Source organism: Euphorbia lathyris, chromosome 10, assembly GCF_963576675.1.
Source record: "Euphorbia lathyris chromosome 10, ddEupLath1.1, whole genome shotgun sequence".
NCBI lineage: Eukaryota > Viridiplantae > Streptophyta > Magnoliopsida > Malpighiales > Euphorbiaceae > Euphorbia > Euphorbia lathyris.
In genome coordinates this window covers 1,974,227-2,046,315 of record NC_088919.1, presented here as the reverse complement: position 1 = coordinate 2,046,315, position 72,089 = coordinate 1,974,227, and the positions used below count along the sequence as shown (strand labels likewise).

Genomic DNA, 72,089 nt, shown 5'->3' with positions numbered 1-72,089 from the left:
TGTCCCCCAATCACCCGCTATACCCAATCCCATGCCCAATACAAACACACATACCATGACTACTTGAGCCCAACACGACATTCACAAGCCCCGTAGAATGCTAAATTTATCTGTTTCTACATCTCCTGCTATATCCCTAATTCCCAAAACACCAATTCTTGCCTTAAGTGATCCAAATTGGACACAATCCATGACTGATGAATTTGAGGCTCTTATTCAAAATAAGACGTGGCTACTCGTACCCCGTCCAAAAAATGCTAATGTTATTCGTAGTTGGTGGATTTTCAGGCACAAAACAAAATCAGATGGATCTTTTGAGAGATACAAAGCAAGGCTAGTTGGCAATGGGTCAGGACAATTAGCTGGAGTTGATTGTGGTGAAACGTTCAGCCCTGTGGTTAAACCGGCAACTATTCGAGCTGTTCTCAGTATTGCTTTGTCCAAGAATTGGAACCTTCGTCAGCTGGATGTAAAAAATGCATTCCTCCATGGTAATCTAAATGAAACAGTTTATATGCACCAACCATTGGGATTCCGTGATCCCAAGCACCCTGACCATGTCTGCCTGCTCCAAAAGTCTTTGTATGGGTTGAAACAAGCACCTAGGGCATGGTACCAACGTTTCACCGCATTTGTTACCAAGGTGGGATTCACCAACAGCATATCTGATCACTCACTGTTTATTTATCGACATGGTTCAGACACAGCCTACATCTTACTGTATGTTGATGATATTGTACTCGTCACCTCATCTGACAACCTTCAGTCATCTATCCTCTCCAAGTTGAATTCTGAATTTGCAATGAAGGATCTGGGACCTCTTCACTACTTCTTGGGAATATTAGTTACACATTCACATGGTTCCTTATTTCTCTCTCAAAGAAAATAGGGATAAGTACAAAAAAAATGCCTGTGGTATACACTTTTTGCAAACTCGAACCTGTGGTATTTTTTTTTTTTACAAACAGAGGTCTGTGCTAAACGCCATTAGCAAAGAACGGATTTTTTCACTCACTCCGTTATTTTTGATGATGTGGCACTTTGACCCAAATTTTGACCAGGGGCAAAACATGAATTAAATTAAAATATTTGATATTTAAAACCACAAAACACAAGCCCCAAAATCGCAAATCTTCCTATTCCAACCTTTGAACTTCAACATTACTAGGCACCATAAACCACTGAAAAACCTCATAATCAAGTCGGAATTTGGAGGGGAAAAGTCGAAATTCATCATCTCCTGCATTATACGGTTCGTATCCAACCTATTTTCCAAGAAAACGGAAAACCCTAAGGAAGTATGAAGGAGCAGAAGTAAGGGTGAAGACCACTTTTTGAGGGTGTAAAAGCTTGGAAAGCAAGGTACATACACGGTTCGCACATCTCTCTAATCTCGATTTCGTTACGTTCTGTTTCTTTTAGTTAGGGTTTTTGCGATAGGAATTAGTATATACGATTTTCTTGTTGTTTTGTTACGAATTTGTGGTCGTTGTTGTTAAGGTTGCATGTTAGTGTTAATGAAGTTTGTTGATTTGGGTTGTCTTTAATTTGATGTCCTGTGAGTTCAGAGTTGTGCTTTTAACGATCGTCATATGCTATTTCTTGTATGATGTACAGTAATAATGGCACAAATGAATGTTTATACGTTGTTGTTGTTGTTAAGGTTGCATGTTAGTGTGAATGAAGTTTGTCGATTTGGATTGTCTTTAGTTCGATGTCATGTGAGTTCAGAGTTGTGCTTTTAAAGATGTTCATATGCTATTTCTTGTTTGATGTAAACAATCATGGCTACAATGCATATGATGATTATTCATTATGGTGGTGAATGGGTAGACATGGAGAAACAACTCTATGTTGGAGGTAAAACGAGGATGGTGAAAATGGATATTGACTACATGAGCTACTTTGAACTAGCAGATATTGGTAAGGATGTAGGGTATAAACACTCAGTACAAATGTGGTACAAGATTGATGGGTTATCTGGATCAGAAGGAATTGAGGAGATTGTTAACGATAAGGGTGTTAGAGACTTCATTGACTTTAATGCAGGGTATCCACATACAGACATTTACTACATGGAGATAAATCTATTACAAGTTATTGATGACAATAAGTGTGACATGAACGAGATCCCAAACACAAATGCAGCTGGCTCTAATAATGTTGGTGAGAATGTTTACCCTTCTTCTAATGGTGAGAATGATGAGAGTGTTGAGGTTGGTGCCAATGATGATAATTTGGAGGAGATTGGTGCCAATGATGATAATTTGGAGGAGATTGGTGTGAATGCTGAGAATTTGGAGATTGGTGCCAATGATGAGAATTTGGGGGAGATTGGTGTGAATGCTGAGTATGTTGAGATTGGTGCCAATGATGAGAGTGTTGAGGAGGCTTACAATGATGAGGGCGTGGATATGGGTGCTAATGATGAGAATGTGGATAATGCACACAATTATGATACTGGTGCCAATGTGACACTAATGAGGGAGGGTCTGATTCTGATGACAGTGATGACACTAATGAAGGAGGATCTGATTCTGATGACAGTGATGACAGTGATGCGGAGGATGAGAATGTTCACACTACTAACAATGATGACATGGGGTCTAATTCTGAAGATAATGCTTATGTTCAAAGTATTGATAGCAATGAGGAGGAGAGTGAGTCAGAATCTCTAGAGGAAGAAGTAGAACCAGTTGGAGATATCCCAAGGACATATGCAGATGCCAATGATTTGGAGGATGACGATATGGCAGAATTTAATGAGAGAGGATATGATAGTGAAGAGTTGCATAGTTTGAAGGGCTCTGATGATGAAGGTCCACACTATACGGACTTCAATGAGAATACTGGTTCTGCCAATCCCCAGCTATGTGTAGGTATGAGGTTTACTAATGTGCGTGTGTTTAGGAAGGCTCTGAAGGAGTGGTCAATCAAGAATGGCTATGACTATATCTTCATGAATAAGCAAAAGGTAACAATACCTTTGTTTCATTTAAGTTTGATCTAATTGAAGGAAAATAGGCTAACGTTTGGCAGCGGAAATATAAAAATTTTAACCTATTTCCATTAACCCAAGATCCGTTAATCGTTATTTCATATAAAGAGGGATATAAGGAAATACCTTTTGGAGTTCTATCTACCGTTGCAATCGTAGTGCCCACAACTCTTACTCCGAGTTCCCGAGCACAAAAACAAAACACAATTCAAAATCAAGTTAGAACTCAACCGTGTAAAACAACCAAAGTAGATTGTCTCTAATTAATCAACACAAGATCAAGGAAAAAGAGAAAAAGATGAAATCAATTGAATCGGTAGGAAGCGGTGGATTATTTCGTCCTCAACAAAGGGTGTCGAAATTCTCTCTCCCGGGATTGTCTGTGTTGGTCGAAATTTACCAATAGGGGGGTTATAAATACTCTCTTGTATCTAAACTCTAGTTAGATAGAATTAGGTTACTGAATAAGAATTTAATTCGAAATATAATTCTTATTTATTATTTACAATTATATCTTAAATATAAAGATAATAATAATAACCTTATAGGATAATAATAGGAGCAATTTAATCTCATTAAACTTCCTAACTTATTTATCCTTTAATTAATTTAATTCACAATTATAATCTAATTAGAATTGTTTAAAAATTAAATTAATTATTTATGTATTTTACTACATAAAAATCGCCCCCCTTATTTACTGGGCCTTAGTGGACTCAGTTGGGCTTCCATCAATTAATCAACATCTGTTTCTCTTTTGGGCTCCAAGTCTTATGTGTGACCCATTAGGTTCTTATTGCTTCTAGCCGTATGCAACTATTAAATTAATTTTCTCAGAATTATATTTAATCTTTGCATAACGGAATGAGTGCGCGAAATGTGATTAGCAAATCCGAAACATTCCCCCAGAGCTATAAGAAGACAGGTTGATTCTGTCGTTGACCTTTCCGTATTAGTTACAATATAATTCGATCCTTTATCAACTACATCCTTGAACTGAATCTTATGACTATGGATAATGTCAAGTCACATATAGCGAGACGTTCGTTTTACTTGTACAGGCCGAGTCAACTCCAATTAGATAGGTTAAGTGAAATCTGTATTTCAAGTCTTAAGCTATCACCTTGCAAGGATTTAGAGTCAAGTCTTCCACAAGCGATCCTTGGACGTATCTCCCATTTATCGGGAGTGAAAAATGCTCAATCCAATGTATAACTATCCTGCAATTACTTCCTGTGACACCCAACGTCTGCCGTTCACACCCCAGAGTCATCTCTGTTATGGATCGTGTTACAACAGGATCAAAGCATCACATTCCGTAATCCAGAATCACTAATTAACATTCCTTTGAGTCTTAGGATTACTTATACCTATTAATACCAATGAGATGAATAGGTGACAATGATGAATCTACCCATCCCGTTATCTCAAGTCGGGTCCCCAATCCTAATGAACTCCCTTTCATTGGATCCATGCAACTGTCCAGATTATCTGTATATCTGAAGCTTGTAAGATCAGCTCTCTGTCTTGACAGAAGACATTGTTACATGCAAGTCTCAATAGTGATATGTCAATCCTAAACATATTACTTGACTTGGTGTGGTTTTAAGTTTATTAGTTTATTATAAAGTTTCGTCTCACTTCATGCTTGTATGAACACTTTATAATCACTTTAAACAAACTTAGGGATTTACTTTTATTAGACTTATTTAGTTCTTTAAAAGAGGTTGCCTTTATATAGTTATGAAACCATATCTTATTAAAACAAATGACATAAAGAACACTTCATTTATATTTAGTTCATATCCTAGAACAATTGTCTATAGGACACTAAACCCCAACATACTCCCACTTGGACTAAAGCCAATTGTTTCTACAACTTATCCCAGTAGAAGTTAGATGACGATCATGTACTTTCTGGGCTAAGGGCTTTGTCAACGGATCTGCAACGTTGTCCTCAGTAGGTACTCTTTCTATTCTCACATCTCCTCTTGCCACAATCTCTCTTACAATGTGGTATCGCTTTAGGTAATGCTTGGATGCATTATAAGACCGTGGTTCCTTTGCTTGTGCAATGGCTCCATTGTTATCACAGTATAGTGTAATGGGATTTACAATGTCAGGCACCATACCAAGTTCAGTAATGAACTTCTTAATCTAAACCGCTTCCTTTGCTGCTTCCGCAGTAGCGATGTACTCTGACTCGGTCGTAGAGAAAGCTACGCTTCCCTGCTTGGAACTCTTCCAACTGACCGCGCCCCCATTCAAGATAAACAAGTATCCTGATTGGGATCTAAAATCGTTCTCATCTGTGAGATGACTGACGTCTGAAAATCCTTCTATTTTCAGATCCCCTTCTCCGTACACTAGGAACATGTCTTTAGTCCTTCTCAAGTACTTAAGAATGTTCTTGACGGCATTCCAATGCTCGTCTCCCAGATTACCTTGATAACGACTCGTTATACTTAACGCGAACGCTACGTCAGGTCTAGTGCATAGCATAGCATACATAATCGAACCGATTGCGCTGGCGTACGGGATTACAGCCATACGTTTCTTATCATCTTCGGTTTTAGGACATTGATGATTGCTTAACTTTACTCCATGTACCATGGGTAAGTTACCTCGTTTCGATTCAAGCATGCTAAACCGCTTTAGCACCTTTTCAATGTATGTAGCCTGTGAAAGACCAAACAGTCTTCTTGATCTATCTCTGTAGATCTTTATACCAAGTATATAAGCTGCTTCACCAAGGTCTTTCATGGAGAAGTTACCTGATAACGATACTTTCACCGACTGTAGCAGAGCTATATCATTTCCCATTAATAATATATCGTCCACATATAATATTAGAAATGCAACTGAGCTCCCACTTGCTTTCTTGTAAATGCAAGCTTCTTCGCAATTTTGTTCGAAACCAAATTGTTTTATGGTTTCATCAAAACGCTTGTTCCAGCTTCTAGATGCTTGCTTGAGTCCATAAATGGATCTCTGTAGTTTGCAAACCTTGTTTGCATCCTTTGATATGAAACCTTCAGGCTGCATCATATATACATCCTCAAGCAGGTTTCTATTTAGGAAAGTTGTTTTCACATCCATTTGCCAAATCTCGTAATCGTAGTGAGCGGCAATAGCGAGCATTATTCTGATTGATTTGGACATAGCCACAGTAGAGAAAGTTTCGTCATAATCAATTCCTTGTTTCTGACGATATCCTTTCGCTACTAACCTAGCTTTGTAGGTGCTAACCTTTCCATCCATGTCAGTGTTCTTTTTGAAGATCCACCTGCACCCAATGGGTTTTATCCCTTCGGGTGGATCAACCAAAGTCCACACTTGGTTGGTGTACATGGAATCCATGGCCTCGAGCCATGCTTTAGAATCTAGACTGGTAAGAGCCTCTTCGTAGTTTTCAGGTTCGTCGTTTAACACGGGAACCTCATCATCATCTCCCACTAGAAAAACCATATCTAATTAGGAGTTCACGAACTCTTTGTGATCTACAAATGGGTGGCACTTGAGTCTCATCTAATAGGACTGCTTCGGTTTCCTCAACCGCCTCTGTTGTTTCAGTCGGTGTTTCTTTTTCTTGAACTTCTTCAAGTTCAATCATGCTTCCCTTTTCTGTTTCTTCGAGAAACTCTTTCTCCAAGAAGGTTGCGTGCTTGGATACTATTACTTTCTGATCATCTGGATGATAGAAGTAATATCCCACAGTTTCCTTAGGGTATCCAATGAAGAAACACTTATCAGATTTAGAATCTAGTTTGTCTGACGCTATGCGTTTGACAAATGCTGAACAACCCCATACTCTCATGAATGAGAATGTGGGTTTCCTACCAACGAACAATTCATATGGTGTGGAACTAGCGGATTTAGTTGGTACTCGATTTAGGGTGAAGAGGGCAATTTCTAAGGCATAGCCCCAGAATGTCTTTGGAAGTAATGTTATGCTCATCATAGATTGTACCATATCTAGTAAGGTACGGTTCCTCCTTTCGGATACACCATTGTGTTGTGGTGTATAGGGAGGTGTCCATTGTGAGCATATCCCACATTCAGTTAGATAATTCAGAAAATCATCTGAAAGATATTCGCCACCTCGATCGGATCGAAGTATCTTTATTTTCTTTCCTAATTGATTTTCTACTTCATTCTTGAAGCATTTGAATTTCTCAAAAGCTTCGGACTTGTGCTTTATTAAGTAAACATAACCATATCTGGTATAGTCGTCTATGAAGCTTATGAAGTATCTGAATCCTCCTCTTGCTTGGACTGACATAGGACCGCATACATCTGAATGTATTAATCCTAGAGTGTCTGATACACGCTCACCTTTATTACTAAAGGGTGTCTTTGTCATTTTACTTTTTAAACATGCTTCGCATGTCTCCAATGATTCAGGATCAATTGAATCTATAAGCCCATCTTGATGTAGCTTAAGCATACGTCTTTTGTTTATATGGCCTAAACGACAATGCCACAAGTAAGTCGAATTATCTAGCTTATGTCTTTTGGTATCAATTGCGAATACAGAAATTTTGTCATCTAGCACATAAATCCCATTTTGTGATATTCCTGAAAAATAGAAAATCCCATCTCTATAAAACTCGCAATGTTTGTCTTTTATTGAAATATGAAAACCGTCGTCAACAAGACGGCTAATAGAAATAATGTTTCTGGACATTTCTGGAACATAGAAACAGTTCCCTAATTCTATTACAAGCCCAGAGGGCAAACTTAAAGCATAATCTCCAACAGCGAGGGCGGCAACTCTTGCTCCATTTCCTACTCGCAAGTTTATGCTTCCTTTCTTCAATTCCTTAGTCCAATTTAGTTCCTGCATATTTGTACAAATCTGAGATCCGCATCCGGTATCAAGTACCCAAGATTCAGACTGTGAAATTGTATTTATTTCAATATAAAACATACCAGATGTTGAAGCACCGTCTTTTCCCTTATTGAGGGAGGCTAGGTACTCCTTGCAGTTCCTTCTCTAATGCCCGTCTTTACCACAGAAGTGGCATTCTCCTTTGGGCTTCTTCACTTCCTTTCCCTTAGCTCTAGTGGGCATGGCCCTCTTGCCTTTCTTGGGATGTTTAGGATTGGGAAAATTCCCCTTCATCTTCTTTGATCCCTCTATGACAAGAGCCGGTATTGCCTTGTCTTTCTTCATATTGGGCTCAACTGACTTGAGCATATTTGCAAGCTCTTCAAGAGAGGTTTGCAAGTCATTCATCTGGTAGTTCATGATGAACTGTGAATAACTCTCTAGGAGGGATTGAAGAATTAAGTCTATGCTTAGTTCGTTATCCATCGCGAATCCAATACTAGAAAGCTTGGTAATATAGCCAATCATCTTGACACAATGTGTCATCACAGATGTGCCCTCTTGCATCCTGCAACGATATAGCAATTTTGATATCTCGTAGCGTTCGCACCTGGTCTGTTTCCCAAACAATTCCTTTAGGTGCATGATGATGGAATAGGCATCCATTTCCTCATGTTGCCTTTGTAATTCCGGTGTCATCGATGCAAGTATGATGCATCCCGCATGATCGTCATCAGCCTTGTGCTTCTGGTAAGCATCAATTTCTTCGATGGGAGCATCATCAGCTGGGATAGGGGGTATCGATGTATCAAGTACATACCCTATCTTATCGAACTTCAAAATGATTTTGAGGTTACGAAACCAGTCGGTGAAGTTTGAACCGTTCAACTTGTTATCGGTAAGTATATTTTGCAGATTGGTTTTAGTCATGATTTTAGGAGTGTTTTAATTTAAACCTGGGAGTGAGGAAGAGTAAACATACGTTATTCATTTGCTTTAAAATACATCAATCTAAAATTATAGGTCTTTTAGTTCATTTTAGATTGCTCCCACTATTTTGCCAAATTAATAGCCCTCCATATTAATTCGAAGAATTTCACAAATCCTTTAGTGAGCTAGGATCCTAACTCCTGAGATTTCACCTTGAGTTTGCTCAACAAGCTAGTCTCATTTGTTAGGTAGATTCATGTAATCAATCACATCTTTGATGTGATTCCTAGGTTATTGGGTTACTAACCACATTAACTAATATGCTATTCATATTAATCCCAACCATATTGCCCATTAGTTTATGATAACATGAGTTTGCTCATCCAATTATCATAATCTAATTTAAGTATTACCCCATATTCATGAAAGGACGATTTTCAATAATTCAGGTGTTACCATAAGACCCCGAGCTTGAGTTTGCTCAACAACCCAAAGGCCCCCAGTACTGCCGGCTGAATTATAATATTAGGGAGGGGCAACCGATTTTAATAACTTGCTTATTTACTTAACTTTTAATTAGTGAGGGATTTTTATTTTAAGTCTCATAATCTAACTTAGTCTTGATTTGCTTTAGCATACATCAGACACATACATTGGTGTTATGGACATATTATCTAAATTATTCCGTCGAGCCAGAGACGGAATAAAAGGCCAAACCTAGGGAAATACTAACTATTACATATTTCTCTTTAGGTCCTCCGTCTTCTCCATGGCGCCTTGAAATTACATATTAATTTCTATACTACTAAAGAAAACTTCAATTAATTTTGAAGGGAATTAGATGAGAGGAGAAATTACAATAGATAGTAGATAGGCAGGACTCGCAGGCCCTATTTCAAAAATACCAAAAGACTAAAAGAGGGTCCAAATATGTCCATAACTCCAAACATGCATAGACTCAATTAAATAAATTTAATTGGTTGATTACATAAGTATTTTATGTAATATTTAGGTTAATCACATTAACTCATCAAATTAACTCTCATCCAATTTTACTTCTAACAGTTTCGTATCCTTTTATATTAAACTTTTAGATTAATACAACTATACAAAACTATATTCATGCATATCCCAATTATTTTGATTTTAATTCATTTAATACTTTTGATTTACAAATAGGTAAAACAAACTTTTAAATAAATTTTTCATTCGATAATCAAAACAGAAAACTATTAATTTCTGAAACATATATATATAAATATATTTAAAACTTAATTTTATTTTAAATTTTTTTTTTTAAAACAAATACCCATCGGGCCGGGTCCGAAGCCATGGCTGCTGTCGTTTGGCAGCAGCCAGCGTCTGGCCCATCGCTGCCTTGTGGCAGCGGCGGCCAGACGCAACCCGGTTGCTGCCGTGAGGCAGCAACCGCGGAACGGCTGTTCGGGTCGCGCGGTGCGACCCATTTTTTTTATTTTAAATATAAATACACACACACACACATATATATATATATATATGTGTGTGTGTGTGTGTGTGTGTTTTAAAACGGTTTTAAAACGATTTTCAGAAAATAAGGAAAAAACTTATTAAAGATTTTTTCCGTTTTATCTTTAGAATAATAAAACTAATTTTTTTATCAATCTAACTATAAAACTAATAGATTTTGTTATAATGATTATCAACCAAAATAATCAGGAACATATGCAGAATCTATTTTAATTAACAATTAATTAAAATTTATTTATCTTTAGAATTAATTAATCAAAATCAGTTTCGTTAATTAACCTAACTATAAATATTCATTCAATCTGATTGAAAAACTTCTAAATTTTCATATATGAAAACGGATTTAACGCAGGCTCTGATACCACTGAAGGAAAATAGGCTAACGTTTGGCAGCGGAAATATAAAATTTTTAACCTATTTCCATTAACCCAAGATCCGTTAATCGTTATTTCATATAAAGAGGGATATAAGGAAATACCTTTTGGAGTTCTATCTACCGTTGCAATCGTAGTGCCCACAACTCTTACTCCGAGTTCCCGAGCACAAAAACAAAACACAATTCAAAATCAAGTTAGAACTCAACCGTGTAAAACAACCAAAGTAGATTGTCTCTAATTAATCAACACAAGATCAAGGAAAAAGAGAAAAAGATGAAATCAATTGAATCGGTAGGAAGCGGTGGATTATTTCGTCCTCAACAAGGGGTGTCGAAATTCTCTCTCCCGGGATTGTCTGTGTTGGTCGAAATTTACCAATAGGGGGGTTATAAATACTCTCTTGTATCTAAACCCTAGTTAGATAGAATTAGGTTACTGAATAAGAATTTAATTCGAAATATAATTCTTATTTATTATTTACAATTATATCTTAAATATAAAGATAATAATAATAACCTTATAGGATAATAATAGGAGCAATTTAATCTCATTAAACTTCCTAACTTATTTATCCTTTAATTAATTTAATTCACAATTATAATCTAATTAGAATTGTTTAAAAATCAAATTAATTATTTATGTATTTTACTACATAAAAATCGCCCCCCTCATTTACTGGGCCTTAGTGGACTCAGTTGGGCTTCCATCAATTAATCAACATCTGTTTCTCTTTTGGGCTCCAAGTCTTATGTGTGACCCATTAGGTTATTATTGCTTCTAGCCGTATGCAACTATTAAATTAATTTTCTCAGAATTATATTTAATCTTTGCATAACGGAATGAGTGCGCGAAATGTGATTAGCAAATCCGAAACATTTCCCTAGAGCTATAAGAAGACAGGTTGATTCTGTCCTTGACCTTTCCGTATTAGTTACGGTATAATTCGATCCTTTATCAACTACATCCTTGAACTGAATCTTATGACTATGGATAATGTCAAGTCACATATAGCGAGACGTTCGTTTTACTTGTACAGGCCGAGTCAACTCCAATTAGATAGGTTAAGTGAAATCTGTATTTCAAGTCTTAAGCTATCACCTTGCAAGGATTTAGAGTCAAGTCTTCCACAAGCGATCCTTGGACGTATCTCCCATTTATCGGGAGTGAAAAATGCTCAATCCAATGTATAACTATCCTGCAATTACTTCCTGTGACACCCAACGTCTGCCGTTCACACCCCAGAGTCATCTCTGTTATGGATCGTGTTACAACAGGATCAAAGCATCATATTTCGTAATCCAGAATCACTAATTAACATTCCTTTGAGTCTTAGGATTACTTATACCTATTAATACCAATGAGATGAACAAGTGACAAGGATGAATCTACCCATCCTGTTATCTCAAGTCGGGTCCCCAATCCTAATGAACTCCCTTTCATTGGATCCATGCAACTGTCCAGATTATCTGTATATCTGAAGCTTGTAAGATCAGCTCTCTGTCTTGACAGAAGGCATTGTTACATGCAAGTCTCAACAGTGATATGTCAATCCTAAACATATTACTTGACTTGGGGTGGTTTTAAGTTTATTAGTTTTATAAAGTTTCGTCTCACTTCATGCTTGTATGAACACTTTATAATCACTTTAAACAAACTTAGGGATTTACTTTTATTAGACTTATTTAGTTCTTTAAAAGAGGTTGCCTTTATATAGTTATGAAACCATATCTTATTAAAACAAATGACATAAAGAACACTTCATTTATATTTAGTTCATATCCTAGAACAATTGTCTATAGGACACTAAACCCCAACACTAATTATTATAGAATATGGTAGATTTTGATAATTATTTATGTATGTGTACATGGTTTAGTTGAAGCTATGGAGAAGTTGATTCCTGGAGTAGAGCATAGGTTCTGTGTGAAGCACATGTATGACAACATGAAGCTCATATTCAAAGGACTAGAGTACAAGAAGCTGTTGTGGGATGCTGTTAAAGCTGGGACTGTTAGGCTGTGGGAACACTATATGGACAAGCTTAAGGTATTTGATGAAGCAGCATGGACATGGGTGATGGAGAAAGATCCCAAGACATGGGCCAGGTGGTTTTTCTCAGTTGAAACTAAATCTGATGCTGGGCAAAACAATATGAGTGAGTGCTTCAATGCTTATATTAAGAAGAGTAGGGATAAACCTGTGGTTAGTTGCTTTGAGTGGATTAGGAAGAAAATGATGAAGAGAATTCATATGAATGCTGAAGGTATGAAGAAATATAGGGGTGATATTTGTCCTTACTATCAAGAGAAGCTGGAGAAGCTCAAATTGAGTGCTAGAGGTTGTATCGTGACTCCTGCTGGGCAGAAGCTTTATTCTGTTGATTGTGGGGATTACACAAGTGTTGTTAATTTGCAAGATAAGACATGTAGCTGTAGGACTTGGGATATTAGTGGTATCCCTTGCAAACATGCAATATCCGCTATTTTCAGGAATAGGGAGATGCCTGAGATATATATGCATGAGTACTTCTCCAAAGCTGTTTACTTAAGTGTATACAGTCATATAATGTCACCAATACCAAGCAAAGAGGAATGGGAGAAAACAAATCTTCCAGGCATCCACCCATGGGTTGTGCAAAAACCTGCAGGAAGGCCTAAGAAGAAAAGAACTAGGTGGTCTGATGAACCGAGAAATCCATACAAGGTAACAAGAGCAGGAGGAATTGTCATATGTGGGAATTGCAAGAAAGAAGGGCATAATGTTAGAGGTTGTACCGCGTCTGTTACAGGCGAAACTGGCTGGCAAAGGAGGATGAGAAGAGCCAAAAACAAAGAATTGAATGTCCAAGTAAGGTTATATCGGGTAGACATGGTCATTTGTTTACATTATCTAACTGTTTGATCTAATGATGTCATTTTCATGTTTTTTTTGATAGTCCTCACCCCCTAGACGGGCTAGAAGACTAAAGAAGAACGCTCGTACATCTGCACCATCATCTGCACCATCATCTCGGCCTTTATCATCTGCATTGCCAAGGAGGCGTGTAAGAACACCATTGTCACAGCCACAACTAGCCTCAACTCCACTCTTTACAAGCATACCTGCAGTTTCAAGTTCGCAGCCCCAACCTATGGCAAGTTCACAGCCTCCCAAGGTAAGCAGGATGACACTCGAAGATATCTTACGGAGGTTAAAAAGATGAGATTGGGATTAGATGTTTTTGTGGGTATGAAGTACCCTAAAGTGAATTGTTTGGATGCTTATATTATGTTAGATGTTTTTTTGTGGGTCTGAAGTACCCAGAAGTTCACTTTTTGGATGCTTATAGTACAATTTATGTGGCTAGCGGGTCTGAAGTACCCTGTTTTTGTGTATGTAATTACAGGTTTAGTTAAGATGTTGGAACGATGTTTACTTAACTGCTTTTATAATGCATCTTCTATGTTTACTTAATTGATTGTGTAATGCATCTTCTATTACAGGTTTTGTGTCAATTATATGTTTCTATAATGCTTACAATTTTGTGTCAATTTTGTGTCAATTACAGGTTTCTACAATACAATTATGTGTCAATTACAGGTTTCTACAATACAATTTTGTGTCAATTCTGTGACCACCAAGTACAACCTTAGCTTCATTACAAATACATAATTATTGTGCTTACTAATGTCACCAATATCAACCCTAAACCATACCTATAGAACCTACTTCAGTTTACCAAATACCTTTACATAATGCTAACCAACAGATTAAGCAAACATTCCCATTTTGTGTCATCAAGAACAACATGAAACTTAAGCAATTCATATCATAAAATACCAATACCAATTCATACCACAAAATACCATTTCATACAAAATCCCATTTCATGCCAATTGGTATCACAGAATACCAAATGCATACCAAAAAATCCAAGAACAATTCATGGTGCCAAAGACTTCCTATCATTATTCCCTAAATCCAACCAATACATCTCTAACCCTATTATGACAATAACCAAGCAAACTACATTTCCTATACAGCAGTTCCATGTCCATCTTCTTCCTTGCCTCTGACTCTGCACCGTGAGTTCTTTTTCTGCCAGCATCTTTTTAGCCAAACTCAACTCCAACTCCAACTCTTCAATCCTTTTCTGAGCAATGGAAATACCTTGTTCGTATATCTTTCTCTCCTCCTTCAATGCTAATAACACCATCTTTCCCCTCCTACATGGTAATTCATCTATCCATTCAAAAAAATTGCAGCCCTTCACCTCCTTAAAACGCCCATAACCAAAAAACCGCATGCCCATGTTCCCCGGCGTCTTAGCTGTTCGTAGTGGTGAAATGAATCCGCAATTTCATCTCAGAGGTCCTGCTAATTCTTCTTGACTTCCCTGCACCCACGAATTTGAGGATGTTCGACTCATCCTACCACAACGCGTTCGGGATTACAATACGGTGGACGAAGATTTCCGATTCGTGCCAGAAAGGGGAGTGTTGGGTATCCAATTAAGGAATTGGGGTTTGCAATTTTGGGAGAGGATAATCGAATTAGGGAAAGGGGGAGAAGAATGGGGGTTGCGATTTTGGGGATTTGATTTTGTGGTTTAAATATCAAATATTTTAATTTAATTCCTGTTTTGCCCCTGGTCAAAATTTGGGTCAAAGTGCCACATCATCAAAAATAACGGAGTGAGTGAAAAAATCTGTTCTTTGCTAACGGCGTTTAGCACAGACCTCTGTTTGCAAAAAAAAAAATACCACAGGTTTGAGTTTGCAAAAAGTGTATACCACATGCATTTTTTTATACTTATCCCAAGAAAATATGCATCAGAAATTATTGACAAGGGTGGCCTTGGATCGTGCAATGTTGCAACCACCCTAGTCGACACAAAGTAAAAACTTAGTATCTCTTCTGGCTCTGCCTATCACAATCCCACGGAATACAGACAGCTAGCGGATGCCCTTCAATATCTTACTCTCACCAGACCAGACATCTCTTATGCTGTTCAGCAAATCTGTTTGTTCATGCACGACCCCAAGACATCCCATATAGCAGCTCTTTAACGCATTCTTCGGTATGTCCATGGTACCCTTGATCTTGGTCTCACTTTACTAGCTTCGTCTCCCTGTCAATTGACCTCCTACACCGATGTTGACTGGGCCGGCTGTCCCGATACTCATCGATCAACCTCCGGGTACTATGTTTTTCTTAGTGACAACCTTATCTCTTGGTCAGCGAAACGACAACCCACATTATCTCGTTCAAGTGCAGAAGCAGAATATCGCGGCGTCACGAATGTTGTGTCTGAAATATGCTGGATTCACAACCTTCTTCTTGAACTTGGATATCCGGTTCAGAAATCAACAATTGTATACTATGATAATGTCAGCGCCATATATCTCACCGGCAATCCGTTTCAGCACCATCGCACGAAGCATGTCGAGATGGACATTCACTTTGTTCGGGAACGTGTTGTAAAAGGCGAAGTCCGTGTACTGCACGTCCCATCCCAATATCAGATCACTGACATTTTTACCAAAGGGTTGCCTTCCCCGCTGTTTGAGGATTTCCGGAATAGTCTCAACGTTCGGCCTCCGAACCTTTCAACTACGGGGGTGTATTAGAGTTATATATTATTTCACTGTTTACATTATTTACTGTTTACCTGTATATACATAACAGTTAGTTAGTTCCTTATTTCTAGCCTAGATTCTAGAATTAGTTGTTCACTGAAACGTGAACTGTGTTCTGTATATATACTATTTTACATATCAATAACAATCACTGAACAATTCATATTGTTACAGGTTGGATCGTTTGCCTAACTTTGTCTTTGGACATATATATATATGTCTACCTCTAGATGATGGATGTCTATTGTAATAAGGGTAGTTTGCACCTTGCCGAAACTGTCCCCTTTGATTCTAGACACAGAATCAATGACTTAATCCATAATAATTTCGGAACTCTTCTTCCATTGCTTCACTTGTCTTGGTGGTTATTCATCTTAACCTAGCTTGATTTGAAGGCTCTCCTTCCAACAAGCGTTTTTGCTTCTCTCAATGAGGACATGTGAGCAATTCTTGATATTCACATAATATCAAATTTCCTCCTCGGTTTTCAAAATTCTACTTTTGCTTTTTTCACATTTTTCAAATTTTCATTTTTTCCTTCTGTTTTTAGTTTTCTACGTTTTTATGTTTTTCACAAGCTATTTATTGGGTCATTTATCTAGATATCAAAATCTCACCATTTTCTTTAAGGTTTAGTTTGGATTGGTTAATACCGGTTAAATCAACCAATCCATATAAAATAATCTATTGGTTTGGTTATAACCAATCCAATAGAACAAATAAATTAATAAACTAGTTATTTCTATGTTGGGTTGGATTGGATTGGTTAGTTTTTTTTTTAACAATCCTAAGTATCGACCACTTTTTTTTATTGATCGGGTGTATTACACCCGATGTATATATAGTAGAAGTTGTCTGTTTCCCAACATGTTTAGTTTCTATATTGCTTCTTTCTTAACCATTTCATTTATAAATTCATGCATCATTTATAAATTTATCATTACCTCTAATTGATTTATTTGATATTATTTAAGCACTCTTTAGAGAGTGAGTAAATTGCACCTCATTAAAATTTGGAATGAGTTTTAAAAAGGTCATTGTGATTTATTATATTTCAATAAAGTGATTGAACTGAGGGCGGGCCTTGACGCAATAGTAAAAGTTGTTGTCGTGTGACCACTGAATATTAAAGTGATAATAGTGTTAAAAAGAACTTACTTTTATGTATAACACGACAGTTACGTTACAACCACGTGTATGCCACTCGATAGCCAAATAAATAAACAAATAATACATTTTTCAACTATAATGAGATAAGTTTAATTTAAACAGTTGAATTGAAGTAAATAATATATATATATATATATATATATATATATATTATTGTTATTATTAGAAAGGAGCTTAATCTTTCATGTCAAGCTTTGAGTGATTGTTTAAATTTATAGAAGCGATTTATTAATTTGAAAACATGATTTAGCCTTTGTTTGGGAATTTGGAGGTTAAGGGAGTTGAGAGTTAAAGAAGGTAATGGAAAGGGAAGTGATGGAAAGGAAAGTTAAAAATTAACATTGTTTGAGAGTTTATAGGATCTAAATGAGGTTAAATGTTTAACTTCGTTTGGAAGTTTAAATATGGAGGGGAAGGAAGGTTTTAACCCCATTAACCTTCATTTACTCTCAAAAAAACAACTCCCAAACAAGGTTAATTCAATATTTAACATTCCATTACTCCCATTTATTTCCATTAACCTCCTCCCAAACAAGGGCTTAGAAATTTTGAATCTTCAAAACCAATGGTTGTTTAACATAAACTTCTTCAATTATAAAATCATTTCGAAATATACTTTTGAAATCCATTTGATAAAGCTTAAATTTTTTTTATAGCATGTGAAAGCACATAACATTCCAATGACTTCTCTAGTCTATAAACATGAGAAAAGTTTCATTAAAACCAATAAATTCTTATTGATCGTATCCTTGTGCAACTAGTCTACTTTTGTTTCTACCAACATTTCGAGACTAATCTAGCTTATTTCTAAAAACCCATTTAGTTCCAATGATACTCTAATTTTTAGGCTTCAAAATTAAATGTCAAACGTTGTTTCTCTCAAACTAGTTCTTCTTCCGTAGCTAGAATCAAGTTCTCATCATTTTTAGCTTCACTAAAATTCTTAAGTTATAATTCTAAAACAAAGGCAGTGTTATACTAGAATATATTCTTGAGTGAGCTCTAGTTATCACTTTTTGTAATGGATCATCAAATGATATATAAGAAATCTTATCTCTTTTGGAAGTTCATAATCTTTTCTCTCATTAGTCTAAGTCACTATATTTTTTTATCAAGTTTGTATAATTGAGACTCTTCTTCAAAGATTAGAATTTCCTAATTGATATCATACTAAATTAGAAGCTGGACACGTTAACCAATGAGAGATCTTATATGAAAAGCATAATCGTTAGGATACGTGTCCCAATCACATGACCTGATTCCAAATATACGCTCCTAATCACTACGAAATGTCCTAACTTATGGTAAAGGGAGACATGCATAAAAATGCATGGCTATATAGGTACAATTGGGCATTGACACATAAAGATCTACACATTAGTAGGCATGGGCGAATTCAGTATTGGGGCACTGGGGGTAGTTGCCCCCACTGATATTTGTATTTTTTTTAAAACTCAGGTATTAATTTTGAAGTTTAGAGTTTTTCCCCCCTTCATCAATGGAGGTTTAGGGTTTACTGGTTCTATAATTGAGGATGAAGAATGGTTTTAAATTTAATATTTTATTTTTATTTTTTTAATTCTGTTTTAAAGCAAAACGACATCGTTTTATTTAATTAGAACTATGTCGTTTTGTTTACAACAAAAATAAAAAAAATAAAAAGTAAATATTTAAATGTAAAACTAAATAGGTGCTAAAACAAACCATCGGTCTCTCTTACTCTCTTTAATCTCTTTAGTTCTTCTTCCTCAATTCCTCTTTCTTTTTAAGCCTAAATTGAAATCTCTAATCCTAACTAAGCTTAAATCAAAATCGGCAGCCAATCCCTCCATAGTTGGATTGTTGGTCCGACACTCCATCTCCGATCTTTGCCTCTCTGCTTTGGTATTTTTGCTCGTACTTGAATTTTTTATTTGATATTTCTGCTACTATTTTACTTGAACTTGAGCTTTGATCTCTGGTGAAGCAAAACTTATTTTAGTCGTATTGTTTGCCCCCATGGGGGAGAATGGATTCGCCCCTGTTAGTAGGTACCTTTCATTCACATCTATAAATAGTCATTCTCAAAGAAGCACAAGGTACGCAATCATTCTAACTTCAGTCTACTTTCGAATCTAAGTCATTCTTGCTTCACTCTTAATAACATCACTGACTTAAACATCATAGAAGGGACGTCGTACATCGATCCCTCTCTAATAGTTTGTTAATTCCTTATCAAGTGGACCCAACTCAGCCTATCAAGCCTACATTATAGATTGAGAGGCATCAAGTGGTGCGGGAAATATGGATATTACCTTACAAGATGACTCAAATGGCCAGTTTTGTACCTTAACCTGTCATTCAGTCGGCTTCAGATATTCCAAGCACTTCAGCCGCCCAGACTAGAAATCGTGGCCTCGCAAATGCTAGTGACAACTTGTTAGAGCCAATTGCATATTACTCCAACATTGGACCAAAAGATCGAAGCATGCTTAAGATCTCTAGATCATGAGTAGCGTAAATTTATGGACAATATGGGTTACGTTCAAGAATGTATAAGCATATTAAGAGTAGAGCGCGTTATCCAAATGGAGATCATACGAGCATAACTTAAGGAAGCGAATGAGGCAAGTAAGAAGGCTGACAGACACGACTCCATGGCCTATTCCACCGGACATCACACTGCCCGAACTTGTCCGTAAAAAAGAAATATGTCGAAGGAATCTTAACATGAAGTGGATAGAGGCTGATCAAGAGAAAGGACTATTAGTCATGTTCATCGAAGGCATCACCATTCACGAACACCTCCTAAGCAACCTCATCGAGTAGAAAAATCAAGATCTCTAAAGAGACGTAGAGGAGTTTATCATGATTCCACCGAATCCCTGCTATATAAATATAAGGCTAGTCGTCGTAAGCTTGCGAGATCAAAATATGTAGAATGAAGAAATCCTCAGTCTGATCCAAAGCCAAAGGTTGGTGAAGCAACTTCGTTTAAAGACGATGTATATAACATCATCAGGAAGGAGCTTCATCTTGCGACGATGGACGAAGGAATGGAGTCACGAATCCCTGAAATCACGGATGTGGATAGTCCTCTTTGTGCTAAGATCATGAACTAACTCATGCTTACCGGATTTAAATATCCTTTACTAAAGGATTACAATGATATGACTGATCGTACTCTTCATGTAAAAAAACCCCAACGACGACAACAAACTCTCTTATGTGCAGACTCTTATCTACAATCTTGAAAGAGTTTACAACTTATTGGTACGGCTGGCTCCTCCCAGGTTCCATCCTGTCATTTAACCAAATGTCGAACGAGATTGCCGAGTACTTCATTACATATATTCCAAAGAGTAAAGTGATGTAGGATTTGACCTACTTAGTGCAAGAATCGAATGAATCTCTCAAAGAATGGGTGTAGCAATCCCAAAAAACAACCATCCAAATCAAACATCTGAATATAGACGGAGCAGTAGAGGCGATAACCAGTAATTTTTGAAGTAAAGACTTGTCTAAAGAGTTGACTACCCGAAGGCCGAAGACATTTCCAAATTTGATGAGGAGAGCTCAGGACTTCATTTTTTTTTCTTTTCTTTTGTATATGAGATTTTCTATTTCTTCTGTTTTTGTTGTCTTTCTCCTTTTCGAGCTTTTTGATTGGATTTTTTTTTTGGAATTGTTTTAAATCTCTATATCTGAAGTTGACCGATTTTGAGGGATTTAAATGGATTGCATATACAAGAATTTGTATAGAGAGATTTGATTAAATATATTTTTTCTACGCGGAGTTTTATCGAGAGTTTATGTGTAGTTTAAGTTTTTAAACAGAAAGAATTTTTTATTCTTTTAGTCAATAGTAAATTAATTTTTGTTTGATATGTTAAAAAATATTAGAAAATGACATTTTAAAAATATTAATTTTGATTTTCTGATATTTTTTAAATAATTCACATGTTTAGCATTTTAGGAATAAAAATGTTATATTATTGTGTACATGTGAATCCTCCAATTTTAAATTTAGTGTGTCAACCAAGTTAAATAAAAAAAACACAAACAAAATCACTGAAAATATGAGTAAACAATAGTAAAGATTCTAAAAAAGTGTGTAAGATTGTAGGTTGAATTCTCACAATTTTCAAAGAGCCCCAAAATGTATTGGAAAAATATAATATAAAAACATAAGAGGTGAGAAAGTTGGATGCAATATTGTAGTGTTTAAAAATAGCAAAAGACAAGTTAACAGGTTGTTAGGATGTAGTACTTCCTTGACTATTTTTTTTTAATGTTGAAATCAGTGTTGGAAATATCATTAGAATACCTTTCTTTCAATGCCAATTTCCATGCTTTCTTTGGTAATAACTCCCAAATAATACACTTGTTTTTCTATATTAATAATAAATCAATTCACTTTCCTTAAAAAAGGCCACAGGATTCATTTACTTAAAATTTGTTATACTAATTTCAGTACTGCTTCTATATTTTTTTTGCCTTGCTTAATTCAACAACCATTTTTCTTTATTGGACATTAGTAGAAAAAAGCCTTATTTGCTTTGAACGTACACGTGAAATCTCTCGATGCAAATAACTTGTGTCGGTCTACAACATGGCCTAACTAACTAGGTTACAAAGCTATTAGTAAGTAGTTTCTCAACACTGATTATTTGCGATTGCGCGCAAATTGTCAGTCTCAAGCAAGAGCCGATGCCAATGTTAACAATATCAGTCATTTGCGTCGACACAAATAGTTTTAGCCAGTGAGAAGCCAATAGATGAAAATGAGTAATATATTGAAATGCTATATGTTTTTTTTAACAAGGAAGGGTTAGAAAACCCTGAAAAAAACAAAGAAAAGAGAACCAAAACCATTAGCTACCCTCGAAAGTTAACGACTCTAGTCAGTCCCGACCCATAGAGATCAACAAAAAGAATATCCGATGCGTCGAGGAGGCGCATCACACTCGTGAAGATCTAAGGAGAAAGTCTCTGCTTAGTCCGCTGTCCCGTTTCCTTCTCTAAAAGTATGAATTAATTTTACCTTCCACTCTTGTTTAATTAACTACTTGCATTTATGAATAAGCCAAAAAGAACTATCTGGGAGTTCAACTAAAAAATAATCTTCCCAATCCCCTCCTTCCAGGCCAAAAAATAAACCCCAAATTTCCGCCAAGACAGCAATACAGATTACCAGATTCACGGTAAATCCCCGAATCCACCCGCCCTTCTCATTTCTAATCTTCCGAAATTGCTATATATTGCTGGTATATATATTTAGTACTGTTTGATCTTCAAAATATAATTACATGGAAAACAAATAAATACTATGAATTAGGAAACAAGCTAATATGGGAGAAAATTTGGTAATTGTATTAATTAGGATATGATGATGGAGTGAAAATACAAGGACACCATATATAAAAAGAAAGAGGGAAAATTGTACAAGCTTAGGGAAAGGGGATATTATTGATTAAATATATACAGAAAAGCAAGCATGCCTTGATCTCTATTTGTTGAACTGAAGCTGAAGCTGATCCTGCCAAATATAATGAATTAAGGCTTGGTTTTGACGACAATAGCATTATTTTTGTTGTTGTTGTAAAGAACTAAGCTTAGAGATGTTGATGAATTTTGATGATGACGATGAGAGGGTTGTTGTGGCTTATTGTTGAGAGGAAGAGCAGCTGCTTTTTCTGCAGGTGGAGGGCGAGGATAATAGAAGTCTGTTGGGAAAAAGTAGTACTGTTGAAGCCCAGCCATTGAAGAGAGATATATAGATGAAGAAGAAACTTTGCAGATGATTTTGTGTTTCTATTATCTTCTGCTTTCATACACTACTTATATATATATATATATATATATATATATATATGTATATATAGACCCCATTGAAATGGAACGAGAGATGCTATTTTTGACTTCAATATTCTTTCTATTATTTTATGTTCAGGAAAAGGTGGAAGGGAGTCCATGTTTTTTCTGTGTGTATTTGTTTGTTTCTAGGTGCCTTCCAGGACATTTACTCTCCCCGAATATTCCCTCTTGTTCCACTCCAATTTATTTCTTTACCTTTTTTTATTTATTTTTGGTCTTCTAATAACTTACAGCTCTTCTTTTCTTTGTCTATTTATTTTCTGTATATGAATTTTCATATGCATCTTAATTAGCAAGCGAATTTACTCATTCACCGTTAGGATTTTAATAAGCCTAAATCTAACGGTGAATGAGCAAATTCTACATGCTCATTAAAATGCATGTGATCAAGACTGTATACAGTAATGCTAATGAATTTAATAATGCTACTTTCACTTCAGCTGAGGTTTCTTTTAATTGTGCAGGTAAAATAGAAAAGGAGGTCAAAAGGGGTCGGGATTTGCGATCCTACTTCGACGCTAAAGTTAACACAGAGTATAAGAAAATGAGAACTAAGTGATTGAGTAAGAATTACAAAGAACGAGCGTATCTGCCTAAAATAAAGTCAGGGAAAACCTGTTAGTTGGTTGGTGCATTTGTTCTAGCGCTGCCTTTGGAGACATGTCGACCTCTTACTGGTGAATGTGTATCGTAATATGGACAATTTGCACCTTACTGAAAATGTCTCCCTTGATTCCAAAAGTGGAATTAATGACTTAATCCAGACTGATTTTTTAACCATTCTCCTATTGCTCCACATGTCTTGACGGTTATTCATCTTAACCTAATTGATCTGATACAACACATGTTAGCTTCTCTTGATATTCGCATGATATCAGATGTCTCTCTCCTTTGGATTCCCGAATTAGAGCTTTGCCCATTTCACAGGTTAAAGAATCGAAAACTTGCTGGAGATCCAAACAATAAAAGAAGTAGAAACTAGGACAAATGACTAGACGCAATATCACGTTCATGTCGTTGCATTAGATCCTTCCTTCTTGATAAGTGGGACGTTTAGTTGCACTCCTCCAAAAACTAACGTCACATTACAGAATGTCCAATCCTCTTTACATACGTTCCTTGTATACCGTTTATGCTTTCCATAATCATGCATCATGCGCCGTTTATGCTTTCCATAATGAAAGTGTCACGTGTCTTGCATCGCCTTACCCAGGAGTATATAGGTAGGAAATGAAATTTTAAAAAATATTAAATTTGATTTTATGATATTTTTTTAAAATAATTCACATGTTTAGTATTTTAGGAATAAAATATTCTTGTGTTTAGGTGAATTCTTCAATTTTATATTTAGTGTGTCACCCAAGTTAAATAAAAAAAACAAAATCACTGGAAATATGAGTAAACAATATTAGATTCTAAAATATAGTAATATATATAAACAAAGTGATGAGAAAGTTGAATGAGTTGTAGAATTTAAAAATAGCAAAAGACAGCTTAATAGGCAGTTAGGATGTAAGCAAAAGGCATGTGAGCTTCTCCTTAACTATTTTTTAAAGTTGAAATCAGTATTGGAAATATCATTACGATACCCTTCTTTCAATGCCAATTTCCATGCTTTCTTTGGTAATAACTCCCAAATAATACACTTTTTTTTGTATCTTTACAATAAATCTGTTCACTTTCCTTAAAAGGCAACATGATCAATTTACTTCAAATTTGTTATATACTTCTTGTATATTTTGCCTTGTTTAATTCAACAACCATTAGTCATTATTGGATACTAGTTAGTAAATGTTATTTGCATCGCGTTTTTGAAGCGATACAAAAGCTGTCGACGCAAATATAGTCCCTTAGCCATGGCCGGCCCTACCCTTATCATTGGTTATATGCCAGCTTAGGGTTCGGGGGCCGAGCCCCCTGGCCACTAGTTCTACCCTTGAGTACGGATTGTTTTGTCCCTTTTAACCCCCCTAATATTAGTGTATATAGTCTCATTTTTTTTTTAGAATGTTTTTATCTATGGCTTATTAGTAAGGTGTGAATTCAATATATGCAGACGCATTTTAAAGATGTGAGACCCAAAATGTTGGATTTGGACCAAAGCGGATAATATCTACATGGTATTACAGAGAAACTCATAGATGAAGATGAGTAATATATTGAATTGCTATATTACCCAGTTTAGTAATGTATCATCCTCAAAAAAAAAAAAAAAAAAAAAACAAATAATGTTATAAATTAAAAGAACAAGGTATAATTAAGGATGAAACTGTCATGAAACCGATTGAACTAAAAGCTCGAGCTTATAGTTAAAGCCCAATCATATATCTTATATTATTCTCCGACACACCCTCACACGCAAATGCCCCTTGGGCTTGCAGCGTGCACAACACAGGCTCATCCAGCCATGTGTTTTTAATTCCACACAATAATGAAGTTGTTGGGACTCGAACCCTCGACCATTTGGTCCTAGAGGCTCTAATACCATGTCATGAAACCGATTGAACTAAAAGCTCGAGCATATAGTTAAGACCCAATCATATATCTTATATTATTCTCCGACACAAACATGAGAAATTTGGTAATTGTATTAATTAGGAAATGATGATGGAACGAAAATACAATAAAAAGAAAGAGGGGAAAATTGTACAAGCTTAGGGAAGGGATATTATTATTCAATATACACAAAATCAAGCATAGCATATAATAAATTAAGGCTCTCTGTTGAACTGAAGCTAGATCCTGCCCTGCCCTGCGGGTGGTTGTGGGTGCCATATATATATATATATGATAATTTAAGGCTTGTTTTTGACGACAATAGCATTATTTTTGGTGTTGTTGTAAAGAACTAAGCATAGAGACGTTGATGAATGTTTCAGATGATGTTGATGAGATGGTTGTTGTGGCTTATTGTTGAGAGGAAGAGCAGCTGCTTTTTCTACAGATGGAGGCGGTCGAGGATAATAGAAGTCTGTTGGGAAAAAGTAGTACTGTTGAAGTCCAGCCATTGAATTTTCTTTTTTTGATTATCTTCTGATTTGTTGATGATGATGATGAAGAAGAAAGTTTGCAGATACTTTTGTATTTCTATTATATTTTGCTTCATACACTGCTTTTATATATATATATATAGACCCCATTGAATGGAATGGGAGATGCAATTTTTGACTTCAATATTCTTTTTTTATTATTTTATGTTTAGGAAAAAGGGTGTCCATGTTTTTTCTGTGTGTTTGTTTTTCGATGCCTTCGATGACACATTTCCTCCCACGAATATTCCTTCTTGTTTCAGCCCAATTTATTTATTCTTTTCAAACATAACCTTTTCCAATTTTGTTTGTCTTCTAATAACTCATATCTATTTTGTTTTCGTTATTAACGTCTCCATTGTAACATGTTCAAATATACTAATACTGATACCAGACAATTTTCTAAAAGAAGAAAGGGAGATTTGAGAGAGAGAAAAACTTAGCTGATTTCATTCATGAGAACGGTATGAGCTCATTACAGAGAATATATGACCCTTCTAACCTGGAGACCACTACAACAGAATAAGGAAAACAGGACACCTGTAACTTCATTTAACAGACTCTTAACTTATTCAAATACCCAAAACGCCAAGCTAACAAGTAAAACGACATTGCTCTAATTAATCCATATATCAACTCACTCCCCTTTAAGGAACCTTGTCCTCAAGGTCAAAGTCAGGGAACCTCTGAGCCAAATCATAAACAAATTCCCAGGTGGCCTCATCTGGTCCCTTGTCTGTCCACTGAACCAGAACCTTGGTGGCAGCTCTATTGCCTCTCTTCACCATCTTCCGATCCAGAATCACTGCAGGAGCTGGAGGTTGAATGTAGTTGCCAGGAAGTTCGGTTGAAACCACCACTGCTTCAGATATCTTCTTCTTCAGTTGCGAGACATGAAAAACGGGGTGCACAGTAGTATTAGCTGGTAATTGAAGCTTATAAGCGACCCGGCCAATTCTATCTTCAACCTGATAAGGACCGTAGTACAAGGGAGATAGTTTTTGGTTTTGGCGTTGAACCACATACTGCTGTCTATAAGGCTGTAACTTCACAAAGACCCAATCCCTAATGGCAAATTCTCTCTCTGAGCGGTGGGTGTCAGCTTGTTGCTTCATGCGGTGTTGAGCTTTCTGCAACTGAAATTTCATCACCTGCAAGGCCACTTCTCTGTCCAGCAATAGTTGTTCTACCGATTCCACATTGGAGTCTCCAGGGTAATAGGGAATATATAGCGGAGGTGGCCTCCCATAGACTGCCTCATAGAGGGTCATTTGTATAGCAGTGTGAGAACTAGTGTTGTACCACCATTCGGCCAGAGAAAGCCATTTTACCCACTGTTTAGGATTTGCATGAGACATACAACGCAAATAAGTTTCTAAACACCTGTTAACCACCTCCGTTTGACCATCTGTTTAGGGGTGGTAAGCAGTTGATTTCAGCAGCTCCACTCCTTGTAGTTTAAACATTTCAGTCCAAAAACTACTAACAAAAATTGGATCCCTATCTGATACTATGGAGGCCGGCATTCCATGGAGCTTGAATATATTATCAAGAAAGAGTTGAGCCACTTCAGTAGCTGTATAAGGATGTCCTAGGCTGAGGAACTGAGCATATTTACTCAGCCTGTCTACCACCACCATAATGACCTCTTTTCCCTTAATCTTCGGTAACCCCTCGATGAGATCCATGCTAATGTCAGTCCATATTCCTTCTGGTATTGGCAAGGGTTGCAATTTTCCTAGAACGCTTGTAGTTTCGTACTTGCAAGTTTGGCACACAATGCAACCTCTTATGTAATTTCTTACATCCCTCTCCATTCCTTTCCAGTAGAAAAGTTGTTGCAATCTTTTGTAAGTTGCTTGCATTCCAGAATGACCACCACCTGATGAATCATGCACTAACTTGAGCAATTTTGTTTTCAATTCAACATTATCTCCAACCACCAGCCTTCCTTTTCTTCGTAGTATAGAATCCCTCCAAGTGTAAGGACCCTGACCAAGAGAACCAGACTGTAATGTTTCAATGAGAACCTTCAATTTTGGATCTTGGGCCCAACTAAGCTCTACTTCCGGAAGTAAACTATGGGCTGGAGTAGAAACCGTAAGAGTAGCAAGTTCTGCTGCAGGGAGTCTAGATAAGGCATCAGCAGCTATGTTCTCTTTCCCTTGCTTGTAAGAGATTTCGAAATCATACCCAAACAACTTTGCAATATATTTTTGTTGATGACTAGTAGTGATTCGTTGCTCCAATAGGAACTTGAGGCTTTTATGATCAGTTTTAATGAGAAACTTCCTGTGTGCCACATAATGATCCCAACGCTTCACAGCGTAAACAACTGCTAGTAACTCTTTTTCATAAACTGATAGAGTCTGGTGCCTAGGAGCCAAAGCTTTGCTAATGTAAGCAATTGGATGGAGGTCCTGCATCAAAACAGCTCCAATGCCAACATCACAGGCATCTGTTTCAATCACAAAAGTCTTGTGAGGCGATGGTAAGGCCAGAACTGGAGCACTAGTCAGAGCCAACTTTAAAGTTTGAAATGCTGCTGTAGTTTCATCAGTCCAAACAAAACTATCCTTTTTGAGCAGGTCTATGAGAGCCTTACTAATCACACCATATTGCCTAATGAAACGCCTGTAATAACCCGTTAAGCCCAAAAACCCTCTTAGTTGTTTGATGTTAGATGGAATTGGCCAATTGGCTACTGCCTCTATCTTTCTCGGATCCGTAGACACTCCATCACCATGTATCACATGTCCAAGATATTCAACTGAATGACTGCCAAAGACACACTTACTTCTTTTAGCTAATAATTGATGTTCTTGTAATTTCAAAAATACCCAACGAAGGTGTTGGACATGGGTGTCCATGTCTCTGCTATAGACCAATATATCGTCAAAAAACACCAGAACAAACTTCCTGAGATAGTCTTTAAAGATGTGATTAGGCTCTGAAAAGTGGATGGGGCATTGGTTAACCCAAATGGCATCACCACAAATTCATAGTGGCCCTCATGTGTCCTGAAAGCTGTTTTGTGGATATCTGATGGGTGCATTCGGATTTGATAGTACCCTGATGTGAGATCAATCTTTGTAAAAATTGTAGCTCCATGCAATTCATCAAGTAACTCCTCAATAATGGGAATTGGGAACCCGTCCTTCACTGTTTTGCCATTAAGCTCCCTGTAATCAATGCACATCCTCCATGTGTTGTGTTTTTTCTTGACTAACACCACTGGAGAAGAGAAAGGACTAACACTGTGTCTAATAGTCCCATTATCCAACAGCTCCTGGGATCATGGCCTCAATGACATCCTTCTGCAAAGCTGAGTGCCTATAAGGCCTAATGTTAACTGGGGTGGCTCCTTCCATCAATGGTATCCTGTGGTCATGTGTTCTCATTGGCGGAAGAGTAGTGATTTTGTTAAACAGGGAGTGGAACTCCTGCAGTAAAGGGTCTAATGCCTCAGGGACTCCTTGCACCTCCGATGAATCAGAAGTTTTCTAAACCTGAGCCAAATATGCTGTGTGGTCATGATGCAGCATTCTCAGCATATTACTTTCGGATATTACCTTCACCTGTGTAGAAGTAATGCCCTGCAAACTATGGTTATATTTCCTCCAACCTTAAAGGTCATATTAAGAGAATTGAAGTTCCACGTGATGTCTCCCAAGGTGATCAACCACTGGACTCCTAGAACCATCTCACAACCTCCCAAAGTCATAACCAAAAAGTCTGCTTCAAATTTCTGACCCTGCATTTCCCACTGAAATCCTTCACAAACCAAGGAGCACTGCATTATTTGCCCATTAGCAACTGTGATCTTAATTGGATCAATGCTTTTCAATGCACACCCTAACCCCTTCATCACTGTGAGATCCAAGAAGTTCAATGTGCTGCCTGAGTCAATAAGGATGTGTAGTGCCTTCTTCTTAAATTTACCAACCAGTCTCATGGTTTGAAGTGACCCACCTGTAATTCCCCCCATTGCACATAGAGAAATAAGTGGTACTTCCTCCTGATGAACCTCATCTTCAATGGTTTCTTCCACTCCTTCTTCATGGCATTCCTATACCAAAATGGTGTGTAGGTACTTCTTCTTGAACTGATGGCCAGGAGTGAACCTCTCGTCACACCAAAAGCACAAATTCTTAGCTCGTTTATCAGCCAGTTCTGCCTCAGTTAACCTACGAGCTTTGGGTTGCTGATATTAAGGTTTAGTAATGTTTTGGTTAACTGGTTTAGAGGTGGTATTAAGAGGTGCTGGTAGTAATTTAGGGACATATGGAGTTGGTAGTAAGGGTGGGTGAGGTTTATATGGGTTAATGGTTGTAGAAGTTCCAGCAGAAAATTGTGGCTTATTACTGACAATGCTTCTCCCTATCTTAACTGTATTCAAGTAATTTTCCTGTATCCTAGCAAGTGCATAAGCTTGTTGCAAGGTTTTTGGACTAAGCATTTGCAATGGAAGACCAATTTCATCCTTTAGCCCACTAAGGAAACAACTTAAAATGTTTTCTTCAGATAAGGTTACCTTGTGTGAGCAGGAATCAAACGCCTCCAGATAATCCAAGAGTGTTCCAGTCTGGGTGAGCCTCTTGAGATCTGCCATTGGATCCTCATAGACTCGTACTCCGAATCTACCCTTAATGGCGGTTAGATATTCATTCCATGGAGGTTCTGCAAGTCTCCCTCTGCTCCTTAGGAAGGACTGGTGCCATTCCAGTGCCCTGCCTTCTAAATGAAGCGAAGCTAGTTTCACCTTGGACTCGGCTGGGGTATTGTCAATCTGAAAAAAACGCTCACACCTGAACAACCAGCCTTCGAGTTCTGAACCATCAAAACGGGGAAAATCAACTTTAGCAAATCTGGTGGATAGGTGATAGGGTTGTTCTGAGTTTGGGCCTAAGTTGACTGTATGATGATTAGAAGAAGAAGAAGAAGAAGAAGAAGAAGAAGAAGTGTTCACAGTGTTGAGAAAGGTCTTGAGTTCTTCAACAGTGGAACCTTGCTGCCTCATCATCATCTCCTCCATTCGTTTGTTATTTTCTTCAATAAGCTGCTCCTGTCGTTTATTGTTCTCGACGAACATGCTTTTTACCATCGATTTCAGATTGTCTTCAATCTTTTTAAGCTCTTGAGACCTAGTTCCATCTGCCATGAGAGAAGATGGAGTTTGGATATGGCGGGATAATTTTCACAGGGAAGGAAGGAAGCTCTGATACCAGATGATACCAGACAATTTTCTAAAAGAAGAAAGGGAGATTTGAGAGAGAGAAAAACTTAGCTGATTTCATTCATGAGAACGGTATGAGCTCATTACAGAGAATATATGACCCTTCTAACCTGGAGACCACTACAACAGAATAAGAAAAACAGGACACCTGTAACTTCATTTAACAGACTCTTAACTTATTCAAATACCCAAAACGCCAAGCTAACAAGTAAAACGACATTGCTCTAATTAATCCATATATCAAATACAAGTAGTATTCTAACATTATCGGAGGATTTTTTAATGTTTAAGATAAAATAGTAGTAAAAGGAAATGAGGAGGTACCAAGAATATATTAAGGGGGCGTTTGGTTTGGGTTTAGGAATGAGAATGAGAATGTGAGGGTTTCATTCCCATTGTTCTTATTTGTTTAAAAAAAAACCATTCCCTTTACCCACTTTAGGTTAAGCCATTACCCCCATACCCTCTAGGGAATTGGATTCCCTTTACCTCATTCCATTTCCTAAACATATCCAAACACATAGAGGAATTAATGGCTATTCATTTACTTTCCTTTAGTTTCCCTTTCACTTACCCCTTGTGAACCAAACGCCCCCTAAGTCTTTTAAATTCAAAAGGTAAAGTACCGAAATAGGTCTAAGGTTTTCAGAAAAGTACCAATATAAGTTCTACGTTCAAAATAGCATCAATATAGGTTTAACTTATAAAACATAATACTCCATCCGGTTTCAAATAAGTGTCGTTTTAGAGTTTTTCACACAAATTAAGAAACACAATTAATATGCACTTAAATTAATAAATTTACATAAATCAAGACAAAAGTTAAATGCTTAGACCAAAAAACTATACTAAATTTTATTGAAAAACGAAAACGACACTTAAAAAAGAATAAAAAAATAATTATCTAAAACGACACTTATTTGAAACCGGAGGGAGTATCAATTTAGGCTTAACATTTACAACATATTATCAATTTAGGAATTACTAACAGAACGTGACATGTCATCCGTTAAGTCTGCCAATTCAGTGCCACGTCACATAAAATACCAAAATAGATCTAAGGTTTGTAGAAGGTATCAATTTAGGCCTCACGTACAAAATAGCACCAATATAGGCTTAACGTTTACAAAACAATACGAATTTAAGCTTAACGTTTATAAAATATATCCAATTTAAGCTATGTCAAAAAGATATATTTATTTTTCTAGCATGATACAAATTAAGGAACTGATATTAGGTACCTTGGATTTTATGTGGCTGTACGGTGACATTTTGGATGAGTTGTCAGTTGATATTTTGTGTGCTAATATGGTCATATATCAATATTATTTTAAGTCTATATTGATGTTATTTTAAACGTGAAGCCTAAATTGATATTTTAAGTCTATATTGATGCTATTTTAAACGTGATGCTATTTTAAACGTGAAGCCTAAATTGATATTTTTCTAAAAACTTTAGACCTATTTTAGTATTTTATCCCTAAACTCAATGGGCTAATCTAGCATAAAAGATATGAATAATAATAATATTTATAATTTAATTAGGAGTGATAATTTAATTTATAATATATCAAAAATATTAAAACTATTTCAAAGATGTCAGACGGTTAAATAGATTATGAATTTCAAAATTCCTACTAGGATTGTTATTTTTAAAAATGGTGGTTTACTTAATTCGATAAAATTTAAATTATTTTCTGATATTGTTGTAGATAATTTTTCAAATCTGAATTTCTGTATAAATTTTCTTTATGGGCTAATTTATTTTTGTAAATGAACTTCAAAGGATGGATATATTAAGCTTCAAAACAAAGAATAAAATTGGCTTCTTACATAAATATCATAATAGGCTTTTCAATTGTCTTTTTTTTTTCCCTATATATGCCAAATAAAATATGCTTTTAGATCTAATTTAAAAAGTTTAAATCCGAATTTATAAATCTCAAACTCTTGACAATATATTTTAGACCCCTAATTTATAAACTTTAATCTTTAAAAATAATAATTTTATTAGTTTAATATAATTGTAAATATATTTTTCAAAACCTGAATTTCTATGTAAATTTCCCAACAAAAGGTTATCCCAAGAGAGAAAGAAGCCCTAATTTCATGAATAAACCAAAAATAAAAAGCCCAATCTAGTTACTTTGATCCGAATATTTCAGATTGCTAAAACAATTCAGCCAATTTTGAAAACAAACATGAAACCTCCAATTCCACCCATCAAGTTTGGGCTTTCAGTTTTCTGTTTACTTGTCGAGAAAAATAAAGATTTCCCTTTCAATCCGTTGAAGAATTCGAAATGTGAGGATGGAGTTTTGATCCATTCTCTTGCCATGGAGTTGAGTTGAGTTCTTCGGTGACGAACTTGTGATTTTGTAAACCTTCTTATGCGCTCACCATATCCATATCCATATGCATTTTCGCATTTCTTTTTCTTTGGGAAGGTAAGGTGTTGCTGCTAATTATTCTGTCTATCAAATTCACATAGATACGGAATTCCTACAGTTTTATATGTTTGTGTTTGTTTTGATCCATTTTTCTCCTAATATTTACATCTTCGAGCAAGTTTCTTATATTAATGTGCAACAATTTTGGCATGTTTAACCTGTATATGTATGTATATACTTATTCTTTCAAAGGATTGCATTTGCAGCTACATGGACTTAATTTTGTATGTGCATTGTCTGCAAGATACTGATATTTAATAACACAGAATTCAAACTACAGCCACACTACCAAAAAATAAAAAAATTGTACAACTTCTATTATGCATTGTCTACATACAAGTCTATGCATCTTTGAAGTCATTATTGAAAGCTGGATTTGCGTCTGTATTCTGGACTTCTATACACTAATTCCATTCTTAATTACTCAAGGTATGTGTAATCTTCTTGTCATCATCCTATCTGCACACTTGCAAACCGCATAGCTGTCATTACTAATTAGGATTTGATTTTACCTTAGAACAACTTCTTCAGGACTGGAAGTTGTGCATCATAGAAGCTGCTGTATCAGCAATTTTACCACTTTCAAGTTTCGATTGTAGGACTGACAGTCTCGAAAGCTTCTACAAGCAACTGCACTTTTCTTTTTCGAGCTGGTGTTAGTTTGGCAACAACCTGTTGAAGAGCATAATCAAGCATCCATTCATCAGCATTTTTCCTGTCTTCCGTGTCTTGATGCCTTAAGAGAACTTTTTCTGCTTCCTTTTCACTGTCCAAGGGTAACAATTGTGGCTCTCGTGGATTAAATTTTTTAACCTTTTCTAGTGCTTTGACAAATCGCCTAAGAAGAATCATTTTCTTCAGATTGCTCCAGCTCTTTCGTGCTGGCTGTTTAGTTTTGTTTGCCACCCCGAATGCATTTTTTTCTCCACCTTCTGTGGCTGTATCTTCAGAATTCAGGCATTCTGTGCTATGGATCGCTTCTGTGCGGCCAGATACTCTACCAGGTTGCTTTTTGATGTTCTCCTGATCTGGAATAATGTCACTGGTGATTGGATGATCATCAGGTGAGTCATCTTGAGAATCTGGAAGTGGGATTTCATCAATTGCTTCTTCAACCATCCTTATGGCTTCAATTTGCTGGAAATCAACCTTTTGGCTGCCTGCAACATGATGAACCCCATCTGTATTATTCATTCCATGTGATACGATCACATGGCTTCCTTGTTCTGCTTCTTCGAGTAGTGTTGTAGTTCCAGATACCATGTGCTTGTATATAAGATGCCAAAGCCCCATGTTTCTCTGCTTCTCATGTGTTAACTCAGTGGAACTGGCCTTTGATTCTTCACGAGGAGTAATTAATTGGAGGAACTTATTGCTAAGTGTTGTCTCTCTTTTCGTGACTTTAGATATTTCCACCAGTTCTGGGACGGAAACTAAGGAATTTACATCTCCATTTGCACTTGAGTCTTCTAAAGTTTGCAGGATTTGATTTTGAGGACCATCTGATTGTTCACCTCTTTCATTAATTTGATAACTTGATGGCAACTGTTGTTTATTGAACCCCAAATCAAGGTCATGGCCTTCAGAAGAAGAAACTTCTTCATTTAGAAGAACATCATTTGAAGTGTTTGCAACATCATGTTGATCATTGAATCCCAAATCAAGATGATGGACTTCAGAAGCAGAAACTTCTCCCTCTGAAAGAACATCACTTGAAGTGTTTGCAGCATCATGTTGATCATTGAACTTCAAATCAAGATCATGGACATCAGAAGCAGAAACTTCTCCATTTGCAAGAACATCATTTGAAGTGTTTGCAACATCATGTTGATCATGGACTTCAGATTCAGAAATTTCTCCACTTGCAAGAACAGAATTTGAAGTGTTTGCAACATCATGTTGGTCATTGAACCCTAAATGAAGATCATGAACTTCAGAAGCAGAAACTTCTCCGTTTGCAAGAACATCATTTACAGTGTTTGCAATATCATGTTGATCATTGAACCCCAAATCCAGATCATGGACTTCAGAAGCAGAGACTTCTCCATCTGCAAGAACATAATTTGAAGTGTCTGCAACATCATCTTGATCATTGAACCCCAAATCAATATCATGGACATCAGATTCAGAAACTTCTCCGTTTGCAAGAACATCATTCGAAGTGTTTGCAACATCAGCTAGCTTTGGGACATCCTGCACTAAGCAGCAGTTGATGGAATCAGGCTGATCATCTTTGACTGTGGAGTTATGGTCGTTATTATCAAGATTGATAACTCCAAAATTTTCCTTCAAGGCTGCAGCAGTAACTTGCGGACTCAATGCGCTAGATTCCAAGTTTTCTTTGAGCATTGAAAAAGAATCTGGATCCTCCTCTTCTGTGAATGAATCATTGATATGGTGTAGATTCTCGTCACATCTCTTGTTGGGTAATGCTGTTTTATGAAGAGAGATCCCAAAATATGTTTCTTCTCCTTTTCCAGAACTCTTCTGATATGACAAACCAATACAGCTTTCATCTTGAGTTGCATGTGAAGAAGCATCTAAATTGGAACTCGGACTTGAACCAGTATTTGGAAGTGGACCGACTGATTCAAAGGCTTGGACAAGTAGAGCTACTTTTCTTTTCTGAGAAGGGGCTAGTGTGGAAATAACTTGTTGAAGTGCGTAGTCAAGCATCCATTCCTCAGACTTTTTCTTCTCCTCCAAGGATTGATGGCGTAGATGAATCTTTTCTGCTTCAGGGTCACTCGGTATAGGTAGAAACCGAGGCTTTCTTGGATTGAATTTTTTTGCCTTGTCCAATGCCTTAACAAACCTGTTGAGGACAAATATTTTTTTCAGATAACTCCAGTTTCTCGGTGTTTCCTGTTTAGACTTGCTTCCCATTTCTGATTGTGTTTTCTCTACTTCTAGTCCATTAGTAATATCTGTGTTGAGCATGGTTTTTTCTGGTTCTTGTGCCGGACTCTCTTTCCTTGAATTGAAGGAAGTCGGGATGCTCAATGCCTCGCCATCACAATTATTTTCAGAAAATTCCTTGTTCCGAGTGCTGCCACTATCACTTGATTGATCATCAGGTGATTGATCTGGAATTTCTGACAGGATCTTATCAAATGCTTCCTTCACCAACTTAATAGCATTCCTCTGGTACAGCTGAATATGACTTCCTTTTTCATGATTATTATCTACATCCAATCCATGAGAGTCAGATTTGTGTTTTCCAGGACGAGTCTCTGCATCTTCCACTTCTTCCTTATCTGTTTCAGTAGCAGGTGCCTGGACTTCATCCTCTACAGCAATTCCAGATGCCATATGCTTGTATATCAGGTGCCACAATCCCATATGCTTCTGTTTTTCCATGTCACTTTTGTCCACTACATGAGTGTTATAATCAGACCCGGAATCCGTTTTGGGGAATGAATCTCTATTCTTTTCTTCACAGGCAACACTTTCTTCTTCTAGTTGCTCACAAATGGGGACAGGAGAAATTGTATTACCAATACTTCTGCTAACTACACCTGCTGAAGCATTTTCCTCCCAAGTGATCAATTCCGAATCACCTCCCCAATCTGCCTGGTTTGAAGTGGGACTCTCGCCTTCATTGACGTCATGGTGAAGTTTTCCAGTCACTGAAATTTCCTCATGGGAGGAGGTAATATGCACATCCTCGAATTTAATGGCATTTCTCTGGTACAGCTGAATATGGCTTCCTTTTTCATGATCAATATCTACATCCAATCCACCATCGCTTCCAGAGAAATCTGAAGAGCCAGATTTGTGTTCTCCAGGACGAGTCTCTGCATCTTCCACTTCTTCCTTATCTGTTTCAGTAGCAGGTGCCTGAACTTCATCCTCTACAGAAATTCCAGATGCCATATGCTTGTATATCAGGTTCCACAATCCCATATGCTTCTGCTTTTCCACCGCACTTTTGTCCACTACATGAGTATTATAATCAGACTCGGAATCCGTTTTGGGGAATGAATCTCCATTATTTTCTTCATAAGCAACACTTTCTTCTTCTACTTGCTCACAAATGGGGACAGAAGAAATTGCATTACCGATACTTCTGCTAACTACACCTGCTGAAGCATTTTCCTCCCAAGTGATCAATTCCGAATCACCTCCCCAATCTGCCTGGTCCGAAGTAGGACTCTCGCTTTCATTGACTTCATGGTGAAGTTTTCCCGTCACTGAAATTTCCTCATGGGAGGAGGTAATATGCACATCCTCAAATTTAATGGCATTTCTCTGGTACAGCTGAATATGGCTTCCTTTTTCATGATCAATATCTACATCCAATCCACGATCGCTTCCAGAGAAATCTGAAGAGCCAGATTTGTGTGTTCCAGGAGGACAAGTGTCTGCATCTTCCACTTCTTCCTTATCTGTTTCAGTAGCAGGTGCCTGAACTTCATCCTCTACCTCAATTCCAGATTCCATATGCTTGTATATCAGGTGCCACAATCCCATATGCTTCTGTTTTTCCATCTCACTTTTTTCCACTACATGACTGTTATAATCAGACTCCAAATCCGTTTTGGGGAAAGAATCTCCATTCTTTTCTTCTGTGGCAACACTTTCTTCTTCTAGGTTCTCACAGATGGGAACAGAAGAAATTGTATTACCAATACTTCTGCTAACTACACCTGCTGAAGCATTTTCTTCCAAATCACCTCCCCAATCCGCTAGGTTCGAAGTAGAACTCTCTCCTTCATTGACTTCATGGTGAAATTTTCCAGTCACTGAAATTTCCTCATAAGAGGAGGTAACATTATCTGTTTCAGTTGCATTAAGGACATATTTAGGAGAGCTGGATTCTACACTGCCGTCTTCACCAAGCACATCCTCGCTAACACTTCTCGAAGAGAGAACTTTGCTGGTATTGGCTGTTTCTCGAACTGCAGCGTCTTTGTAACTGGACAATTTTCTTCCCCGGATTCCTTTCTTAACATTGCTAGAAGTTTTTGGTCTAAGAGAGGATTTCTGGGTCCTCAACGCACGTCGCCTCATAGATACAAAGCGTTTCAATGGAGGTAAAGTAGAGTGGGAGTGACCATGAAGTGAACAATAAGTATAGGGGCAAACCTTGATGGTTGAAATCCCTTGGGATTCACTTCCTCCTGACTCAAGTTCAAGATGGTTAGGAAACTTGGAATCCTTGAGAGTCCACGAACAGGTAGATCTCTGTATATTTCTGTTGGTTCTTAAACTAGACATTTTCTTTAACATTCTTACAGGTCTCATAGAAGACATTCTTTTTACAACTTTCGGTGATTTATTACTCAAATCGGATTTGGAAAGACGGGGACTTGCCTGAAATTGAGCATTCTCTGCATCATAAGACTGATTTCTGAGCTTGATTGATTTAGATTTGTTCATCTTTTTCCTCAGGTCAGATCCTCCAGGTCTCCTGAATTTTGTACTAGGCAACCTTGTCAAGCTTCTTGGAGGCTTAGATTTCTGCAAAAATAAGAGGTAAAATATGAATTTGGTTTACTGAATTAACTGTAATTGAAGCTAATTTTGTAGATGTTACCTGAAAATTGTCCTTCTTTGCAGTGGAACAAGTGGTGGTCTTCATATAATTTGGTTGTCTTTGACGAAGCCTGACGCTTGGTAATTTCACAAGCTTGATTGATCTCAACTTTCTTTTTGTCTCTGCTGCTCCATTGTTGAATGATGAATCAGATTCAGAGATCACAGACAAAGTTTCAGTTCCAGATATGCTGGAATCGTCAAGATCAGACTTGCTAGAAATCATTTGTCTTGAATCAAAGTGGTGAGTGAAGGATGTTTCCAAGATGAAATTAAGGTTTTCTTGTGCAACTTAATTTTTAATTTTTAGCAGTTACAATTTGAATATTTTTAATGAGAAGCTTGACTTTGTACAGGGAAGGTGAAGGTGGACTTTCCATAGATTGATTGCTTGTTTGGGTAATTCTTAGACACATAATTTAGCAGCACTTTAATTACTTTTCTTTATAGTTGAAAAATTCACATAAAATAATTAATGACTTTTGAAAAGTGGAATTTTCTTTTATGCTGTAAAATGAATGTTGGACCTTTTCTTAAAAAATAAAAAAGGTGGGCCAACAACATGCAAAGCATGATTATGTTTCATGTGTGAGCTGGAGCATGTGGAGGGGCACAACTGTAACTCAATTATTATTCATAAACTCATTAGTTTTCGTATGTTACAACAATTTGCCTCGAAGTTATAAAAAACAATTAGGTTGGTTTGAGTGTTAAAAGCGGATTTCGTTGTTCCAATTTTAACTATATACAAAAAAAAACTTTAATTAGGAGAGAAATCATTTATATGATATTTGACGAATTTCGAATTGAGAAATCGGATAAACTATTTTGAGTGTTTCATTTAATATATTATCATCGCTTTCATATTAAAATAAAAATATTATATTTTTATTTTTATATTTATATTTATTATTAATGTAGTTATTTTGTTTTACTCGTACTTTATTTATACTCTGTGTTTATTACAATTGATTAATTTTATCCAATCATCCAATGTAAAAATACATATTAATTTATTATAGTAGTGTATTTTTAATATTCTCGAATCATTTCGGGACTAAAGTTTTGTTGTTGTAGTGTATTTTTAATATTAGTAACACCATACAAAGTCAAATATTTTGGTAAGTCATGTTATAGTTTCTAGGATTCTTTGTCCCATTTTGTGTTTGCTCCCTGTGTTTGCTCCCTGATTTATTATTGGGAAAATTACAAAACTAGGTCAAATGGGAAGTCTATTTACATATTTAACCCATTTACTCAACCTATTACATATCTAGACTGTTTTGTATGACTTTCCCATAATACCCCAATCTTTCATCTTCCTCTTCCTCTTCCTCTTCCTTACAGTTTTCTCTTCACCCAAAATGGCTCCTCCTCCTTCCACAGGGATCTAACCTGCAAAATCCGTTGTTGTTTGACGGCGTTCTCCAGCAACTCCTACTCCGGTGAGAGAAAATGGAAGCGAACGGCGGTAGAGGAAAAACGAGAGGGCGATTTTAGGGCGAATGACGGTGAGAGAAGGTGAACGACGGTAGAAGAAGGTGAACAGTGAGAGCAAAGAAGAGAAAGAATGCGAACAGACGGTAGAAGAAGATGAACAGTGAGAGAAAAGACGAGGAAGAAGGCGAACAACAGAGAAAAGGGAAGAAAGAGGGCGATTTTAGAGCGAACGGCAACCTCGTTCCGTGAGGCGGAAGATTGAGAAACGCAGAGAAAATGCCTATTTCTATAAATCTCACTGAATTATTGTTGGTGTATTCATTTATATTCTGATTTTTTTTGTTAAATAATGTTACAATCCGTTGTTATTTGCTATTTTTTGTTATATACCACTTAGCGAATTTTGTTAAAAACACATCCAAACTTCGCATATGCTAACTAAAATCATCAACTAAACCAAACATTCGTTTCGCAGGCTTCGCATATGCTAATTAAAATCATCAACTAAACCAAACATTAGCTTCGCAGGCTTTGCATATGCTAACTAAAATCATCAACTAAACCAAACATTAGCTTCGCAGACTTCGCATATGCTAACTAAAATCATCAACTAAACCAAACATTAGCTTCGCAGGGTTAGAATATGCTAACCTCTGCGAAGTCAGACGGGAGGAAGATAGCCGCGCGTAAATATTGGGGGTATTATGAGAAAGTCACACAAAACAGTCTAGATATGTAATAGGTTGAGTAAATTGGTTAAATATGTAAATGAGCTTCCCATTTAACCTAATTTTGTAATTTTTCCTTTATTATTTCGTAACATTTTTTCAAAGATTTGTTCAAAATGTTAATATTTGCTCTTTGATATATATTTGGTAATGAGGTAGTGGAATCTTTGGAGTTGATCGGCCAGATGAGATGGGATTGCTACCATTTCGGTCATCGAACCTGCGTAAGGGGAGGCCCCTAGCGTATACTCTGATGCTAAAGTTAGTGGCAGTATAAGAGTAGAGAGATAAAGTAGAGAGAAAAGAAATACCTTCCCTTTTGTAGGGGTATTTATAGTGAATGTGGTAGGCTTACGGGCTTAGAGGGTCTTGCTAGTTTGGGTTTGATCGGTTTGGACCTAGTGGGCCGCCTTTGATCCATATTCATCATTAAGAAGTCCCCCTTTCAGGGGTCTTTTAAGCATTTATGCGAGGTTGGAAACATTCTAGGAGTGGTAATGGACGTAATTGCGTCGCTTGAGACGGTTTACGTGTATAATTGTGTCTCTTGGAATGGCTTATGTTTATAATTATTGCGTCGCTTGAGACAGCTTATAAATAAGAATTATGTTATTTTGGACGACTTCTAAATAAGATGTGTCGCTTGGGACGACTTGTAAATAAGAATTGTGTCGTTTGGGACAACTTGTAAATAAGAATTGTGTTACTTAGGACGGCTTGTAACAATTGTGTCGCTTGGCACAACTTGTAAATAATAATTGCGTCGTTTCGGACGACTTGCGAATAATAATTGCGTCACTTGGGATGACTTATGAATAATAATGACGTTGCTTGAGATGGCTTGTAAATAATAATGACATCACTTGGAATGACTTTTAAATAACAATTATGTCGCTTGAGACGGGTTATGAATAATAATGGCGTCGCTTGGGACGATTTGTGAATAATAATAATAATAATAATATCACTTGAGATGACTTTTAAATAACAATTGCATCGCTTGGGACAGCTTATAAATAACAATTGCATCTCTTTGGAACGGCTTGTGAATAATAATGGTGTCGCTTTTACTCTGAGAAAGTTTAAGAACTTTCTTTCTTATATTTTGCAAAATTTATATGTTTGGGATACATGTTCGTAATGAGAAAGTTATGTTTTGGGTGTAATTAAGAAAAATATGGATATATACACGTCAAAGGACGACCCTTGAGAAATAAATACACGTCTAAAGACGATCTTCGAGAAATAAATGAATATATACACGTTCGAAGATGGTCTTCGAGAAATAAATGAATATGTATATGTCCAGAGACGGTCTTCGAGAAATAAATGAATATATACACGTCCAGAGACGGCTTTCGAGAAATAAATGAATATATACATGTCGAGGAACGTAGTTTGAGAAATAAATGAATATATACACGACCGCAGACGACCTTCAAGAAATAAATGAATATATACATGTCTGGAGACGGCCTTCGAGAAATAAATGGACATATACACGTCCGGAGATGGTCTTCAAGAAATAAATGAACATATAAACATCCGGAGATAGCCTTTGAGAAATAGATGAATATATACACGTTGAGGGACAATCTTCAAGAAATAAATGAATATATACACGTCCGGATACAACCTTCAAGAAATAAATGAACATATACACGTCCAGAGACGACCTTCAAAAAGTAGATGAATATATACACGTCCGGAGACAGTCTTCGACGAATAAATGAATATATACACGTTTGAAGACGACATTCGAAAAATAAATGAATATATACATGTCCAAACAATTAAATGAATATATACATGTAACATGTCCAGAAACGACCTTCAAAAAATAAATATGTATATACGTTCGGAGACAGTCTTCGATAGATAAACATGTACCCGTTGTTTAGACTGGCTTCATGAAATAAATTTACGCCGCGGGTTCTTGAGAAACTCTAGGTTGACCCATACCAAAGAATTTAATTAGGAAACGATTGACTCTGATACTAACTGATAAAGATCGAAATTGGGAGATGAAATGTGAAGGTTTTAACCTACACAACAACAAAGAATTAAATTTTTAAACTTAAATTTGAAGGAGATAAACTCTCAAATCACAAGGGATGAACCCTAATTTTTATAGGAGAAAATGATATATTTGATTAATGAAAAGTTGTCTTATAATTTTAAAATAGGGGTTATTTATATCCCATCAACCTTAGAAAAGGAAATTACAAAAAAGCTTAAAGAAACAAATTAATTAATTAAACATAGATTAAAAAGCTAAAATGGTAAAAGCGTAAGTGAATGGTAAAATTGTGAATAAATTGAGTGGCAGGTTTGTAATTTTTGGCAGGAAGAAAAAAGGTGGGGCCACGGATAAAATAGAATGGCTCTTAAAAGGGCAAATCTATACTATATATAATAGCGAAAGCAGAGAGAAATGAAGAGAAATGTTTTAGAGACATTTTTAATGAGTTGTCAACGTAATAAAAAATCAAAATAAAAAAGATTTAATTAATTAATAATAACATATTTATATTTATCTGATGAGGGCATCTTATCCCTAGACTCGAGTCCGGTGCAACAAGGAGTCACCCAAGAGCACCCACTCATGGAGAGCGAGGAGCAGGCCAAGACAGAAAGCACGCGGGGAGTACCCAGCCGAGCACCAGGCGTGGGTACAGTCGTCTCTGGAGGAAAGCCACAACATTCGGGGACGCGGGGCGCCTCCTTTACCACGCGGGGCGTAGATGGCCCTATCAAGCCAGAAATCGTCCAGGAGGTCAAACACGCGGGGTGCACCCCTTGGGCGCCTCGCGTAGATTCCATTCCGCGGAGCCATCAAGATCAGGAGCCCAATGACGCGGAGCGTAATCTGCTGGGCGCCTCGCGTAATGAGTTCGAGCAAGCGTCTTCAAGTTTAGGAACACATCTACGCGGGGCGTAGCTCGTAGGCGCGGGGCGCAGTTGACCTGGAGAATACTTCCCCTCCAAGTTCTCACCTTGAGGGGACCATTTTCTGTGACACTCTTTTTACTGTTTTGCCATTGGACCCTAATTACTAAACTACCACTTTCCTATTCTACCCTTATGACCATGTGTTAGCCAAAACCCTATTCATAGGCTTTTGATGGGATTCGAGTGGATGAAGAGAAAGTGAGAGCTATCCGGGAGTGGCCAACTCCGAAGACAGTTGGGGATATTAGGAGTTTCCATGGGTTGGCTATATTCTATAGGCAGTTCATCCGAAATTTCAGCGCTATCGTGGCTTCTATGACCGAATGCTTGAAGAAGGGTAGAGGCTTCAAGTGGGAAGATGAGCAAGAGAATAGTTTTGCCTTGATTAAGGAAAAGCTAAGTACCGCCCCGGTTTTAGCTTTTCCGGACTTCGAGAAGCTCTTCGAGGTGGAGTGTGATGCGAGTGGAGTTGGAGTTGGGGGAGTGTTAATGCAAGAGAAGAGGCCCATAGCGTATTTCAGTGAGAAGTTATGTGACTCAAGACAGAAATGGGCCACTTATGATAAGGAGTTCTATGCGGTAGTGCGGGCTCTCAAGACGTGGGAGCACTACCTTATTGGGAAGGAATTCATGTTGTACACCGACCACCAAGCCCTCAAGTATTTGGGAAGCCAGAAGCAACTCCGGAGCTCTATGCATGCTAGGTGGTCCGCATTCGTGGATAAATTTCCTTACCAACTTCTCCGCATTCGTGGATAAATTTCCTTACCAAATTTCCTTATGTATATTTGAAATTAATAAGGGTTTTGGCTAACACATGGTCATAAGGGTAGAATAGGAAAGTGGTAGTTTAGTAATTAGGGTCCAATGGCAAAACAGTAAAAAGAGTGTCACAGAAAATGGTCCCCTCAAGGTGAGAACTTGGAGGGGAAGTATTCTCTAGGTCAACTGCGCCCCGCGCTTACGAGCTACGCCCCGCGTAGATGTGTTCCTGAACTTGAAGACGCTTGCTCGAACTCATTACGCGAGGCGCCCAGCAGATTACGCTCCGCGTCATTGGGCTCCTGATCTTGATGGCTCCGCGGAATGGAATCTACGCGAGGCGCCCAAGGGGTGCACCCCGCGTGTTTGACCTCCTGGACGATTTCTGGCTTGATAGGGCCATCTACGCCCCGCGTGGTAAAGGAGGCGCCCCGCGTCCCCGAATGTTGTGGCTTTCCTCCAGAGGCGACTGTACCCACGCCTGGTGCTCGGCTGGGTACACCCCGCTTGCTTTCTGTCTTGGCCTGCTCCTCGCTCTCCATGAGTGGGTCCTCTTGGGTGACTCCTCGTTGCACCGGGCTCGGGTCTAGGGATAAGATGCCCTCATCACATAATTGATATAATATATGATATATCCACTTTACTAATTAATTTCATCAAGTGATCTGTTATTAAAAATTATATATGGATATTTATATTATACTACCTCCGTTTCATATTACATGACTTTCTAGAGATTTTTTTTTTGTTTCATATTACATGTCATTTTATATGGTCAGTACACGTTAAGTCATCATTTTTTCTGCTATAAAACGTGGGTTTACGAAAATTAATTAGAATAATGGACTTATTATAGAATAAATAAATATTGGAATCAATAAATAAATAGTAACAATGTTTTTTTTAATATCTTTAATTTTTATACAACTCTCTAAAAAATTATGTAATATGAAACGGTATGATATGGTTATTTTAAAGTTGAAATGTTTCTTACAAAGTTGAGACTATAAAATATTGTTCAGACACAATATTCTTTGTCCAGTTGGATTTAACAAGAAGAACCACGTGCAGCTATTGAAATTTAAATAAAAGAATCACCAACACTCTAATTCGAAATAGCAGAATAAATGCTCCAATAACCATCACAAATTTTATTTAAAATAAAAATCTCAACTTATCAATAATAATAAAAGCTATTTTTTTTAACACAAGAATCAGAAATCTCATATAACAGTAGGATTTGCATCCTTAAAAATTAGTGTTTGACAATTATTTCAGAACTTCGGAAGATACAAAATCGCTAGCATTGGAATAGGTTTGCCTAGCTACCAAATGTGCAGCCATATTCGTATAATAAAAATTATTTATTTTTTTTGTTTGCTGTTTTTTCTTTCAGTCTTAAAAAAAAAAAAAAAAAAACTATTTATCGCCTTAATTATTAATTTAAATTTTTAGATGATATTCCTATTGCTCCTTCTTTCTGGTTGAACAATTCTCGATGTTGGGCTCTCTTGAGGAACAGTTGGGCTTATAAAATTTATTTTAATGGTTTAATATAGGGAGAATTATTAAACTAGTCTCTTTTAAGGGGTTAATTTACATTTCTAGCTCCTTTCAAAAAATTTTCCAAAACTAACATATTTCAACAAATTCTTCCATCTTTGCCCTCATTATTCCTAAACAGAACTTTATCTCTCTAACGTATCAAACGCTGCGATAGGAAGAGGAGGAAGAACGAGAAGCGATGGCGGCACACTCAAAGAGGTGGAGAAGCGAAAGGCGGCGATAAGAAGAGGAGGAGAAGCGAACGGCGAGAAAAAAGAAGGAGAAGCCAATGGCGGCGATAGGAAGAGGAGGAGAAGAAGGCGAACGACGAACGGAAGAGGAGGAAGAAGGCGACCCTTTTTCCGGCAATCTCGTCCCAATATATATCGTTTCTCTTCCTTTTTCATGTTTTTTCTGGTCGTGCGAACCCCAAAAACAGTGACATTGTTATCTGAAAATGCATTTTGGTTGGAATATCAGTTTCAGATTTTTCCCCGACAGTGTCGATATTTGTAGATACCTGTAGATATGTGTTGTCGATATCGACAACACATATCGACAAATATCTACAGATATCTACAAATATCTACAATATATGTAGATACTTATCGATATCGACAACACATATCTACAAATATCTACAGATATCGACACTATCGGGGAAAAATCTGAAACTGATATTTCAACCAAAATGCATTTCAGATAACAATGTCAATGTTTTTGGGGTTCGCACGACGAGGAAAAACATGAAAAAGGAAGATAAACAATATATATTGGGACGAGATTGCCGGAAAAAGGGTCGCCTTCTTCCTCCTCTTTCGTTCATCGTTCGCCTTCTTTTCCTCCTCTTCCTATCGCCGCCTTTCGCTTCTCTACCTCTTTGATTGTGCCGCCGTCGCTTCTCGTTCTTCCTCCTCTTCCTATCGCAGCGTTTGATACGTTAGAGAGATGAAGTTCTGTTTAGGAAGAAGATGAGGGCAAAGATGGAAGTTGTCTGTTGAAATATGTTAGTTTTGTAAATTTTTTTGAAAGAGACTAGAAATGTAAACCAACCCCTTAAAAGGGGCTAGTTTAGTAATTCTCCCTTTAATATATTAACATCTCTCTGAACTTGTCCAAAATAGTAGATTGACTTCCTGAACTTTGCAAGTGTCTCAACAGCTCTCTAAACTTGTTTATTTCGTATCACCAGCTTCCTAAACTTGTCCATAAAAATAGATTAGCTCCCTGAACTTTGCAAATGTCTCACCAACTCCTCAAACTTGCTTATTCTATAACAATTAAATACAAAAACCATAATACTAACTTTCGATCTTTATCCATACAATCTCTCAAACCTACAACACTAACTCTTATAATAGGTTGAAAGATATGAGAAGCGAAAAAATTACCTCTTAAATAGATGAATACGTATTTTTAGAATTTAGGTTTAATAAGTTTTTGTATTTAGTTGTTACATAATAAGCAAGTTTAGGGAGTTGGTGAGACACTTATAAAGTTCGGGGAGCCAACCTACTATTTTGGATAAATTCAGGCTGGTAATGTATTAAGCCTATTTTAATCGCAATATAATAATTATTAAAGTTAATTTAAAAACAATGCCATCAAAGGAAATTACAAGTGAGAAATTGGAGTGCTGGAAGCAAATTCCAATACTCAAATACCCTTTTCCACTCCTTTCCGGATTATAATGTTACCTTTTCAGTTTCGTTAACTTCTTGTACTTTAAAAACTAAGAGAGGTTTTGCATGTTTAAAACGTGTACAAAACAAAACAATTTATAAATTTCATAACATAATGTTTTGTTATGATTGTGCTTCCAATTTTTTAATCATTCAAAATTAATTAAGAATTCATTTTTCTTAGACATTTTTTTTTAGCCCTATAGCAGTTTAAAAATATATCTTTTATTATTATTTTAATTTTTTACTTTATTATAATTCACTTTTAAACATTATTATATTTATTGTGAAGAGTTTTTTTTCAGATATTTTTATTTAATTGCATTCTTTATTTATTTTCATGATATGATTAACAACTTTAAGGACATTATTTCATAGTTTTCAGTTAATTATATTACTTATAGATATTATTTTTTACTTTTTTAAATTGTTTCAACGTGGATAATAAACTCTGTAATTGCATTCTCTTGTTTCTTATTGTTTTCTACGAACATGTTATTCACCACGGATTTAATGTTTTCTTCGATTCTTTTAAGACCTTGGTATATATCCATTGATGCCTGCCATGGCTGTGATTTAGATAGGGGAAGCAATGGACATGGTTGAAATTTTTAACTCCTATCTAAATTTTATAGTAACCGTATATCGAAAATAAGAATATCAATCAATTAATATGGAATTAAAAATCAACAATAATAGTACATATTGTCAGTTTTTTCAATCACCGTTTTTTAATAATAATATCATAACATGAAGCGTATAAAATTTATTTGATAAATGTTATCTTAAAATAAGGGTAAAGTATATATAAAAAAAAACTTGTGTTTTTGTCTGATTTGTAAATAGAATATCACAATTTAAAACTTGTAAACAAGGAGTTCTAGTTTGTACAGTTTACAATTAAATGATTTGTGAATCAATTTTTCGATCAAAAATTACTTGTGGTTTAGTTAATTTGTAAAGTCAGGTCCTATATGGCAATTTGTAAAGATTTCTTAAATTCTCCAAATCGCTTCTTTTAGGTAAATACCTACGATAATATTTTTTACGGAATGCCTGGGTAGCATACCACACAAACTACAGACTCGTGTTTTTTTTATAGTTTACTCTAACAATAATATAGCCGCTAACTATTTCATCATATTCAAACTGTCCCAAACGTTCAATCTTTATTTGATTTTTCTTGGTTTAGTAAAAAACTAGTTAAATTTTAATTAAAAAAAAGTATAAAACTAGAGGTTTAGAACCTCTAAAATATAGGATCTCCCCTCATTACGAGCTTAATAAGAAAAAAATAAAAATTAGGAGTCTAAGAAACTCTCGTAATTTTCTAAAAAATTTTATCTCCATCATCTAGATTTTGAGCTTTTCTTCCAGTTTTTAGCCGGAAGATAAACCTCTTCTTTACTTTTTGTTTATTGAAAGCATTTTTTTATTGATCTAATTTTTAGTTTTATTTTGTTTTTGCTTCTATATGGTTGTGGTATGTCTCTCTTTTTGAGAGGTTGTTACCTATCTCCTAATACAGTGTTATCATTATTTAGTTTATGAAAAAATAGAACAAATTTATCTATCATCATGTAGATGTGACCTATTGAAAGATCATGAAATCAAATTTGAATAAAATGATTATAAAATCGATTTTGGATGGAGTGTGCTCCTCATTTTTATACCAAAAACAATTTCAAACACCGACTACTATTACCCTTTCACGATTCATGATATTAAAAATACATATTTAAGCTTCTGTTATATACTTTTAATTATAATTTTTTAATTAATTATATTGAAATATATTATTTTTTCTCATGTGGGATAATTATTTTTTCTAGAAAAATATAAAAATAACAAAAATAGAGTTCCACGCAATTAAAAATTAACTTTAAGAAAATCCTATAACCAACTAGTATAATATTGTTGAAAAGTTGAATACCGTTATCCTATATATGTCATGTTTTTTTTTTTTTTTAAAGTTATACTATATGTCATTTTGATGAAAAAAAAAGTATGTGTGAACATATTGAAATTATTTTATCTAGCACGTAACGTTACCATATTGAATTATATTAAATTAATAATTCTAACCCAATCTTAATTTTACTGCATATAAATAAAATAACCTCAGTGAATGATAACAAGAGTATAATTCTGGTTTTGAGAGTGATAATCAGAAGGTTCGGAACGATTTCACAAAGAGTAGGTGAGCGAATACGTGTAAGATAAAGAAAAAGACATGCATTCGAGAGACAAAATAAACCGAGAACTTAGAGATAAGTTGGAGTTCTTTAAATAGGTGAAATAACTTCTGATTATGAGAAAATTAACTATGTATTTGATAATGAACAGAGAAAGTCGCATTTCCTTATTATTAAGATGTTTTTTGCGCACTCGAAAATTCCCGTTTAAGGGAGGAATTCTTTAAGTGAAAAAGATTCTGAAGGTGCATCCCAAGACCTTCATCAAATGAAGACTTGCTTGAAAGTTGGACAACTTTTCCATGTTGACGTGCACCTCTTGACTTCATAGGGCGAAGATTCCGGAGAAAGGGATTCGGATATACTCAAAGACTGAATAAAAAATTCACTTATATTATGACAAAAAAAAAAAAAAAAGAGGAACATTACATTTATTTCCCAATATAAGAGCAATAACTCATAGTATAATTAGACTACATGTTTGATAATGAACCGAGAAAGTCGCATTTCCTTATTATTAAAATGTTTTCTGTCCATTTGAGAATTCTTGTTTAGGAAAGGAATTCTTTCACCGACCTTATAAGAGAAGGTTCTGAAAGTATGTCCCAAGACCTTCATGAAACGAAGACTTGCTTGAAAGTCGGACATATTTCCCATGTTGACGCACATCTCTTGTCTTTATAGGGCGAAAGTGCGGTCCAAGACCTTCATCAAACGAAGACTTGCTTGAAAGTCGAACAAATTTCCCATGTTGACGTGCACCTCTTATCTCCATAGGGCAAAGATTCCGGTGAAAGTGATTCGGATATGCTCATAACTGAATAAAGTTTTTACTTATATTATGACCAAAAAAAAAAAAAGCAAGCCTTTCTTTCTTTAAATTCCACAAAGAGTATGCCAGCGTGAAAGATAAAAGAAAAAGACTTGCCTTATAGAGAGAAAATATACAGAGAATCTAGAGATAAGTTGGGCTCCTTTATATAAGAGCAATAACTCCTAGTATGATTAGGAGAAAGTTAACTATATATTTGATAATGCATCGAGAAAATCACATTTCCTTATTATCAAAACATTTTCGGCCCACTCGAAAATTCCTATTTAGGGAAGAAAATCTTTAACCAACCTTATAATAGAAGGTTCTGAAAGCGCTCTCCAAGACTTCCATCAAACAAAGATTTGCTTGAAAGGCGGACATATTTCCTATGTTGACGTGCACATCTTATCTTCATAGGGCGAAGATTCTGATGAAAGGGATTCAGATATGCTCAAACACTGGAAAAAAATCACTTATATTATGAACGGAAAAATAAAAAAGAGGAACATTACATTTATTTCCCAATCAAAGCTAATTTAATTTTAAATACTACAAAAATAATTATTCATATAAGTTGGATCCCTTTATATAAGAGCAATAACTCATAGTCTAATTACACTATATGTTTGATAATAAACCGAGAAAGTCGCATTTCCTTATTATTAAAATATTTTCTGTCCACTTGAGAATTCCTGTTTAGGAAAGGAATTTTTTAATCGACCTTATAAGAGAAGGTTCTGAAAGTATGTCCCAAGACCTTCATCAAACGAAGACTTGCTTGAAAGTCGAACAAATTTCCCATGTTGACGTGCACCTCTTATCTCCATAGGGCAAAGATTCCGGTGAAAGTGATTCAGATATGCTCATAACTGAATAAAAAATTTACTTATATTATGACAAAAAAAAAGGCAAGCCTTTCTTTCTTTAAATTCCACAAAGAGTATGTGAACGCATCTGCAAGACAAAAAAAAACTTTCCTTATAGAGAGAAAATATATAGAGAATTTAGAGATAAGTTGGACCCCTTTAGATAAAAGTAATAGGCTTAATAGGCACCCAACCCCCTAAACTTGTAACTTTTTTTCACCTGGCCCCCTCAACTTAGGGGAAAACCTCTCAACCCCCTCAACTCTCCAAAAACATCACATACAACCCCTTACACCCTTATGTTCGGTCAAAATATTGATCCGTGTAGAAAATGCGCTTGACTATTGACAACACCAATGCCACGTGTCATTTTTTTTATTAAAATATTCCATTGAGACCCCTGCTCGGCGAGCAACTACCAGAGATGGATTTCGATCAGAATTCTTATTGCATAATGGAAAATTTTAATAAAAAAGTGACACGTGACATTGGTGTGGTCAACAGTCAAACACGTTTTCTACACGGGCCAATATTTTGACCGAACATAGGGGTGTAAGGGGTTGTATGTGATGTTTTTGGAGAGTTGAGGGGGTTGAGAGGTTGTCTCCTAAGTTGAGGGGGGCAGGTGAAAAAAAGTTACAAGTTTAGGGGGTTGGGTGCCTATTAAGCCAAAGTAATAACTCCTAGCCTGATTAGGAGAAAGTTAACTATATGTTTGATAATGCATCGAGAAAATCACATTTCCTTATTATCAAAACATTTTCGGCCCACTCGAAAATTCCCATTTAGGGAAGAAATTCTTTAACCAACCTTACAAGAGAAGGTTCTGAAAACGAGTTTCAAGACTTCCATCAAACAAAGATTTGCTTGAAAGTCGGACATATTTCCCTTGTTGACGTGCACATCTTATCTCCATAGGGCGAAGATTCTGATGAAAGGGATTCGAATATGCTCAAAGATTGAAAAAAAATTCACTTATATTATGACTGAAAAAATAAAAAAGAGGAACATTACATTTATTTTCCAATCAAAGCTAATTTTATTTTAAATACTACAAAAATAATTATTCATATAAGTTGAATCCCTTTATATAGGAGCAATAACTCATAGTCTAATTACACTATATGTTTGATAATGAACCGAGAAAGTCGCATTTCCTTACTATTAAAATTTTTTTTTGTCCACTCGAGAATTCATAAAGGAATTATTTAACCGGCCTTATTAGAGAAGGTTCTGAAAGTATGTCCGAAGACCTTCATCAAACAAAGACTTGCTTGAAAGTCGAACATATTTCCCATGTTGACGCACACCTCTTGTCTTTATAGGGTGAAAGTGTGGCCCAAGACCTTCATCAAACGAAGACATGCTTGAAAGTCGGACAAATTTCCCATGTTGACGTGCACCTCTTGTCTTCATACAGCGAAGATTCCTGTGAAAGTGATTCAGATATGCTCATAACTGAATAAAAAATTCACTTATATTATGACAAGAAAAAAATGCAAGTCTTTCTTTCTTTAAATTCCATAAAGAGTATGCGAGCGCATCTACAAGTAAAGAAAAAGGCTTGCCATATAGAGAAAATAAACAGAGAATTTAGAGATAAGTTGGACCCCTTTGTATAAGAGCAATAACTCCCAGCCCGATTAGAAGAAAATTAACTATATGTTTGATAATGCACCGAGAAAATCGCATTTCCTTATTATCAAAGTATTTTCGGCCCACTTGAAAATTCCGGTTTAGGGAAGGAATTCTTTAACCAACCTTATAAGAGAAGGTTCTCAAATCGCGTTCCAAGACTTCCATCAAACGAAGATTTGCTTGAAAGTCGGACATATTTCCCATGTTGACATCCACATTTTGTCTCCATAGGGAAAAGATTCCAGTGAAAGGTAATCTGATATGCTCAAGACCGATAAAAAAAACTCACTTATATTATAATCAGAAAAAAAAGAGGAACATTATATTCTTTTTTTCCCAATGAAAGCCAATTTAATTTTAAATACTAGAAAAAGAATTATCGAGATAAGTTGGATCCCTTTATATAGGAGCATTTTTAGTCTGGTTAGGAGAAAATTAACTATGTATTTGATAAATAACCAAGAAAGTCACATTTCCTTATTATTAAGACGTTTTATGCATACTCGATAATTCTTTTTCAGGGAAGGAATTCTTTAACCGAGCTTTTAAGAGAAGGTTCTGAAAACGCATCCTAAGACCTTGATCAATCGAAGACTTGCTTGAAAGTTGGACAAATTTCTCATTTGACGTGCACCTCTTGTCTCCATAAGGTAAAAGTGCGTCCCAAGACCTTCATCAAACGAAGACTTGCTTGAAAGTTGGATAGATTTCTCATGTTGGCGTGCACCTCTTGTCTCTATATGGCGAAAACGCGTCCCAATACCTTGATCAAACGAAGACTTGCTAGTCGGACATATTTCCCATGTTGACGTGCACCTCTTACTTCCGTAGTGTGAAAGCGCGGTCCAAGACCTTCACCAAACGAATACTTGCTTGAAAGTCTCGCAGATTTTCCATGTTGACGTGCACCTCTTGTCTCCATAATGCGAAAGCGCTGCCTAAGATCTTCATCAAACGAATACTTGTTTGAAAGTCGGACAGATTTCCCATATGGACATGCACCTCCTGTCTTCATAGGGCGAAAGTGTCGTTCAAGACCTTCATCAAACTAAGACTTGCTTGAAAGTTGTGCAGATTGTCCACATTGACGTACAACTCTTATCTCCATAGGGCAAAAGCGCGACCCTAGACACTCATCAAATGATGCCTCTCTTGAAAGTCGGACAAATTTACTTATCTCCACAGGACAAGATAGGACGAAGGTTTCGATGAGAGATTCAGATAAGTTCAACCCGAATAAAACACTCATTTATATTATGACAAATAAAATAAAAAATAAAAACAACATTACATTTTTTTTATAATCATAGCCCATTTAATTTTAAATACTACAAAAATAATTATGGAAAATAAAATCTACAAACATAAGATTTTGTAATGATGATTAGTATTAATAATATAATTAATACATTTAATTAATTTTGATTTACCTGCAAATTACAAAACCAAATTGTCCGCCATGGATATGGCAATTCAAACTCGCGTCATCATATCGCTATGTTTATCTCCTCACAATTCCCTATATTTCCTACTATTTATATATTATTTAAAGCCTCTGTCTTTCCCACTTGATATCTTCAAATCCAAACTTTGCTTCTTCTTATCGAAGACATATTTCTTCTGGGTTTCTCTCCTTTCTTCTTGAAATTTTCAAGGGTTCATTTCTTTCGTGGGGTTTTCAAATTCATCTCATTCTCATTTACACAGACCCTTCTATATTTAACCCTTTATTCCGGAAGGAAGGTGAGAGTCGAGGATTCTTATGCCTTTCGAATTTCAATCACCATTGCTTGAAATGTTTTCTCGCTCAATTTGGAGTCATCTATGAATTAAGAGGTTGGATTTTGTTTCTTTCAATCAACATTCTAGTATAATTTTGCATTTGTTTTCCTTAAACAACTACATAGAAACAAATTCCTTATCGTATTGTTCTTCTAGCAATACAGAGAGAATTAGGGATTAGTCAAATATTGCCTTGTATATTTGGGGAAATTGCTGAATTTGATGATATCTACATTCTGAGCAATATTTATTATTGTTTCCTCCGAATTGTTTATATGATCGCATCTTGTTGTTAAGTTATAGTAATTCAAGTATTGGTGTGATATAATAAATCATCCAGACGAAATCCAAGTTAGTTATTATGGATATAAGTAACGAGGCTAGTGTTGATCCTTTTTCAATTGGACCTTCAACAATCATTGGTAGGACTATTGCTTTCAGAGTTTTATTCTGCAAGTCATTTTCGCATTTTAGGCGTCAAGTTTTTCGTACAGTAGTCTACTACATTTATAGACTTAGGCACATTTCTGCTTGCATGCTATCATGGTTGCATCCAAGGAATCCACAAGGCATATTAGCAATGGTGACCATAATTGCATTTCTGTTGAAACGATATGCGAATGTGAAATTGAGGGCTGAGATGGCTTACCGGAGGAAATTCTGGAGGAATATGATGAGAACTGCATTGACATATGAAGAGTGGGCTCATGCTGCTAAGATGCTTGATAAAGAAACACCCAAGATGAATGAATCAGACCTTTATGATGAAGAATTAGTCAGAAATAAGCTTCAGGAACTCCGACATCGTCGACAAGAAGGATCTCTTAGAGATATAAGCTTTTGCATGAGAGCTGATCTTATAAGAAATCTTGGTAATATGTGTAATCCGGAGCTTCATAAGGGTAGGCTTCATGTGCCCAGGCTCATAAAGGAATACATTGATGAAGTGTCAACTCAGTTGAGAATGGTGTGTGATTCAGATTCAGAGGAGCTTTCGTTGGAAGAGAAGCATTCTTTCATGCATGAAACAAGGCATGGATTTGGCAGAACAGCTTTACTTTTAAGCGGAGGTGCTTCTCTTGGAGCCTTTCATGTCGGAGTGGTTAAAACATTAGTCGAGCACAAGCTTTTGCCCAGAATAATTGCTGGTTCTAGTGTGGGATCTGTTATGTGTTCTATTGTTGCCACCAGATCATGGCCAGAGTTGCAAAGTTTTTTTGAAGATTCTTTGTCCTCGTTGCAGTTTTTTGATCAGATAGGTGGGTTGTTTACTGTTGTCAAGAGGGTCATGACACAAGGGGCTGTTCATGAAATCCGGCAATTACAGTGGATGTTAAGACATCTGACCAGCAATCTCACATTTCAGGAAGCTTATGACATGACAGGTCGAGTTCTAGGGATCACCGTTTGCTCCCCTAGGAAGCACGAGCCTCCTAGATGCCTTAACTACTTGACTTCACCTCATGTTGTTATATGGAGTGCAGTCACTGCCTCTTGTGCTTTCCCTGGTCTTTTTGAAGCTCAGGAATTAATGGCGAAGGACAGGAGTGGAGAAATTGTTCCTTATCATCCTCCCTTTAATCTTGATCCCGAGGAAGGATCAAGTGGATCTGCACGTCGGTGGAGAGATGGTAGCTTGGAGATTGATCTACCAATGATTCAATTGAAGGAACTATTTAACGTTAATCACTTTATTGTGAGTCAAGCAAATCCTCATATTGCTCCATTATTGAGAATGAAGGAGTTTGTGAGAGCTTATGGTGGTAATTTTGCTGCCAAGGTATGTGAATATAACTTCAAAAACACTTCATTGTTTGAATTACTGTCAATTTCAATTTTCCCTTATGCATGTCGTTTTGAATTCATGCTGTGTGTGCAGCTATCTTTTTTCCCTTATGCATATCAGACATGTTATGTCAGCTATGTTGCATGGAAAACTTGTTTTGAAGAGTTTCCACGTTTCGGTTTCCAAAACTCTTAAAGAGCAAAACTTCACGTTTCGGGTCACATTTTTGTAATTTAAGAAAATTGGAAACTCATTTCTTAAAATACAATGCATTTTTAAAAGGAGAATCACATTATCAAATCTCTTAATTAGTTCCTCATGTGCCAATCACATTACATTAGATCCATAACTTTTTGATAGATCATCTCCTTCAAGCTTTCAAAATGAAGGAACTTTTCTTTTTCTTTCCTATTATGCAACTTATATTTTACATATATATGTAGAAAAGTCGCAAATTATTTTAAAGTTTATAAATATTCATCTATATTTAGATGTTTCCTCTATGTTTCCATTTCCTGTAGTTTTTACAAATATGATTTTCCAGTGTATGTTTCAGTTTCTGTTTCCGGGTCTATGCAACATAACAAAATCATATATGACTCCACTGGTGACTGCTTAAGTTTTTTCTTCAGTATGCTCCCTTTGAAAGAACTCCCATGTTTATTCATGAAAGCACACAGAATTGTTTTGAATGATATACAGGACCGGATGCCGACTATATGCCATTTAGAGTTTCCTTTGGTTCACCTACTGCCATGATACTAATTCATTTTTTATTGTTTAACTTTGTAGCTTGCTCATCTCACAGAGATGGAGGTCAAGCATAGGTGCAATCAAGTACTGGAACTCGGTTTTCCGTTAGGGGGACTTGCCAAACTTTTTGCTCAGGATTGGGAGGGTGATGTCACTGTTGTTATGCCTGCCACGCTGTCTCAGGTACATCCAAAATTTACACTAGGAGAAATATTAAATTGTCCCTGAGATAATTAGCATAACTCATTTAAAGATTTATCTTCTATTTGGTTTATGCCAGCCTTAAATTTATAATTTCGGTTAGGCATTCTTTTTCCATACTCAATGGAATAATATAATATGTGAAAATAGAAAGGTAATTGGTTTTTATACAGTTCAGCAATAAATATTTTCGTTCTTAGTTAACATAATAGGTGAAAATGAAATGGTGTTTGGCTTTTACACAGTCCAGCATTTTTTTTTTCCAATTAGTTCATGGGAAATTTTGTGCATGTGGCCTTCCGTATAGTCAAAGGTGCTCTGGGTGATGAATGCCAAGGTACACAGGCGAGGCGGTTTCCATGGCCACCGCCTCTGCACCTCCAAGCCAGGTTCTTCAACCAGGCACAGTCATTTTGCACCTAAGCAGTCGCCTTGCATGATTTTTTAGGCGCAAAAGCCATTCTATCCGATTTATTGTTTTTTTAAATTTGTTCCATTTTTTAGGATTTCTAAGTCCAAATGAAATAGGGATGCAATTCTCATATACTGTTTTATTCATTTGTTTCCTTTTTTTTTTTTAAGATTTCTATGTGACGAACATCTGAAATTCTTAGCTGGATTTATCATTAGAGTTTAATTTCAAATATCTTATTTCAAACTTGATTTGTTTGACGTGGACTTGGTTCACTTTTAAGTTTGTCATTAGAGTTGTATTTCTAATTTTTAATAAATTTTAGATGATTTGCACCTTGATTCGCTCAGGCAGTCACCTTTTTTGTGCCCTTGCGCCTAAGGTCATATACAAGAACCTGTCGCCTTAGTTGCAACTTGCACCGTTAACTACATTGGTAACCTCGTATAGTTGTATTGTATTTAGGCAAACTAATATGTGTAGCAATGAAAACTTTTCTTGATCAAATCCTTCTTTTTATTATAATTTTCTACCTTGTCTTATGTCAATTTAACTTCCATATTTGTACAATCTTGTGTATGTGGACGAGCTAATTTAATCTCGGTTTTGGCATGCAATGCAGTTGTCAAAAATTATACAAAATCCTACTCATTTGGAGCTTCAAAAGGCAGCTAACCAAGGGAGAAGATGCACATGGGAGAAACTTTCAGCCATCAAAGCTAACTGTGGAATTGAGCTTTGCCTTGATGAATGTGTTGCGATCCTCAACCACATGCGTAGATTGAAAAGGAGCGCTGAGCGAGCTGCTGCTGCTTCTCATGGCTTAACCAGCAACACTGGCAAATTCAATGCTTCTAAAAGAATCCCTTCATGGAATTGCATTGCTAGAGAGAACTCAACTGGTTCACTTGAAGATTTCCTCTCTGATGTTTCTAGAAATACGCGAAGTCACCGCAATGTACATGATGGAAGTGACAGTGAAACTGAAAGTGTAGATGTGAATACTTGGACAAGGTCTGGGGGACCACTAATGAGGACTACCTCCGCAAACAAATTTATCGACTTTGTCCAGAATCTTGATGTTGATTCTGAATTGAGTAGAGTGATGACTAATCCTAACTCGCCCGTGCCGCAGTTGGGATCCAGGGATCCGTTTACTCAGAGCTCAATGGTGACGCCAACATCGGAGCGAGGCTCCGAAAGTGATTATGACCAGAGAGATATTGTTAATAATAGATTGTCTTTAGGTGGTTCTAGTATTACAGTAAATGAAGGTGATCTTTTGCAGCCTGAAAGGATCAATAATGGGTTTGTGTTGAATGTTGTAAAGAAAGAAAGCTTGGCACTTTCCGCTAGGTCGTTGGACTCTGATAACTCTAATAATAATGAAGTTCCGGAATATTTGCAGCTAGACTGTTCGGAAAGAGATATGGATGCTAGCTCAGCATCTGAATATGCTGGTGATGACGATGACGACCACGAAGACGATGATGTTGAAGATGTCACTGCATCAAATAACTTACACAAAACTTCTTCGGATCCTATTTCCGAGCATGATTCGGGACTGGATGGTTAATTTTGAGGAACCGTGACTTTGTTTATACCACACAGAGCGGAGAATAGTGAATAATTGGTCAAACGTGAGAATGGAAAGTCAGTTTTTGCAAGAATGAATTCGTGGAAATAGTTGTTCATGTAAATTTGATCACTGAGCACATTTCCCTCTCTTTGCCATACAATTAATTATGTTGTACTTGTTGTGCATATGTAGAAAGTTCTACCATTATTTATGCCAAAAAACTTTGTATATCCTTTGTTTATTTATTTTGGAAAGTAGAGAATTTCCAAATTCTCATGTGCTGGTAGGATCTTGCTGTTGATGACAGGTATATGTTGTAGGGGCTCACACAAAATTCTGGAAAAATCCGAAAGCCTAATCGATCCTGAATCTAAAATTAGGTTAACCGAATCAGATGAACTATGGTTTTAAATTTTAAAAATAATGATTAATGGTTACAGTTTAGGTATTTTGTTTCCAAAGTGCAAGGCTAAGAGCAGTTTCAAGAGATTTTTAGTGCACTCTCTAAAAATAATATAAATAATTGACTAAGACATATCATCTCCAACAATGCTCTTTATATTCACTTTTTATTTATTATTTTATCATTAATATTATTAATGAGGTGAGAGACTCTTTAATAATAAATTGTTAATAAAAAATAAAAGGCACTAAGAGCATCTCCAATAGAGGGTGTCCAAAAGAGTGCCAGCTGATGTGGCATCAGGTTTGGCACTCAGCTGATGTGGCATCAGGTTTGACAACTTTTAAAGAGTGCCTACTGTTTGAGTGATTGTGGGTGCCAAGGAAAGTTGTCAATTTTTGACAACCTCTTGGCAACCTTGTTTAATTATGTTTTAATATACTCTCCTAGAAATAATAAATCTGGAACATTTTTTTATAATAAAATAATGATTTATGGTATTATAGTAGCAATTTTTTAAACAACCTCTATTGGAGCATTTTTTAAATTAAAGTTGCAAAAAATGATGTGGATGAAAGAGACAATAAAATACTATATTTTAGTAAGTTTTGGCACTCTTTTAGGCACCTCTATTGGAGATGCTCTAAGAGGTGGAGAGAGGATGGAGAGACAAGAGACTCTTGAAGCTGATTTTTCATTCTCTTTTCTCAAATTTTAACTTAATAACCAACTTAAGAGGCTGTTGGAGATGCTCTCACCAAATTAATGAGTTACAGACTAGAATATATACAATTGATTAGAAGTGTATGACATTAGTAGATACAATTAATATAAGGATAATAAAGTCTTTTAGTTAAAATTAATTAATTTTTTTAATTTTTTATCTTAACATTTGTATTGTAGGACAGAGGGAATAGTAACTCCAATGTTTCAAACACGTTCAATATAATAATAACTGAACACCCTTAAGTTATATTTATAATATAGGGTAAATTTCAAATAAAACCCATATAATTTCACTAATTTTCAGATAAAGGATTGTGGTTTACTTTTTATCAAAACGATGATTGATGTTTCACATTTTTAATAAAACAAGAACCTTTTGAATTAATGCTATTAAAACCATCTTTAACGACCTGAAAATGAAAATTTTCAAGAATTAAAGTTGTTCAATATCATATTTGCTATGAAACTACATTTTCGATTTTCGAAAATCATCTTTTTTTAAAATAAGTACGTCACAATGATGGAATCGAAGAAAAATATCATATCAGTCGGTGAATATGCGGTATAAAAAGCTTCTATATGATGAGTTACAGGTAGAAAAGCTTCCGTGTGATAACACCGTTAGTCAATTGATCTCAACGAGTGTCATCCTTGTTGATTTTGTAGAATCAAAAGATAACACAGCGGATCCGCTAACCTAAATGTTAAACCGAGATCAAATTGAAAAATCATCGAAAGGAACGCGACTAAAGCCCATAGAGAAGAGGCGTTATGTGAAGGAAAACTCTACCTAGTTGACTGGAGATCCCAAGATTTAGGTTCAAAGGGACAACCTAATTGCATAAACCTTGCGCGTTCACTGTGGGGGGTTAAACCCTCGTCCATTCCTAGATGTAAACAGTGACACCAACGGGAAAATATTAAGCTATATGCTTTTAATGATACATTGTGCGTCAGTATTCTGAGCAAATAAATCACCTATGTCAGAGTGAAGTGAGGTCGCTTCGATGGAGACTAGTATGAGGCCTAGTTCTCTTAAACTCTCGCAGAATCAGACGATGTTCATAACCATAACGAACATAACCATGAGAACCATACCGTGTTATGTTGGTATCTGTGTAGGGTATATCATCGTTTACACAAACGGCAGAATAGTTCAAAGACATCGCGTCTACTAGTCAGCCAGTAAAGTAAATATACTTTCACAAGGGAAGGTTCAAGGCACATTAGCTACCTATCCTATGCAGATTCCTTCTGTAGAAAGTTATCACCACATCGTAATCGTCTCATTTCTAATTTTATTCATGTGGGGGATTGTTGGAAAATTTTGAATAAAATTATTTGTTAATTTTAATACCAACAAACACCTCATTTCATGAACTGTCGTGTCCTTTGTGAACAGTCGTGTTCGTACGTAAACAGTCGTATCAGTCCGTGTACAGTCGTGTTAGTTCGTGAAAAGACATCCTTTCAAGTTCTATTTATATAGAATGGATTGTCAAATTCACATACGGTTAGAAAAAATATTCTCTAGAATATTTCCTACTACCAGTCTGTTCATAATGTTTTGTTTTCCTACTCCGGCGATAACTAGGCTACACACGGTTTGTGTTCGCTTGCGTAATCTGTTGTATCCTGGGAGACGATCGTCAATAGCGACGACATCTGTCTTAATCACATCTAACATTTTAAGATAGACGTAATTGTTTGTCTAACATTCTTAATATAGAATTACGTTTGTCTAACAATAATAAATAAAAGTTATTGTAATGTAGCGAGACATGCTCGTTCCGATGCTAGTTGTTATTTTTTTTTATGAGCCGGATTGGCTAATAAGTGTAATTCTGGAGGATATTCATATGTCTCGTTAATACAAGATTCGTTTATTCCAAAAAAAAAATATATATATATATTGTAATGTGGTACAGTTACTGTATTGCTTGAAGCCAAACTAGCTTATGCGTAAATGAGATCAGAAAGTTGACCCAATCCTTTTATGTACCAAATTAGGGGTTTTTTAATTTATTTATTTATTTTTTTTTTTTTTTTGCGTTTCCTTGTTTTTTTGTTAGTATGTAATTATACTTGTCATATGTTTAGTTCATTAATTAACATTTGTTTAACAAATAGAAAAGTAACGTAAGTTTGTTCTGGAAAAGTTATATCTTAATTATTCTTGTCAAGAAAAGTATAATTAAGCCGCTCAACTTTAACTGTTTTAAAGATCAAGTTTTTGATTAATTATTTTTTCACATTGAACTCTTGATCATTAATTATATTATGAATTTAGCTATTGTTTAACTTTTCTGTCGAGTTTGGAAGAGAAAAAGATCGATTTGGCGATTTTAAGATTGAAAATTACAAAATGAGCGAGGAGAAGATCGAGTTTGGAAGAATCTACAGGAAATTAATTTCCGTAATTTCTTATTACTTTTTACTCTCTATCTATCTATCTAGTCAATAAACTCTTAGTTTTATTTGTCAATGTCAATAAGCCGAATCACCCTAATGATGCGTGTTAAATAAGAGTCAAATCCATAACAGAATCAATGATCAAAGCTCAATGTGGAAAAACAATTAATCAGAAATTTGATCCTCAAAATAGGTAAACTTCAGAAGTTTAATTATGTATTTTTTCATTATTATTTAAATTTGAATTAAAATATGAACTACTTGTCTTTTTCATATATATTTCCAAGGTTGTCAAATTTGGACCGAACCAGTCGGATGGAACCGGTTAGATTTTCAGTTTAGGTCTTATTGAGTTTATCAATCTTCAGAGTCAATCTGCAGCAGTCCAACCCAGACTTGGGATGACTGATTTTTTTAATTTTTTAAAGGTAAAAAAATAAAATAAAAAGAAACTAAAATTTTATCATTTGGAATAGAATTGTTTGGTCCAACCAATTCCAAAATGACTTGATTAAATCAGGTAACTCACCTAATTATAAATCCGGATTGATATCAGGTTCGACTACGACAACATTGTATATTTCTTAAAATATTTCCAATAATGATTGAAATCAAATATTTATTGGTATGGTTATATTACATGGTAGAAGCAATTGAAAAACAACATCAGAAATATTTGATGTAATTATTATAATTACTAAAATGAAAAAAAAAAGGAAGTTCAAGGGCATTTAGGACCACCCCTCTTGGTTTTCCAGTTATTGTAGCAAGGACAAGTCTGCTTGTTTCCATAAGTTCCAGCAGGCACACACAAACATTTCGCACAGCATTTTAGGCAGAAGAACATACATGGCTTCTTATATGCCGTCATTGAACATCTTGTTCTGCATCTTTCTCCACATTCTGTCATTATTACCCTCATTATTTCTAAATTCTTAAATTAAATATTCTAATTTTAATTAAATAATTAATTATTTACCTTGAGGACGGAGGCTTCCTTCGGTGGTTCCATTCTATAAATCAAACAAAGAAAATATTAATTATTGAGAAATAAATAAATTGAGAGATAATTCAAAGTTATTTATTCTCACAGTAGGAGGATTGGTGGTACTGGGTTGTGGCTGGGGAGTAGGAGCTTCAGTGAGTGTGAGATTAGCCTGCCAATGTTAATTAATTAGTGAGATAATTATGTTGATTAAGGAAAGAAAAGGGGAAAAGAAAAAGAGTATACATTGTTCAGAATTGGAAAAAGAAGCAAGAAAGCAAGAAGAGAGATGAGAATGCTTGTTATACTCATTTTCAGAGAGAGTATGGTTCAGAGTGAAGCTAACTTTGTTTGTAGCTATATGATATCTTTCATTATTTATAGCCCCAAATTTGCCAACTCAGCACATCACACTGACACGTATAATCTTTCTTCTCAATAATAAGAAGAAGAAGGGATAAGCTGACAAAGTAGCCACAAGTTTTTTTTTTTTTTTTGGGTAGAAAGGACTTAGCTGAGTTAAGAGAGCAACATGAGATTAAGGCAATCTTGCCTATGACTAGCGTTCTAGGAATGCGTACTAATTAGTTATCGGATACGTGTTAACTTTTGGTTGGTTCTAACAAACTCCGACGGTAAAGACGTTAGGTGATGCACCCTACCATGTAGCAAGCGTACTGTCAAATGTCATTATTTCATTAGCTATTCCTTTAACATCGCTAGCAAACTCAACCATTTCAGGAGCTTGAATCTCATTCAATCCATAAACACGTGCAATCTCATCTCCAACTGAGACCACCCGACTTATCTCATCAACACTTAAATTTGTGTTTCTGAGGCATTCGAACCTAAGCGCATCTGTCCTTTGTGCTCTACCCATTGTGCAACCAGTTATCTTGATCCAACGGTTGCTTCTTTCTAACCCTACTATTATCTGGATGGATGGTAGAGATTTTTTCATATGACTGAAGGGTGTCGTGCGCATCTTTAGGGAATATTCCTTTCTCCATATCGGATGGTTTCTATAAATTTTTCGAATTTGAAAGATAACATTGATCCACAAAATGTTTTCCTAGAATATTCCTTAAGGTGGTTTCAACTGATAGAGGGCATGTAAGCCCCTCCATGTGTTTTTCATCGATATACTGTTACTTGGTGAGTGATTATTTTCATTAAATCCCATCAATAGCTAAGTGGCAACGTGATTATAAAATGGGATAAAGTATCAAAAAATATATAAGGATTTTGGAAGTATGGATTTAGGCTTTACTTACAAACTAATATCAATATAGGTTTAACATTTGCAAAATAGTATCAATTTAAGTCTCGAAACATGACACGTTATTCATATTATTCAGTTAAGTTTTGACAACGGTATGTAGAGAGAGAAATCAAAATTTAATAAAATAATATAAATGACGTGTCACGTTTCGTTATTGTGACCTAACAGGGCCGGCCCTGTTATAGGTCCAATGCTAAAAGGGGCCCAATTTTTTTATTTTTACTATATATATATATATATATATATATATATATATATATATATATATATATATATAGTAATTTTTGTTTGTAATAAATGTAGTTATAATAACCATTCAGATCTAAAAGATTACCAAATAATATGATATTTTAGATTTAAAATGAATCCAAATTTCTATTTAGATTTTTAAGTACATTTTTTTTTATCAAGACCCCTGTTTTTTATTTCGTCTGGGGCCCATAAAATATGAGGACCGTTCCTGTAACCTAAATTAGTACTATTTTGCAAATGGTAACCATACATTTGGTGTTATTTTAAACAATTTTTTTATTAAATATAGATAAAATTGATCTGACTTGAAACATTAAGGATAAATGTATATTATTTCAAATGTTAAGGTGAAATCTATAAAGTTTTTCTTTTAGGAGGATGTATGGAATTAGAAAGAATGTGTTGATCCAAAGGATATTTCTATGGGCAGTATTCCTATTTCCTCTGTAAACCATGTGAAGTCACTTTTGGTGTTTCTCTAGTAAACAGATTGACACGAATCCATTTGAAACTAACGCAACAGAAATTATGAGAGTGATGTCTGAACCATTTATTTATATTCCCATATATAATCATAAAATCCATTTTTGAAATATGGTTATGTCCTTATATAAATACAAACCAGCATTCTATACCCGTGACTTACTTATTTGTTTGGTTTTGTTTTGGATTTATATATCTTCTCTATCTTGGAAACGTAACATAAAAAGTGGTTTCTGTTGCCGCCCATTCTACGCCATTCGATCCTCTCCTTAAAATCAATCTGTTGCTTTGCTGTTATTATCTAAAACTGACTCCATAGTAGGATTTAATTCCCATTTACTTATGTTTGTAGCTTTTTCTCAAGTGGTATCTACCAATAATATCAGAATACATGTATCTTTATCTCGGAAGATAGAGTATGGAGGACTCTCGAATCTGACTGTATTAGAATAAAACACTTTCGGGTCATGTTTATCATTGAAATACGCTATAATCTTATTCCAATCAAGACTTTTGATTCACGTTTAGGATTAAGGAATTTCAATCGGGTATTATTACTAATTGTCTACAATACGTCTACCATTCGGAAGCTGACACATATCCTCCGAGAAAATTAGAGTGAATATCTTCACCTGCTATCGGATTTACCCTGACACTATATAAATAGAATGTGACTTCATAGTCAATGTAGATACACACATTTATTGCACTTTACTCTCGATTCCATAGTGCTATCTATAGGGAAATTGAAGAAGTGATTATTATTGATTGTAAATAGAGTATAAATAGAGGTACAACCTTAGAGGAACCCTAGAGGATACGGAGAGATAAGCTAGAATAACATAAAGATATTACAACTGATTACATTAGATAAATACAATATAAACAAATATATTTAACAGAAAAAATAATAACAGAATTAGTTTGATTTGATTTGTTAATTCTTATCATGCCCCCTCAAAACAGTCGGCCAAGTGGAGAGACCGATTTTGCAAACCAAGAAGACAAAAGTGGAGCGAGGAAGAGGTTTCGTAAGAGCATCTGCAAGTTGGTCATTCGTCGATACATAGGACACCCTTAGATTTCACGATTGCACGTTTTCACAGACAAAGTGATAATCAAGAGTTAGATGTTTCATTTTGGAGTAAAAACTGGATTTGCACTGACATAGGTAGCACCTGCATTATCACAGTAAATTACAGGAACAACAGAGGATGGTATTTGAGGTTCCTTAAACAGATTTTGGAATCAAAGAATTTCAGCACTCGCACTGGCAACAGCTCGGTATTCAGCTTCAGTAGAGGAACGAGCAAGAGTTCGTTGTTTCTTTGAATAGGGATCAGAGACCTTAACACATCGATGGCCGCAGACAGGACTGGGAGAGACCGACATATCAGAGAGCGTTTTCTGATTTTCTAAAATTATTATCGAGACAGAAAAGAGAGATAGGGCCGAGAGAAACCATTTCATCCATAGCCTTTTCTGAAATTTTTTTCTGGTCTTTTTTTTTTCATGCAGGAAGAGAAGAGAAAAAGCTAAGGAAGAAGATGCTGTTTTTTTGTGGGAGAGAGACCTACGAATTTAAGTTCAGATTCTTGATAATCTAACTTTTCTCCTCCCTGTACAAATTGAAATTCTAAATTTACTCTTCCCCATACAATTGAAAATCTCAATTTACTCCTCCCCATAAAAGTAAATAAACTAAATTAAAATATCAATTTTAAGCTTATCATTTGGATGTAGTATGATATATATATATACATTTACATTTGTGCTAATTTCACTTTAGCCTCCAATTTATTTTTACTTTTCATTTCTAATTGATGAAATTGGATCTTGTTTAAGACATTTTTGCATCTAATTATTGTGTACTATTTTTCCTTTAATCTCCTTTTTTTCGTATTTATTTCCGTTTTATGAGTAAATAGAAAATTAAGCGATTAATTATTTAATATTCCTCAAAGAACTAAAAGTTCATCCGTAACTCAATAATCAATTGGTTCTCAATATAAACCTTGATTATTTATTATTTCGATCACAAAAATTCATCACGTATAACCGATCTCAATTCATGTTAAAATTACACGTCGAGTTCTATCCAAATCCATAAAAATTAAATCAAATTGATATGAAAATCGTCATTTGAATTAAAAACATCTTTTAAAAAAAATATTCATATTCTACTACCATATATGTAAAATACAATAATAAAAACAAATTGTTTTTATTTTAATAAATATGATTACGTGTATATTTTATAATATATACGGTTTATTTTCACTCACTTCCTCTCGAAGGGTAAATGAAGCTTTTAGCCTTTGCTTTTTCATTTTAGGTCATAATGGGTATAGTTCGACCCCCTGCCATGGGAGATCGGTTGCCGGATCGTGACATGTAGGTAGGTAAGGAGGTAAGTGATTCTAAGATTTATTCGGGTTCGGTTTTGTTGGACCTTTATTCTCAAATTTAAGGGACTAATTTTGATTTATTTTATTGTCAATCAGAGCCTCATGACTATAATTTTCATATTTAGGACTCTTGTTTGATGGATTTGTGTTTGAAAATATTCAATCCTATGTTATATTTGTGATTGAAATTTCGAGGTAAAGTAGGTCCATGTGACTGTTCGGTTTTGGTTCTGTTTAAAATTAGATTTCTAGTTGGATCTGTTTAGAGAAAAGATTGAAAAGAGTTGTTTAAACTTAGATGTTAAAAATCGGGTTATATGTTTGGTCGGATTCGTTCGGTAAAAACAGTTGGTTTGATAAAAGAGTCGTGTTAGACTTTGAATTGATTTGTTTGGTACAAATGACTTGAGTGATAAAAATAGTCGAGTTAGACTTAGAGGCTGATTTGTTTACCACTCGTTTTAGGACGAAAGATGAGTTGAATCTGGAATTGACAGTACAGCTACAAAAATAATTAAAACTATAATTTTCAGACTATCTACGACCAATAAATTCATGTCATGCAATATTATTACCCACGAAATAGAGAACCATTTGTACCAAAAAGCAAAGAATAGCAAATAATGTCAGACCCAAATATTATCTTCTAGAATTAAAAATAATGTCAACTATCATATCTCAAGTTGTCAAATTTTCTTAAACCAAATAGTCGAATGGTCTAAGGATTGTATATTGTCATTGGGCCAGTAAGATAATCCTTATAAAGGGAACTTGTATAGATAAAATAATAAAGTGAATTTGAATTAAAGTTGTATCGTAAAAAGAATCGTTTAGAACTTAAGTTGAATTGGTTCAGTAAAAAGATTCGTTCATGGAGTAAAAAGAGTTCGGTTAATCATATGAAATTAATAAGGAGGAAGAATGAGAATGTATCATTGAAATAAAGAATATTAAATTATTTTGGGTAGTTATCAATTTAGGACCTATAAGTTAGGTCATTGCTATATGGTGCCAGTGAGTCGTATTAGGTAAGTTTCCTTTTAGGAATTTCGTTTTTCGACAAATATTACTTATACTCGATATATTGAGATACAGTTTATAAAGTATTTATTGAAATACGACGAGTTTTATATTAAGTGTTTTAATACAGTGATTTACGTCTTGGACTATGTGTGGTATTTTGATAGCAAACTTGATATTTTAAATTGCATATTTGGTTATTTTGAGTATTTTATTATGGTTTTGTCCATAAAATGTTCAGTTTTAAGAACATGAATTTTATATGATACATTTTGGAAATTAAAATATATATATATATAGTTCTTTTGAGTATAAGTATTTTATGTAGTTGATAATTGCTTACTGTGATTTTTGTCTCATCTTTTCAAATGTTTTAATGTTTTAGGTGAGAAAGAGCAAGGTATAGGAGAAGTTATTGGTTGATAGACAAGGTTGAAGTGTCAAGTCATTGACTTTGTCCTTAGTTAGGACATTTGCCTCTCATTTGGAGATTTGATTGTATTGGGTAATATTTTAAGACTTGAATGTAGTAAAAATATGGATTTATTTTATAATATATCTAATAGGAATTCTTGATATCTAGAGATTGAACCGTCGGATCGAGCTCATTTTAGGAAATAATTAGGATATGAACCATTTACTCAAATCAACCGTAAATCAATAAATACTTCACAAATCGTATTTCGGTAAATACTTCATAAATCGTATATATTTCACAAACCGTATATCAATAAATAATTCGCAAACCGTATGTCAATAAATACTTCATAAATCATATCTCGATAAATACTTCATAAATTGTACCCCGATAAATACTTCATAAATCGTATCTCAATAAATACTTCACAAACTGTATCCATCCGAGAGATAATCCCCGTATATATCAATCCCCACAATATAATAGAATCGAGATATCTCATAATTTGCCTAGCCCGCATGGTCTTACTCAACACTTCTTTGCCATACCCGATAGGTCTTTCAATTGTGTACACAGGCCGTATTTCTCACTAAATACGGACTTTAATAAAAACCACCTATCCGGATTACCCTTGATGGATACTAAAAATATTATAATTTCATAATATAATTTAAAATCAGAAATATATATATATCAAAATATATATAACTCATAAACAAACATCATAAAGTTTTATCAACACCCTTACTCAATCAATTTCCAAAATATTCTATCATAAATCATTATTGTACTAAAATCATCAATAAATAATTTAAAAATATACTTTATTTCAATAAATCATAAATTCATCAAAATTGCAACTTTAACAATCTTTAATTAAAACTAAAATTTACTTTGAGAAATAAATTTATAGAAAATCGCTTATAATATATACTTATACTTGTGTTCATAAATCAATTATCAATGGGTTTCTCAATACACTTCTATTTTTTTAAATTCAACTCTTCAAAATATTAAATCTTA

The 72,089-nt window shown here is 35.5% G+C and overlaps 3 protein-coding genes and 1 long non-coding RNA gene across 5 annotated transcripts; 2 read left to right on the top strand and 2 right to left on the bottom strand.

Moving 5' to 3' along the window:
- Positions 1-34,224: 34,224 nt before the first annotated feature.
- LOC136208326 (calmodulin binding protein PICBP-like) lies at positions 34,225-39,898 on the bottom strand. The gene is made up of 2 exons (XM_065999150.1): positions 39,544-39,898; positions 34,225-39,467 (listed from the first exon to the last, which is right to left on the bottom strand). The coding sequence occupies exons 1-2, from the start codon at positions 39,766-39,768 to the stop codon at positions 34,587-34,589; spliced, it is 5,106 nt and encodes a 1,701-aa protein (XP_065855222.1). The 5' UTR covers positions 39,769-39,898; the 3' UTR covers positions 34,225-34,586.
- Positions 39,055-41,365, top strand: LOC136208327 (uncharacterized). Of its 2 annotated transcripts, XR_010677087.1 has the most exons (5): positions 39,055-39,183; positions 39,399-39,482; positions 39,567-39,786; positions 39,899-39,941; positions 40,890-41,365. It is a non-coding gene; the product is annotated as an uncharacterized lncRNA (long non-coding RNA). The 2 variants fall into 2 exon arrangements; XR_010677086.1 differs by lacking the exon at positions 40,890-41,365 and having other exon boundaries at positions 39,899-40,147.
- Positions 41,366-55,648: 14,283 nt separating this feature from the next.
- Positions 55,649-60,905, top strand: LOC136208636 (triacylglycerol lipase SDP1). Its single transcript, XM_065999717.1, has 3 exons — positions 55,649-57,726; positions 58,525-58,668; positions 59,721-60,905. Exons 1-3 carry the CDS (start codon positions 56,308-56,310, stop codon positions 60,672-60,674), a joined length of 2,517 nt encoding a protein of 838 aa, XP_065855789.1. The 5' UTR covers positions 55,649-56,307; the 3' UTR covers positions 60,675-60,905.
- Positions 60,906-64,798: 3,893 nt separating this feature from the next.
- Positions 64,799-65,565, bottom strand: LOC136209342 (protein GAST1-like). The gene is made up of 4 exons (XM_066000787.1): positions 65,450-65,565; positions 65,310-65,375; positions 65,198-65,231; positions 64,799-65,121 (listed from the first exon to the last, which is right to left on the bottom strand). Exons 1-4 carry the CDS (start codon positions 65,513-65,515, stop codon positions 64,940-64,942), a joined length of 348 nt encoding a protein of 115 aa, XP_065856859.1. The 5' UTR covers positions 65,516-65,565; the 3' UTR covers positions 64,799-64,939.
- Positions 65,566-72,089: the final 6,524 nt, after the last annotated feature.

Bases quoted from the DNA above. Each gene is read 5' to 3' on its own strand.
- LOC136208326 (XM_065999150.1), bottom strand. From the start codon at position 39,768: ATGATTTCTAGCAAGTCTGATCTTGACGATTCCAGCATATCTGGAACT. The intron at 39,468-39,543 runs GTAACATCTACA...TTATTTTTGCAG, and splicing joins CAAAGAAGGACAATTTTCAG to AAATCTAAGCCTCCAAGAAG.
- LOC136208636 (XM_065999717.1), top strand. From the start codon at position 56,308: ATGGATATAAGTAACGAGGCTAGTGTTGATCCTTTTTCAATTGGACCT. The intron at 57,727-58,524 runs GTATGTGAATAT...TTAACTTTGTAG, and splicing joins GTGGTAATTTTGCTGCCAAG to CTTGCTCATCTCACAGAGAT. The intron at 58,669-59,720 runs GTACATCCAAAA...CATGCAATGCAG, and splicing joins TGCCTGCCACGCTGTCTCAG to TTGTCAAAAATTATACAAAA.
- LOC136209342 (XM_066000787.1), bottom strand. From the start codon at position 65,515: ATGAGTATAACAAGCATTCTCATCTCTCTTCTTGCTTTCTTGCTTCTT. The intron at 65,232-65,309 runs GTGAGAATAAAT...TTTGATTTATAG, and splicing joins GTACCACCAATCCTCCTACT to AATGGAACCACCGAAGGAAG. The intron at 65,122-65,197 runs GTAAATAATTAA...TAATAATGACAG, and splicing joins AGGAAGCCTCCGTCCTCAAG to AATGTGGAGAAAGATGCAGA.